Source organism: Episyrphus balteatus, chromosome 1 (assembly GCF_945859705.1).
Source record: "Episyrphus balteatus chromosome 1, idEpiBalt1.1, whole genome shotgun sequence".
Lineage (NCBI taxonomy): Eukaryota > Metazoa > Arthropoda > Insecta > Diptera > Syrphidae > Episyrphus > Episyrphus balteatus.
Window position 1 is genome coordinate 11,277,027 of NC_079134.1, and position 72,089 is coordinate 11,349,115.

Consider the following 72,089-nt stretch of genomic DNA (forward strand, 5'->3'; position numbering starts at 1 on the left):
TAGAAATCAAAATATATTTTTCTAATTCAGAAAAATTCTTTCACATCACGTTTTTGAGATATAACCATGCCAAAACATCACAAAAATAGTGTTTTGGACGTTCAAAATTCAATATCTCAAAAACTTTGCACTTGAGAGCTATTCTAATTCTAGATTCAAATTAAGAAAGTCAAAGGCCATTAGAAAAGTATAGTTTGGTTTCTATGGAACATCATTTCTGGCCAATATTGCTGTCATTTACGGAAAAATCGATCTTAAAATCGTTTTTTTTTCCAATTTTTCTCAATATTTTCTTAAACAAAAGTATAGTTTTTCCTCACAGTCTTAATAAAAGGTTTTAATCTAAGTAACTGCATTCCAAACTTTTCAAAAATCAAAAATTTTGTGGCTAACTTTTTTGATTGAAAAATATTCTATTTTTTCAAATTAAATTCGTCAAAAATCCAAAAATTAACTTTTTGCTCAAAAAACAGTTTAAATAGATAGAAAACATAACAAAGTAATTTTTAACCAAAAAAATGATAGTAAAAATCCAATCATTTTTCTCAAAGATAAAAATAAAAAATCATAATATCGTACTTTTGTATTTTTTTTCAATATTTTTGATGTTATATAAAAAAATGGTTTGAGTAAAAGTTGTGGACATTTATAGTATCTACAACTTTTGCATTTAACTTTTTTCGATAGGGGTACTTTTGAGAGAAATCGTAAAAAAACACGATTTTTGACACCCACCCCACTTTTTCACCCACCCACCCCCTTTCCCTCAATTTGTTTGTGGGCAATTTATTTTTTCCCTTTCATATACCATTTATCCTAAATTTTCCAAGCACCCATATGCTGCTAATAATTTTTTTATTTTAAAAATTTATTGGCAGTGGTCTATTAGGCATGTTCAGATTGCATTTATTCATAGGTATAGAGTATACCTACAGCATACCTAAAGCCGAGGGCAAAGTGACTTTAAAATAAAAAGAAGAAACCACAACAACCGATCGTGCCGCCGCCGACGCGGCTACCACAACGCAGCCCACAACACAACCAGCGTTGCCAACCCATTCAGTCAAAATCATGCCTCACTTGAGAAAAAATTATGCCTTTAGCCTTTTCAAATAAATTATGCCTGAATTTAGATTTCTTAGTTTATCTTTGAAAAATTACACGGTGTAACACTCAAAATATACGCGGGCGGAGACCTATCAGGTTTTGTAGAGCTAGTCGCACTGATTACGAAACGGTATTTGAAAATCCCCTAACACCCCCAAAATCTGGAGTTACGGGCAAAAAACGGTTTTTTGGACCTTCACCCTTTGAAAAAATTCTAGCTTCAACAATTTTTTACCCATTTTCGAGCTAGAGCTAGTCCTCTACAAAACCTGATAGGTCTCCGCCCGCGTATATTTTGAAACCTCATTTTTGTAACACCGTGTTATAGGTACATATACAAAAAGTGCAAGAACACAAAACTAAATGTTTATTTAATTAATTTTTATATTACGGTAAGGCTACTTATTTGTCACGAAACGGCAACTTATTTTCTTCAAGGGAATTAAGATATTGCTTTACATTGTTGGAAAAAATTAACGACCAATTTTGTTCCCCAATAAGGTATATGTAATCGCCTATTTGCAAGTGTCATAGACTTTTTTATGGCAACAAAATTGCTTTTTTACAGATTCAGAATTCTAATAAAATTTATTAGTGAGGACGAAATTCTCCGAAAAATTTAACATTACCAAGAGATATAAATGGTAAAAAGAAATTCTTTAAATAAAGTGTCGAATAACCTTTATTTAAAAGATATTATTATAATATAATAACTTTTAGTCTTTTTTTATCAAAATATTCCAAAAATTATAAGAAACTCTTAAAATAAAAACAAAAGTGGAATGAAAAAAAATATGACTTTTTGGCAAAAAAAAAAGCCTCAAGGCCTTGATAATAAAATTATGCCTAAAAGGCATAATTACGCCTCAGTTGGCATCGCTGAACACAGCCCATCCAAAAAAAAAAAAAAAAAAAACAAAGAAACATTATGTATCGTATACACAAAACAAAAAACTACCTGCACGTGCACAGTTAAAAGTTGTGTTGGCACACGAAAAGGAATGGCAAAAAGAAAATGTTTGTATCTTTCGAATGCAACTTGCAAGCTAGCGTTTGTGGCTGGATCTTGTTCTTGTTGTTTGATTTTGTTCTGTTGAATTTGGTTGCAAGGTTTGACTATAACAAATCTCTTGAAAATAAGGGATACAAAAAGTGGTAATTTTTATTTGCACTGGATGCGATATCTATGTAACTATAATATCTGTGATTAAACTTTTTTTTGAAGTGAAAACTTCTTTAGTATCGTAGTGATTTGAAACAAGATGAAACGAAAACGCGACACGACTTCAACTTGTTAAAACTTTTTTGTTGTAATAGATAGATGAATGAAATTTGTACTGTTGATAGGTAATTAAATAAATTATAATTGTACAAAATTTCAATTAATTTCATATTCAAAATTCGGAGATAACGGTAAAAACATGTTCTTTTCCAACACACGTTATATCTTTTGATCTAGTGCACATACAAATTTGATTCAACTTTAATACGCATGTTGATAACATAACCTTTTATTTGATACATCACACATAACGGTACGTGCTCTACAAGTTACACAATCTTAAATTGAAAAAACTTTAAAAATACCTCAAAACACCTGTGGAGATCTGTTGGCGATGACCAGCTACCAGTGTAGGAAGTACCGTAATCTCAGTCTGGAAATTCGACATGGTTGACTTTAAAAAATTCTAACTTCTCTTTTAGACATTTTTGAAATGAGATTTATACATCATTATACAAGGTGAAACAATGAGCTTTTACATGGTATAAAATTTTTTATAGGTTGTCAAACAAAAAAATTGATTTAATAGCATGAGAACATAAAAATAAATGTTTTTTTTTGCTTTTTGGATGAAATTTCATCACATTTAAAAATTTCTAGCTCTTTTTGTAGATGTCTCATACACCTGATCGATATGTATTTTGAGCTAAGACAATAAGCTTTCAGATGGTGTAAAAATTTGTATAGGTTGTTGGGGAAAAAAATGTATTTTATAGCGTGAGAAGATAAAATTAAGTGTTTTTTTCGCTTTTTTTGATAAAAAATATTGTTTTGAATAAAGTATTTTTATGCTTTACGCATTGTAAAAAATTAATTATGGCTTAATTCTTTAGAAAACTTTGTAAGCTTTTTGATGGTCTATTTTTTTTTTCAAGAAAAATTATTTTTAAGGTTTCACTTCTACCACGTGTGCATTGCACACATGATTTTTTTTATTCTTAATTCCCATGGGAAAGACAACATTTTTCATAAATTTCGTAAGGGTAACTTTTATACCATTGATTTGATCGGACTTATCGCGAATTTTCCTTATTTCCCAAAAACAAAAACACCCTTTTACCTAAAATACTTTTATAGACTACTTAGATTCTTGGTTTCTGTTATAAATCAAACATTTGTATACATTTTCATTGGTGAACCAATTTTGTCCCAGTTTTTGTGGTACTAATTCCGAATTTCATCATTTCTTAAAAAAAAAAAAAACAAAAAAAAAACACCCTTTCACTCAAGATAATTTTGTAGACTCTATTCATTCTTAGTTCTTAATAACAGACATTACTTTTTCACCAAGTATAAAAAATTAACAAAATGCAAGTTAGCAGTTATGACTAGGGTTGCCAACCGTACTCTAAAAAAGAGTATTGTACTCTATTTCACGTATGTGTACTCTATAATCTATAACTCTGATAGAGTACGTGAAAATACTCTTTTTTTACTTAAGGCTGAGTGTACCACCACATAAACATAAGCATTTTAACGTTTACAAATTAGTGGATAACATTCATATTTCTAAAGATAGAATTGAATGAAAAAAAGAACGAGGCTTAAAATATTCGTCCTTATAATTTCTAAATTTGAACAATTGTAATTTAGAGAGTACAAAACACTATAATTTTTGTCGTTGTTTTAGTACGACCTATTTGTTTAATTCAAATTTTGTTCTCTATTTTACTTTGTTTTGTTTAAGTCCTGAAAATATTAGATATTTTCTTGTAAAATATCAAGGTATTTAAAATTGAGTTAACCTTCTTATATATTTTTATTTCGATGAATTATATTGATAACTGCAAAAATTGAATTTGAACGTTTAGTCATACACATATTTTAAAAACAACAAAAAATTGTTATGTACTGTAAGAAGCAAAAAAAAAAAAAAATACATTTTTAAGACTTGAAATAAATGGTACTCTTCTTTTTGAAAAATGTACTCTTTTTTTTTCGTCTCTGAAACCAAATATACTCTATTCCTTCTTAAAAAAGTTGGCAACCCTAGTTATGACACCATTCTCACACACAACTCAACCCATCAACAAAAACACCCTTTCACCAAAATAATTTTTAAAAAACTTTATGAATCCTTTGTCTAAAACCTTCATCCTGAATTTTGTCAGTGTAGCATGTTTTTCACATGGGTTTCGGTTATATTTTTACCTGTTGAAGTCAAAAAACAGGCGCCCTTTTTTTATCGAAAATAACTTTTGTTACAGCAATCGTATTGACTTTATTTTTATGCCATTAGATTCAGCATAAAAAAATACCTTGAAAACATGTTACTCTAGTCAAAGCGTCGGAAAAGGGCCTAACCTTGCGCATAGAGGCACTGTCAGTTTTTATTTCATTTATCGATAGGGGTATATTTAAATTTCTCACCACCTGATCATTCTTTTTAGCGGAGTTATTCACAAAAATACAATTTTTGGGATATTTTACTTTTAAGGTAATATCTTTGCTCCACTTTGTCGTAGACCAAAAAATAAACATACATTCTCTTCCTTATAATACCTATTTTCTATTGTATGTAATTTCATTGTATTTGAGTGAGTTACTACAAAATGGCAGCCAGTTGAAGTCAAATTCTAGTAGTTAAAAAACAAATTTTCGTTTTTATTTCGAAAAAAGTTTATATTATGGTTAACATTATTCTAATTATTGTAGCCCTATTCATGTCCTGCATTTTAAAGAAAAAATCAGCCCTTTATCACCGAAGATGGCCGAGTAATTGATAAATGAATGCATGCAAAACCGGTGCGAAAACACCCAAAAATATCGTTTTTTGGGAATAACTCGGCTTCAGGATGTCCTACAAGCAAAAAATAAAGCTATTCATTGTTTGTCACAACATTTTCTATCGATTTAATGCACATTATTTTTGTTGAAACAAATAAAAAATAAGTAATATTAAGTCAAAGTCGTTTTTTTTGTTTAGTAAACTCTTGCCTTATTATATATTATTGTAAACGGTGCAAGTATTGGCTAACAAATTAAAATACTATTGTTTTCCTTCAAATTATCTACAATTTAAAAAAAAAAATTATTTCTCTACGACCCACGGGAGCCGAGAAATTAATTTTTAAAAAAAGTTCCAAATGACCAACGAAAAACATGAGACAAATCCTCTTGTAACAAGAAACAATGAAAACAACCCCTCTCACTGAGAACTATTATTCGACTTATGAACAAGGGATATTTTTTTAAATTTTCTTACGGATTAGTGTTTTTTTAAAAGTATAATAACTCGGCTCCCTTGGGCTTTGTATATAAAATCTATAGTACTATCATGAAAAAAAAACAGCGCCACCAAAAAAGTAAGCTAGCGAACGAACTAAAAAATATGTCAAATTTCAAACAGAAATGTATATCTCATCTCCTTACTCCCATTATTAATTCGATCTAAGCGCCCCACGGTTGTCCAAAATGACTTATCTCGTTGCAAAAATCATAACTTTTGAACGGATTGAGTTAGCGGTACAATTTTTTTTTTTATTTGAAGGACATTTCTAGGGCTGTTATACCAATGAATTTCAATAAAATTATTTCACAGGGTGTTTCGGAATCATCGGCCAAAAACAGATTTTCTTTAAAAAAAAAGTTTAAATTAAAATTGGTATGCCATTTTGTAGAAATCACTAATCCACATTTAAAAACAAAATTTCAAAAAAATACAACGTCACGTTTTCGAAAATTTTATTTTTCAAAAAAAAATTTCAAAATTTTTTTAAAAATCCAAAAATTATTTTTTTTGAAATTTTATTTTTGGCTTATATTTGAGTTATATAAGTGCTTCTTCACAAAAAGTTTCGTTGAAATCGAATAAGCCGTTTTGGAGAATATCGGATTTGAAAAAAAACGGTTTTATGGCAGGTACCGTAAAAAATCCATTCGGTTCCATTCATTAAGCCGAATAGGGTATGTGTACCAATCAATTGTTGATTCAAAATAAAAATATTTAGCTGCGCATGCTTGCGCACTGCCGAGATTTTGTACTTTGAAAAAAAATGAAGGCAGAAGGAACAGATTTTCTTTAAAAAAAATGTTTAAATTAAAATTGGTATGCCATTTTGTAGAAATCACTAATCCACATCTAAAAACAAAATTTCAAAAAAATACAATGTCCCGTTTTCGAAAATTTTATTTTTCAAAAAAAAATTTCAAAATTTTTTTAAAAATCCAAAAATTATTTTTTTTGAAATTTTATTTTTGGCTTATATTTGAGTTATATAAGTGCTTCTTCAAAAAAAGTTTCGTTGAAATCGAATAAGCCGTTTCGGAGAATATCGGATTTAAAAAAAACCGTTCTATGGCAGGTACCGTTAATAATGATTTTCCAAAAAAATTTTTTTCATTAGAAGATAGACCTTGTTTTCAAACTTACATTTGAATTTTTTAAACAAAATCGTTGGAGCCGTTTTTGAGCAATTACAGCTTTACTGAAATTGGTGTATGACAAGTACCGTTATTTTTGGCCCAAAAAAATTAATTCCAAAAACACCTCTGGAGGGTCTCCAAAAAATGCTACATACCAAATTTGAAGTCAATCGGTCCATCCGTTTAGGATGTAGATCCTTATACAGACAGAAAGACAGACGGACTTCCGGGACCAACTTTTTTGGCATTCTCTATAATCGTAATATCATGGAAAAGTGTAATCTGAACTTTTTTTAGATGTGAATTAGTGATTTCTACAAAATGGCATACCAATTTTAATTTAAATATTTTTTTTTTAAGAAAATCGGTTTTCGGCCGATGATTCCTAAACACCCTGTAAAACAATTTTCTTGAAATTCATTGGTGTAACAGCCCTGGAAATTTCCTTCAAATTAAAAAAAAAACTGTACCGCTACCTCAATCCGTTCAAAAGTTATGATTTTTGCAACGAGATAAGTCATTTTGGCAAAAAAAAAGTTAAATTTTGTTGACCAGTGTAATGAGCTGATTTTTTCTGTAAAATGCAGGCCATTTTGTAGTTACTCACTCAAATACAATGAAATTACATACAACGATAGAAAATATTATAAGGAAGAGAATGTTTGTTTATTTTTTGGTCTACGACAAAGTGGAGCAAGGATATTAGCTTAGAAGTAAAATATCCCAAAAAATGCATTTTTGTGAATAACTCCGCTAAAAAGAATGATCAGGTGGTGAGAAATTGGGGTTAAGCCTTTCAAGTACACCCCTATCGATCCATGAAATAAAAAATGACAGTGCCTCTGTGCGCAAGGTTAGGCCCTTTTTTCCGACGCTTTGACTGGAGTATTAGGTTCTAAGAACATTTTAAATGCGTTAGATTGCTTTAAAGTCTTGAGTGATAGTGTCGACATAAAAAAATCTCAACAAAAATGGTGAAGTGGTTGGAATTTTCTTGCTTTTTAGCTTGGATTTTAGCAGTTGTTAACGGATACCAGTTTAATTTAGCTAAAGGTAAGCAATAATGAATATTGTTTGAATTTGTCAAACACAAATTTTGTGTAAAAGTAGTTTTATCATTTTTAATTGGTTAGGGTCTCCCATTTTTTTTTTGATCGATTTTATCAAAAAGTTTTATTATTTGTGCAAAAAAAAAAAAAAATATTTTCAAGAGTTAAATTATATAAATTCTTCAAATATGTAAAGACCCATGTTTGTTCTTACCTAAAACAACATTGCCTAATAAAATTAGGAACAATTCATTAGTAAAAATATTTTTTATTTCATACGAAATTTCGGGCTTTTAATGTTAATTTAATCTATTTCTGGTTGTTGTTGTTGTCACTTTTGCCGTCATACCGTGTGGTTATAATATTTTTCCTGTTCTATTTTGTGTGTTTGTTTACTACATAGGTTATCTTTTACGAATAAAATTGTATTGTATTGGTGACTTTGAATGATATTAATTTGTATTGTGGAGACTTTGTTTCTTTCTTTTGTTTTGTCGTTTTTAACCTTTTGTTGTTTTTGTATTATTATGTTTGTGGTTATGGATTTTTTGTAAATCTTTTGTTATTTTGTAGCAGGGTGCTGTTTTATAATTCATACAATCCGACCTTACAAAAAAATATGTAAAAGAAATAAACAAATGTAGATATACACAAAAATCATCTTTTTACTAATTACAAAAAAAAAAATAATAAATGAAAAAACGAAATTCACAAGTTCCACAATTCACCGGACTTCCGAAGATATACCTACAAAATTGGAATTCCAATTAGACCACTTATTACTTATAAAACAGCACCTTGCTACAAAATAACAAAAAAAAGCTTAAAAAACTACATAGACCTCATCGACAAAACAAAAAATATCAACATACAGTGTTGCAAGAATATTTTATTGGAAAGGAGCTGATTTTGAAAAAAACTTGGAGCCAAAAAAACCGCTTTAAAAAATGGTAAAAAAAAACTTAGGGAAATCGGCCGAACAGCTCCAATTGCGATGATCTTTTTTTGAAACGTCGGTAATTAAAAATACTTTAACCTCTATAGGTTAAAAATTGCCGATGTTTGATTTTTATTTTTTTTTTGATTGAAATTATTTTTTTTTTTAAGATACCAAGAAATTCTTTACGTAATTTAAGGGAAATAATATACGGGAGCAAGAGACAATCTACCATCGTTTTAAAGAAAGATGCAATTATCTCACAAACTGATTTCAAACACAAAAAAAATATTTTGACCTTCAACAATAACAACAATATTTAAATGTTGAATTTTGAAAAAAGTAATAATATTTTTTTGTCCAAACTTCTATTAAAAAAGTTCTTCGAAAGTTAAATACTTTTTAAATTTTTTCATAATCTGTAATACATATTGATATTTTCTTTTCTGAATTCAAATACATATTAATATGGCCAAGAAAATTTTAAAAATAAATGCATATTTTATTACGAAAATATTTTAAAAAAAACATGACTTGTTAATTTTTTTTGCAAAATTCTGAATTTGAGGACCATTTTTTCAAAAACTCTGCTTTCTATTAACACAGTTTTACACAAATAATTTTAAAAAGTTCCTAGCTTTTTAAAAACATATGCTCAAATATTGTACCTAGGTGTTGCCGTTGTGTTCAAATAATTTTTTTTTTGTGACGGTCGTATCTCCTGATGTATTGTTTGACGATCGTTTACATCAGGCAAGTCAAACTTAATGGTTACAAGGGGCCAAAACAGCGAGATAAAATTTTGTGTGGGCCGCAGAACATGTTAAGCTACAATTTTTATATGTAAAACAATTTTGTAAAAAAAAAACCGCAAGAATGATGAAACTATTTTTTGAAAACTATTCAAATGAAAAAACTATCGAATAAGAATAATGTTCAAAAGAAAATACTATCAAATAAAAAAAAATGTTTTATAATGACAAAACTATCGTATAAAAATAAATTATTTGAATGAAAATAGTACCTAAACTATCAAATGAAAAAACTATTCGAATGAAAATAGTAACTAAATGAATGAATAAATGATTTAAAACCATCGAATGAATGAATATTTTGGTAATATCGATATTTTTTTTTTTTTCATTTACCATTTTTTTCTCAGACCAAAATTAGTTATTCAGAATTGTATAGGTAACTCATTCCTCTTTATGACTGAAATAACTGCTCACATCGACAGGTACCTACTGTGAAATTTGCAAACGATTTTATATGGCAGTTTTCAAGTGCACAAAAATACTTATAAAATCTGGAATTTCAACGAATTTGGAATTTACTTCAGAGTCAAACTTGAAATCGCTTTCCTCCATTTTCACATGATTCGGAATTAATTCTATGTTTATGGAACAAATCGAAAAAAAATCAAGAGAACTTGTCTTTCAAGAAATATTCTGCAAGCCTTTTTTCGTATTCAATTTTATAGTTTAGATTTAGATTCCAAAAGAGCTAGGTTGCATTTGAATGCACATTTGCATTTGTTCGCATATTTGTTATATTATTAATTTTCCTCGCAGTTTTGAGTTTAACTCAGATAAATGTTTTGCTACTTCTAGGTATCTGCAATCATTTTAGATAGGAAGACATGCTGGTTTAAACACTTTTATCATTAAAAACTAAAAAAATTCCCAAGCCCCAGAAACGTTTGTAGATTAACTCAGAATATTCGCTTCTTAGTTCAATTTAAGAAATCACATAACTTACCCTGATTTAAGTCACGAGATCTTATGGTTTTGTCCCATATTTATTTGTTGATTAGGAAAAAAAGGAGGTGTGTGTGGAGCTGTGAACATAAAATCTAAATTATAATCTAAAACTCAAAATTAATAAAAATGTGGACGCAAAGTTATTCGTTGTGGGTCGCATGCGGCCCGCGGGCCGCAAGTTTGACATGCCTGGTGTACATTATACCCCTTTTTCAACAAAAACAAAATCCATTTATATTTCTTTTTCCCTTTCGCACAACAAATTTTACTTAGTTTGTCCCAACCACACAGGTGTTCCTCAGGGCAGTCAGCTAGGACCTATTTTATTAGTAGCATAATTTTAAAAATAAGTTTTATATCATTATTTTTTATTAGAATTCTTATAAATAAAATGTATAACATTTATTAAACCTTATTGCTAATAATTCAAAATATTTCAGTACAAATTTTGAAGGTTGGAGCGAGTTGTTATACAAAATCTGGCGAATCAGGAGTTTGTAAATTACTATCAAAATGTGGAGTTTATTTGGAAGGATTACAAAGGCAAACTATCGAATACAATTCTACAGCTATATGTGAGCATAAGTTTTATAATGAAGTTGTTTGCTGTCCTGACACACCTTCAAATTATCAATTGCCAAAAGGATTCAGAGCATCAGGGTAGTTATAGTAAATTATGTAAGTATTGTAATGTACACCTTTACTAAGAAAAACATAGAAAAATAAAAAAAAGAACTAGTGTAGACAGAGATCTATATTCGAAAAGTAAACGTCGTTCGAGTATCGAAATATCAATGCTTTTAAGACGGAAATCAACCCATCTTAAAACCTGATTCCCTCAAATAAGTCTTTTCCATCTAAACTCTCATCCCGAGCAGAAGTCGCTTCATAAAATAATCTAAAAGTAAATTCAACACTTTAGGTTTAAAAGTTTAATTAAAAGTGAATTTACTAGGAAATTAAATTAGATTATAAAAAGTATAAAAGGTTTATTGAATTACGAGAAAATCTCAATTTTCATTTTTTTTTTTATTGTTACGTGTTATTAACAAACATTTAAAATTAGATCACTGCGGACGTATATAGTCATAAAAAACTCTTAAGAGTAAGATTTTGCGTCCGCGGATCCCCAGATTTATCCCCGATCACCAGCTTTATAAGCAAATACCACCTATTAAAAAAAATAAGAAAAAAGCTTCAAAGGAAAACGCCAAATTAAAGAGAGACAAATTATAAACATAAATCGAAATCATCAAGGCTTAACTCGTGATTCTTTCACGTGACTTATAAACTTAGTTGAGGTTAAGCGGTAGCCGAAAAATAACCAGCAATTCCCTTGCAATTCTAACCGAGCTTTCGATTAAAGCATTTTATTTGTTTTTTTAACCTAAAACAAAAGAAATTTAAAACATAAAAATTCGCTAAAAGGTCTTATTAAATACATTAAATTTTGTGTTTAAACTTATACTTATAAAATTAATCAATAATCAAACAAAAAAAAAATAACCTAAAATCATAAAAGTAGAAATTATATAAAAGTGAAAGTAAAATTGCAAACAAAAATAACCCAACACTCGAAGCTCAGCGAGGGAAACTTGTGGCCACAAATTTCGTCGCAACGCCGAGGATTAAGCTGTAAGTACCCATTTGTACAAAATTTATATTTCTTTGGCATTTTTTGTTGAATTTTTTTTATTTATATCTATTTTTATTAATATTATTTCTTTATGACCCTAAACTAAACTAAAATTTGAAGAAAACATAGGTACAATTAATTAAAACAAATTTAAGATTAAACACAAAAATATATATTCATCTATCTACCTTTAAATTTCATTTGTATTTCTTAATTTCAATTAAAGTTATCTATGTGCTTTCAAGCTTTCATTATCAAATCCTGTTTAAATTTAAAAAGAAATAAGAAATGAATAAAAATTATTTTTTTGAATGAACTGTAAAATAAAACAAAAATGAATTTCTTTTTAAACTAAAAGCTGTCCAAGCCATTTAAGAATATGATTTAGTAAGTTGTGAGGTTGTATAAATTAAAGGGACTATCTTAGGTTCTGGTACAGATAGTCAAAGGTGTATCTGAAAGATACATAGGGGAGGGTATACCATAGGCTTCCTACCATCCGAAACCGTGTCAGTGTGTGTTTCACTCCTTTCCAATTTTCCCATATTCCCCTTTTTTTCCATTAAACCGCATTTCAATTCCCTTTCCCCTTCTAATTAAATAGGCACGATAATCATGTGTGCTTAGGAACAATGCAACAAGATCCTACCCCTCCGTCGAGCTATAGTCAGAGCAATCGCAAGCGTGACTACAGTTGCATAAGGATTATGTCAAACGTCACCGACCACCTACCTAAGTGAGCTATCACACATTGGCGCCCAACGGATAAGGCTTCATTATTTCTTATGAAATAATATCCTCAATAAAAACAAAATTTTTTACATAATTTTACCCTAATAAGTGAATATTTTTCATTAACCAGTGATAGTCCAGTCAAGTTATACTTTTGCTGAGAAATAATTCGCAACTGCAATTTGTACTCAAAATATGAAAGTACACTAGTACAGGAACTAAACCCCCCATTTTCCTAACAAATGTCTGGACGACTTTGGCCGCCATTTTGTTTTGAACAGTTTTGCGACTATCGCTTGTAGTTCGGCTAGTTTTGGTCTTAGAGAAAAATGTTATCAGACAAAGTTGTAGCAAATTTTATTTCCCACAAAAAATGTTAAGTAAGTTTTTATTCTAAAACCTACCATTTAGGAGTTATAATGAATTTCGTAAAATGCTATGCTCACTTATTTTTTATATTCACCATAACTTTTTTTTTCAAACTTTTATTAAAAAAATTGTTGTTATAAAAGTTAAAGAGCTACTAATTATCTATGTTTGTCTCATACTAAGTTTTTTTGTCCGAGTTGCCGTTTCCTCACTAAAACAAAAATTCAATAAAAAAAAAAATTTGCAAAAACAGGGTGATTCGAGTAAGTTGAGTTGAGACAAGAAAAAAATCGTACTGGAGGGGGGGTCTATTCCCCCCCATTTAGCCAGAAGGGGAAATTTTCTAAAAATAATGGCTTAATTTGGAAACAAAATTATTAAAAATCAACGGTAACACCTACAATAAAGGCTTGGCCACACCGGAGGGTACGCGGTAGAGGTACAGGTAACGGTACGGGTATTTGTATGGAAAAAATTCCAAACTGACACATCAACGTTCGGGTGTGGAATTTTTTTAATACAAATATCGTTGCCGCTACCCGTACCGCTACCGCGTACCCTCCGGTGTGGCCAAGCCTTAACGTGTTATAAGTTTTTGTGAAGATAAAAACTTTGTCTTGTATTTCGTTTTTGAATGAAGCTGTTTTATGAAATAGTTTTTGAAAAATTAATTTTCAAAATCGAAATTTTGAAAAGAAAATAAAAAAAAAAAAATCGAACTTTTTTTCAAAATTGTGTGTGATAGATAAAGTTCTAAATTAGTTTTCGAATTTCAATTCTCTTATTTGTTTTCAATTAAATACAGAAAACTCGGTGCAAAAATGTCTTGTAGTTTTCGAGAAAGTAAAAAAAAAAACATAAACTAATTTTTCATAAGAAACCCCATTGTATTTGCTTTCACGCTGGACTTGTTGGTAAATTAACTTACGAAACACTATTTTGTTTGACGTTATTTAATAATAGCTTCGTTTTAAATATTAAATGTTTTTATTTAATTTTAGAGATTAAAAACCAGATAAGTAAAAATGCCTTTTAGATCTTGTTTTTTCTATTTTCTGAAAAACTATGAGTCCACAGTTTAAAGATCCAATTTAATGTGTTTCAACTGGTTTGATATTATTTGTCAAGGAGTCTGATATTAGTGTTCTACGAACATAATTGATAATTCATGCACTTGTCAAATAAATTATTCAAATTTGTATTTAAACATCATCTTTGAGTCAACAACAAATATGTTCATCGAACATATATTGTTTTGCAGCTGATAATGTTCTATTACAAAAAAAAAAATATTATTAAAAAACTGGTTTTCTTATTTCTCTGAGTCCTCAGCTAGAGAGTAGCATATAAGTAAAAAAAAGTCCAGTGAAATTTATTTCATTTCCCAATTTTGTTTCCTTCTCGTTTGAACACACAACTAACAAAATACATACTCACAGCAAACTGATCGTTTCTTAATGGCGAATTACAAATACAAACACCCGAACATTAACCTTGATTAGAATTTTTTTTTATGGTAATACATATTTGATTTTCAAAGAGAATATGAGTACCCAAAATAATCTACCACGTGGAACTATTCCGAAAAATATTTCCAGTAAGAGAGGCCCTAAGACACGATCTTAGCGTGACAGCTTACATGAGTCACCGCTCGATAGAATAAACAGAAGCTATGGTTCTAATTCAAATCCAGTACAACACTCTCCGATAACAACTTCTGCTCCGAATTTGTCTCTCAGTTTTAACGAGTCACATGGACTTTTTTATAATAACCCCACTATGAACAATTTCAATAATTACCATAGTTACCACAGAGAATTTTTGCCATTTTAGGTATAATAGTTATATTTTCGCGGGGGAATGGGTAAAGGGTTATATAAGTGTATTTGTGGTTAGAATGCACTTGATGGTATTTATAGAAATAGTTTTGCAATGGATTTTCAATTCAGTGCCTTCTTCGTTTTTGAATGAAGAAGAAGCTTTTTATGTTTTGATCTAGTTTTCTGAAGTAAATTGAAACGAAATAGAAATAATTGAGATTATAGTGCTTAGCTAATCAATCAAATAAAATTGAGATTTACATTGTGATTGTGTGATTGATTGATATACCTACATATTTGCATACAAATAATTAGGTAATAATATTGGTTTGTTTGGTCTATCCAAATTCACACAGCTATATTTATTCAAGGCTACATTTTATACACAGTCATAATCATAATTATCAAAATTTATTCTCGGCTAAATATTTAGTCCAATCAGCATGAGGCCTAAGTTTCAAAAAATCAGTTCAGGAGACACTTTTTGCGGCATTCTCCATGATCATAATGTCATTCAAGATTTATCTCGAGTCCATCCTCAAACAACATACACATAAGAACCTAAACCTACATATATTGTATGTAAATACATTTTCATTTAAAGTTACCGTGGAGCGGTAGCATAAAAAAAAGAACTTTCTACTTCAAAAGACAAACTTTAATTAAATTCCAAATCAATAAAATAAATACAATATTAGTACAAATTGTTAATTAAGCAAAATACATAATTCTTTAGAATTTTTGTTAACAATTCTTGGAAACGATATATCAATGCATTAACCTTTGAGGAAATGCTTACTTTGTTAAATTAATATGAATTCATTAGAAATAAAATATTTAAATACAGAATCGCTTATTTAGCGAATTATTATAAAAGTAAAATATTTGAATCAGGTCAGCAGTTACGGTGTGGGGGCAGTTTGGTTGCACATGTAACTCGCGCGAGTGCGAGATAAAAAATTTCTCAACGAAGAACAACTCAAAAGTGAGCAAGAACCTGAAAATCAATCCTTCTGCGCATCTACTCATATTTTTATACACACTACACAAAGGATACTGACATACTGTCAAGTATTTTATACTAATGCACCCACATAACACATCCTCTAACTGCTCTCCGCTGAACAACTATAATTATTATTATAATGCAAAAAATTTCTCTGATACACAAAAAACTCAAATGCCATCCACAACAGCAACATGGAAACAAGTTTCTTTTTCATTTCAAAAATAAATAGGTATACATACACTCCAGAAATCTTTCATGAAAATATTGAATTTCAAATAGTTTTCGTCCACAAACACCATATCTATATAAAGATCTTTGTATACCTACATCCACTTGCATGTCACCTCGCAAGCGTGAGTGCGATGGCGATCTCATAAAGAGACAATGAATGAAAATGAAAACCAACTTCCTGGAGAGGAAAAAACCAGAGAATTCGATGGCGAGAGAGCAAAACACATTCACTAATACACACAAATGCTTTTACATGAGATCTGACTTCGCTGAAAAAGGGAACCCAGTCTTAAACCGCATTTCAATGTGTGTAAATAAAAAACGGCGGAAAATGTTAATGATTCATTTGATGACTTATAATTATCTAAACTAGTGTTTTGATATTAAATGTAAAGTGCAACCATGAGTGATGTTTACCTAGATTTTTATTATTTGATTGCTTAATAAATCTCTCAAGTTCTACGAGCCATTTCAGTTCATTACTTAACATCCATTTTGCCCATAAATAATTTTTTTTACCACGATAAATTGTTTAAAACAAAAATTTATAATATAACATGAAATTTTTCCATGCAAAACCTCAAGTTTGCTTCATAGCTTCTACTTTTTCCGGAAGTTGAGAGAACTGGAAGTTGATAAACTCTTGAGTTGAAAATCGAGTGTTGAAAACGTCAACTTTTAGTGAACAAAGGCTAATTCGAAAGTTGAAGATAAAAATCCTCAAGTTATGTTCAACTTCTAGTAAACTAGAAGCTCTGAAAAACCCCGTTTTGTTGAATTTAAATTGCCATATTTTTCGGTCTAACTTCAACTTTGAAAACTTTTATATACTTTTTTGAAAACTGCAATACACCATGAAAGTTTTTAAAAATATTAAATCAGTGTCACACCATACAAATTTTTTCGTCGTGTTGCTCTGAAAAAAAGTAAGATTGTAAAAGTTCTACTTTATTTTTCAACACAAACATCGAAATTATCTAAAAATAATTTAAATTTGATTGCTTTAACCAACAATAAAATTAAATAATTCTTTAAAATACACCACTTTTTTAGAATGTTGACCACCCTTTTCATACACATTGAGACCACTGTGTGGCCCCCTCTAGATGTTAAAAGCAATGAACGAAAAACTGATATTTTTAAATTGTAACGACAACATAAGATAGATAAAGTATAAGTTCGAAAACTGAAATTCCGTTAGTTCATAACAATTGCCACTAGGGGGCACCAAATTTGAGAAGTTTTGATAACCTATAACAAGCAGACAAGCATAATGCTTACAACGATACTAAATTTGTCAAATGATGATAAGTAATTTAGAAGTTATGAGAGAAGAAACAAACAAACTTTTCTGGGGATTGTTTAAGATCGGCCATAATGTGATTTTGCATTTGGTTGATGGTGGACTTTTCAAGTCTAAGACCACACTAGTATATACCTATTAATTAGACTGTTGACAAAGGATTTCACATGCGGTTCTTATTTGCGATGTTAAGGCCAGGGGCTGATCTGTTTTTTTGAGCTTTGTTTATTGCACACAAAAAACTTCTACTTTTAACAAAAAATTATACATTTTCATTTTACAGCTTGTCAAAAATACAGTAATCCAAGAGTAATTTACACAATCCTTGATGGAAAAAATGTGGTACCTGGTGAATATCCTCATATGGCAGGCTTGGTCTTTGATAATCCTGCTCTTCGATGTGGAGGGTCTTTGATATCAGAGCGATATGTTTTAACTGCTGCTCATTGTGTTGTTAACTACTACAGGCCAAAGTTTGTTCGATTAGGTGTGGTTAAATGGAATCCTACCACAGAAGATGGTATTAAACCTGTTGATATGGAGATTAATGTAAGTCTTAAATATTTGTATAGTTATCGACTTTTTGAAATGCCAGAAGTCGAGGATCAAATTAATTTTTGATCACATTGTAAACAAGTTATAATTTTTCAGACCATAAAGTTTCACCCGTCGTACAATAAGTACGTGCAACACAATGATATTGCCCTAATTGAACTTAAGCAGGATGTTGCATTTTCCCCATTTGTATATCCTGCTTGTCTTCACACAGATCGCTCGGATATCGATCCGGATGTTCCATTAGTTGTTATTGGACGGGGTATTACAAATGGCATTGGTATGTGTTGTTACAATTATTTTAAATAAATCCTTTCATTAACTCTTTGTCTTATAGCATTTTCATCACTATCGGATAATCTATTAAAAACTAATGTGACCACAGTTTTAATAGACAAATGCAATACCACACATATTGATCAATATCCTCATTACGATAAGTATCACATTGGGCTAATTGATGGACAATACTGTGCATATGATCGAGTAATAAAGAAAGATGTCTGTAATGGAGATGGGGGTAGTCCACTTAAATTGGTCAGCGATAAAAAAGATTTGTCAATTGTTGGAGTTGTTTCATATGGAGTTTCTTGTGTAACTGCAATACCATCAGTTTATACTAGAGTGGCATATTACTTGGATTGGATTGAGAGTATTGTTTGGCCAGCAGCAGCGTAGGAAAGAATAATGACAAAATTTATACTTCATCCATAATAAGAAATTTAAGAAATGCAATTAAAATTCCTAGAAGTAAATAAACTGAATTTCGGAAATTAATTAAAAATGATACAAAGTGTTTTGAAGTTCATTTATTATGTTTTTTTTTTTTTTTTTGACAACGCCACTCTGCTTTTATGGTGTTAAGTTTTATTATTATTATTATTATTATTAATCTTTATTTTTTCAAAGAAAAGATACAAACTTATAATTAAATAAAAGATATACAAGCATGGCTTATAAGCCGTCTGCCGGTTATTTCAAAGTTATTTCAATTTGAGAGAGAATTATTATTTTTATAAAGCAAATTTAAAAAAAAAGAAGTACAAATTAATTAATATTTATAATTAGATAAAAATAAATGAAAATAAAAATAAAGACATGCCAGAATGATATGCTACAATTCATGAATTTTAAAATTCAAATTAAAGAAAAAATACAAAATGGTTGTTAAACAATATTTCAATATTTTTTTTTTTTTTTTTTTTTAATAAATCCGGGCTTTTAGTTTAGCTAAAACAAAAATATAATTTAATAATGACATTAAAACTTTAAATACATTTTTTGTTGAAAAGTGTTATTATAATGGAATAAATCCGGGCTTTTAGTTTAGCTAAAACAAAATTAATGGTAACTACATATTTATCACAGATTGTGAACTTAATTCTTTGAAATATCAAGATTAAAAATTGATGTTTAATGTTAAATATTTATACAAAATACAACCTTAAATATAAAAAAAAAAGAATATAAGACTTGCAACATCCTGTGTAAATCGGGCTTTTAGTTTAGCTAAAACAAAATTATATTAGATTGGTTAGGTTAACGTATGTATTTCTATATGAAAACGCTTCTGAAGAAAACCGGATAAGCAATTTCCAACAACACTCTCCATTAAGAACCGCAAGGCAATCTTCTAATGAAAGGAAACTCTTATTAAAATAAACACGTCGTATTTCCTGTAAAATAGGACACGATGCTATTAGATGAAAAACGGTTTCGGCTTCATTTAGATTACATAATGTGCAATTGGGGTAAATATCATTTCTGTGAGGTCTGTAGTTTAGTTCTAGCATTTCCGTGCGCAGCTTGAATATCAAACTCATCTCGTTAACAGTGAACTCGTTTCGAAAGTAATTTGATGAACCTAAACAAAGATTAAGTTTACTGTATATTGACCTTGATACCGACACCCTCGCTCGATCGAGAAATGACTGAAACATTTGATCATCTACCGCAGAAATACAGTCGTAAAGGGAAGTTCTCCACGAATCTAAGCCGTCCAGATCCAAAGCCAATGTTAAATTGTGTTCCGAAGCCAACTCATACCAATCTTATGGTGTTAAGTTTTAGAGGTGTAAAAAAAAAAATTATGACAAGGAAAATTAAATTCAAAAATTTAGATATTCATGATTTTGAGAAATTTTAAATTCTATTAGGGTAAACTGAGCTGAATTTAGAAAAAGGTTAAAAAGCTATGTGTATTTCCCTAACAAATAGTGAAAAAAAAAGATTAATACTAAAATCAATAGATTTTGTTAATATATAAAATTCACACCGAAAAACAAAAAATGTAAAAAATTCAGCAACTCGAGATATGGCCGTTTAAAAATTAAAACCGTGAAATTCGATGTTTGAATACCGCAAAACAGCTGTGGCCTGTGGAGATCTGTTGCCCATGACCAGTAGGATGTGTCACTTTTGTATGGAAAAATAAAAGTACCCTAATTTTCAAATGTAATAGTGGTCAAAAGTTGTATTAGGGTCTGAAATTTAATAATATGTAAAAAAAAATTATAATATCGTTCGTCTTTGGCTCGCTCAAATCGGTTGAAGTTGTTAGGAAAAAAACACGATTTTATATGAAAAAATGATTTTTTCCTTGACTTATTATTTTGTAGCTTCTTTACTAAGTGTTCAATTCCAACAAATATAAGCTTAAAAGTTTTTTCTTGTAATTATCTTTCACGTGAAAGCCTAAAAATATTAAATATATATTTTTTGTATCCAAACGGTGCAGATTTCTTCCTATATTTTGAGCGAGCCAAAGATATTAATTAAAATGAAAACTGTAAACGCATAATTTAATTTTGATAAGCAATGCAACTTTTAAAAGCTATTACACTTAAAAATTCCATACTTTTGCATTTTGACACACCCTAATGACCAGCCACTTTCTAACTTTTTTTTTTTTTGAAATATGATTGAAGCGTCATATGAAAAGTGAAATAATTAGCTTTCTTATGATATACAATTTAGTATAGGTTGTTATAGAATAAAATGCACGACTGGGTCGCACGAACTTGCTCTTAGAGTTCAAGTTGCTTAAATTTTTAAGACTTTTTATATAGAAGCTTGGGAAATGTAGGTATAAAAAAAAAAAAAAAACAAAGAAAATTTATTTTTCAAAAAAACAAAACAATATCTGAAATCAAATCGCCCCACAAAACAGGTATGCAGTTTTATTTGATATATTAAGGTGCATTTTTAGAAAAAAAATTTTCAAAATCGATAGAGCCGTTTATTTAAAAACTAATTTTTCTTAAATAGTTTTTTGAAAAAAAAGTTTAAAAATAAAATTGGTATGCCATTTTTTAGAAATAACTAATCAACATCTAAAAACAAAATTTCAAAAAAATTCAATGTCCCTTTTTCAAAAATTTGATTTTTCAAAAAAAAATTTTCAAAATTTTTTTAAAAATCCAAAAATTATTTTTTTTCAAAATTTTATTTTTGGCTTAGATTTAAATTATATAAATGCTTTTGTATAAAAAATTTCGTTGAAATACAATAAGTAGTTTGGCAGAAAATCAGATTTGAAAAAAGCGGTCCTATGGCAGGTACCGTTAATAATGATTTTCCAAAAAAATTTTCTTCATCAAAAGATAGACCTTATCTAAAAACTAACATTTGAATTTTTTTAACAAAATCGTTGGAGCCGTTTTCGAGAAATTAAACTTTTCCGAAATTTTTATATGGCAGGTACCGTTATTTTTGGTCCAAAAAAATTAATTCCAAAAACCCCTCTGGAGAGTCACCAAAAACTGCTACATAGCAAGTTTGAAGGCAATCGGTCCATCCGTTTAGGCTCTAGCTCCATATACAGACAGACAGACAGACAGACAGACTGACAGACTGACAGACTGACAGACTGACAGACTGACAGACTGACAGACTGACAGACTGACAGACTGACAGACTGACAGACTGACAGACTGACAGACTGACAGACTGACAGACTGACAGACTGACAGACTGACAGACTGACAGACTGACAGACTGACAGACTGACAGACTGACAGACTGACAGACTGACAGACTGACAGACTGACAGACTGACAGACTGACAGACTGACAGACTGACAGACTGACAGACTGACAGACTGACAGACTGACAGACTGACAGACTGACAGACTGACAGACTGACAGACTGACAGACTGACAGACTGACAGACTGACAGACTGACAGACAGACGGACAGACGGACTTCCGGGACCCACTTTTTTGGCATTGTCTATCATCGTAATGTCATGGAAAAATGTTATCTCAACTTTTTTTTTTTGTACGAATACATAACTTGATATATAGTACCTATATCGCAAGTAAAAAAATTGATTTATTGGCGTGAGAAGATTAAAAAGATTGATATTTTTGATTTTTTTTTGATGAAAACTTATTGGGTTCAAGAACTTCTAGGTATTTTTTTTTTAGCTTTTTCTTTGAAATTATGATAGAATTCGAAAAGTTATTCCCTTTTACTACAAAACATACAGATATAAATATGTAAGGTCTTAATCTTTTGCTTAGGTACATACTTTACTATAAGACTACGATTTTTTAATCGCAACGACTGAAAATCGCATGTGTGCGCCTAGCCTAATTGTTTTGTTTTTTTCTTATCTGTTTTTATATTTTCTGCATAATTCATTAAGAGCTTTAGGCTAGGAATACACATGCGATTTTGATCGCGAGATTATTCACTCGCAAAAATGGATCACAAGGATTTCAATGCCTTCCCGCGATTAAAAATTTGAAAATTGTGTCTACAGTCATATGAATACGCTAAATTGATGCTTTGTCATTTTGCTTAAATCTGAACAAATCAATTTCGGCCATGAACCAACCAGAAACCAGATTTAGAATCAAAAGATAAAACATTTCCGCACATTTTTTAAAAATAATTTAATACGCAATCTCATTTTTACTTGCGATATAGGTACTATATCTATATATCAAGTTATGCATTCGTACAAAAAAAAGAGTTGAGATAACATTTTTCCATGACATAACGATGGTAGAGAATGCCAAAAAAGTGGGTCCCGGAAGTCCGTCTGTCCGTCTGTCTGTCTGTCTGTCAGTCTGTCCGTCTGTCTGTCAGTCTGTCAGTCTGTCAGTCTGTCAGTCTGTCAGTCTGTCAGTCTGTCAGTCTGTCAGTCTGTCAGTCTGTCAGTCTGTCAGTCTGTCAGTCTGTCAGTCTGTCAGTCTGTCAGTCTGTCAGTCTGTCAGTCTGTCAGTCTGTCAGTCTGTCAGTCTGTCAGTCTGTCAGTCTGTCAGTCTGTCAGTCTGTCAGTCTGTCAGTCTGTCAGTCTGTCAGTCTGTCAGTCTGTCAGTCTGTCAGTCTGTCAGTCTGTCAGTCTGTCAGTCTGTCAGTCTGTCAGTCTGTCAGTCTGTCAGTCTGTCAGTCTGTCAGTCTGTCAGTCTGTCTGTCTGTCTGTATAAGGAGCTACAGCCTAAACGGATGGACCGATTAATGTCAAACTTGGTGTGTAGCGTTATTTGGCGACTCTCCAGAGGGGTTTTTGGAATTAATTTTTTTGCACCAAAAATAACGGTACCTGCCATATAAAAATTTCGGAAAAGTTTAATTTCTCGAAAACGGCTCCAACGATTTTGTTAAAAAAATTCAAATGTTAGTTTTTAAATAAGGTCTATCTTTTGATGAAGGATTTTTTTTTGGAAAATCATTATTAACGGTACCTGCCATAGGACCGCTTTTTTCAAATCTGATTTTCTGCCAAACTGCTTATTGTATTTTAACGAAATTTTTTATACAAAAGCATTTATATAATTTAAATATAAGCCAAAAATAAAATTTTGAAAAAAATAATTTTTGGATTTAAAAAAAAATTTTGAAAATTTTTTTTTGAAAAATCAAATTTTTGAAAACGGGACATTGAATTTTTTTGAAATTTTGTTTTTAGATGTTGATTAGTTATTTCAAAAAAATGGCATACCAATTTTATTTTTAAACTTTTTTTTCAAAAAATTATTTAAGAAAAATTAGTTTTTTAAAAAACGGCTCTAACGATTTTGAAAATTTTTTTTCTAAAAATGCACCTTAATATATCAAATAAAACTGCATACCTGTTTTGTGGGGCGATTTGATTTCAGATATTGTTTTATTTTTTTGAAAAATTAATTTTTTTTTTTTTTATACCTACATTTCCCAAGTTTCTATATAAGAAGTCTTAAAAATTTAAGCAACTTGAACTCTAAGAGCAAGTTCGTGCGACCCAGTCGTGCATTTTATTCATAAAAGCTCCCTAAATTATTTTGTATTTTGTATTTCATGGTCAGGCTGATTATTGTCTATAAATTTTCTTTATGATTCATTCTTGTTGTTAATTTTTGTTCTATTCGATGATTTTCTAATGTAAAGCGGATGTGGGGTTTTCTAGTTTTCTATACACATTGTCAAGGTCTTCAAAATATAGGCGTTTTGTTTTTTTTGGCAAATAAGCTATTCGCAGTAGAATTTCCCAAATATCAACACTGAAAAAAAAATGTATATGCACACACCAAAAGAAGGGGAAACGTAGACTTGTAAGTGTACAAAATTCTATCCGTAGCTTGGCTAAGCTTCTTTTCCTATCGGCAGCTGAGTGTTGTTTTTGGGAATGCATGTAACATACATCATATTTTTTCCTTTTCATCCAGCAGCGTATTTTAAAGTTATGAATGTATGCGTTCGAAAAAAAAAAAAACAAAATAAGAACAACCCATTTTTGGTAACCGCAAAAAAAATGCAAACGAAATTCTTTGCGTCCAGTGTTAAAAAAAGTACCATTTCAGTTTGCGAAGTCAGTTGACTGTAATCAGTCATAATTTAACAAGTTCTGACTTTAAAATATTGAAAAAAAAAAACAAAAGATTCTTGTTAACTTACAATATTTATGGATTTAATTTATTCCTCTGAAAATGGTACCTTTTTTACGTGATTTTTGAATTCGATATACAAATATACTACATGTTCGAAATTAAAATTAACTAATTTTTCAAGATAATTTGATGTCATTAAGTTCTGGTTCTAAGAAAATTTTAGTTTTTGATTTTGAAATTAATGTTTTGAGTGATAGTGTTGAAAAAAAGGAAAAAAATTCGCCCAAGATGGTGAAGTTTTTTGAATCGTTTTACGTCTTAGCTTGGATATTAGCAGTTGTTAATGGATATTATTTCAATTTCGATAAAGGTAAGCTTTTGAGTTTTCTATGAATTGCTAAAAAAAAAAAAAAATTCCGTGTAACAGTAGTTTGGGTTCAAATTCGTATCAATAAAATTTTGATTGTTCTCTTGACAATTTTTTCTTTTAATTACCGATTTTTAAAGTTATTTTAAAAATTGCCAAGTAAACAATCAAAATTTTATTGATACGAATTTGAACCCAAACTTTAGAACTTGGTACACTTTTACATCTCAATACTTTTTGTGCCAGCATAATTTCAACATAACAGAACTTGGCTCTTTTTTTAACAATAATGTTTTTGTTGTGATTTCACTACTTTTTGCAAGGTATGGCTGTAGAATTGAAAATCTTTATATTTGATGAAAATTCAATGAAAATGGGCGGTTGCCACGCCCCCTGAATTGAAAATCGCAAATTTTCGATTTTTTCCTTTGTATACACCACAAGTCCTATCACCGTGTAAGATTTCAAGTTTCTACGATATCGGGAAGTTCTATATAATTTTGATGATCTGTGAATCAGTGAGTCAGTGAGTCAGTTACGCTTTTTGCTATTTTTGAAGCCCTATATCTCAGAAACTACTCATCGTAGGAGGCTGAAATTTTGTGAGGTGTTTGGTTTTGACCAGCTCAACAAATGTAGCGAGTTTGAAATTTCTAGCATCTTTGGTGTGGAAGTTAGAGATGGGTCGAAAATGGCCTGAGTTGTTTCCTGTAAATAAGGGTGTTGTGCCAAAGTTGCTAGAGAACTTGGCTGGGCACTACCGTGCCCCTTGATTTAAGAAAAACGTTTTTTTTTTGTTTGTTTTATTTTCGATCATAATTTTCCATAGAAGTCTCTAGCCCAAAAAATTAACGGAACAAAAAAAAAAAAATCATGATTTTCTGTAGTGATTTCGTAAAAAATTATTACATCATGATTCATGACAACACCGAAAGCATTTGAAAGCTACACAATGTTGAGGTTGACCTAAATTGAAGACAAACACTTAAAATGAGGCTTTGTTCCTAAAGGTATCAGGTTTTATCAAAACCGGATTAGCTTTTTCGAGATATCACCGCAAAGTGTTTTTTTTTTTTGTGAAAAACTCATACATATCAACGCAAAGCACGAGTACGATAACTTAGGAGAGCGCCGAGAATTGATAAAGGTTTTTCGTAGAGGGGTTAAATACAATTATTTTTTATTATATAGGAGGGGGGAGAATTTGCAATCTGCCAGTGTTAAATTGAACTCAATCAAACGGCATGAAATAATATATTTAATAAATTAATGAAAATTAATACAAATAATATTATCTATGCAAAACGGATTTTAGATTTGAACTCAAAGAAAATTGAAATAAAGTTATTTATATTTTGAAAACAATAATTTCAATGGCGCACACAGGTAAATTTTCCCAAAAACATGGCCAAAATTATTTTTTGTGTTTATTCAATTTATTATTGCATGATTATATCAAAATAAGATAATTTTAATAAAATTCACCATTTTTAAGTAAATTTACACGAAAATTTATAAAAAAAAAGAAAAAAATAAAAAAAAGTCGTATTTTTTACAGTACGCCATAGGGTTTCTTTCATTTGACATTTAATAATACAATATTTATACATTTAATAGATTGAAACAAAACAGTTGAACAGTCATTATTATAAATAAATAAATAATGTAGGCATAGATAACAACTATATATATGTATGTACATAAATAAACATGAGTGTGAGTTTGTAAGTGTGTATATCATTCAATGACTTGTGAGTTGTGAAACTGTAACTAAGTCTGCTTGCTCGATCTCTGGATCTTTTAGAAACTGAAGCACTTCAGAGGGAAATGCATTTTTTGTTTTAGGATTTAGTTTTCTCAAACCACTTATAAATGGGTCGGAAGAGACCAAGAGATTATGAAACACATCTTCAATATTTTGCTGCCTCGAAAATTTTCTTGGGAAAACTTCTCGAAACGCTTTATATCTTTGTTTCGTGATTCTTGGGCTTCTTTGCCGAGCTGTCCATTGAATGAATGAATGAATAAATTTTATTGAGGCTTAAGTTTGGATACATATGGTATTGAAACTTAGTTAATTTTCCTTCAACAACTATTGAAAGTGCTTCTTCTGCTGTAATATGGAATAAATTTCTTTTCCATTTTTATCAAGGCTTCTGATATTTTTCAGCACGTGAAGGAGTTGAAAATATTATATATTTTTCATTACATTTGATGAATCAAGTTTCCCTTTTTCTCGCAGTTGCATCGCGTAGCATAGCTTAATTCTTCGACATTATAGTTAGAACGTAAATCTTCTGTTTTACATCTCTTTGACCGTTCGCTTAGGTCTGAAAAATCCATTTGAGGCCGTCCAACAAAGCCATAGGCTCGGCATGGAAACGATTTATATTTTGTTTTAAGAAGGTGTTGTTATTTCTGGAGGCACTCAGCCATCTTCTTCTATGTTCATATATGCAAAATCCGTTAAATTTTTCTCTATTTGCTCCGAAATTTCAATATTGGTCTAGTTTTCAACCTTTGTGCTACCAAAAAATTTATTTTTTCTGTAATGTCACGAGACGAATAGCTTCTTAAAAATTCAGAAAGCTTATTTCTTGAAAGAAAAATGAAACTTAATTACGATCCTGTGTCAAAAAAGAAAAATCTAATTAAAAAAAAAAAAAAATTCACCGTCCCCAACAGCTTTTGAAAGTCGCAAAAAGCCGCAATACTTTAGGATTGTTTCCCATAAAGGAAACATTTAACTATTTTTTATCACTATTTTCAGTACAGAAAAACTCAAATCAACTTAACTTTTTCATTATTAAAGAAAAAAAAATTGTGTTTTTTTTTACTGCTCAAACGCATTATCTTAAAAAGCTTGAAAATTTACTTTAGACTTAAAATATTGCATTATCTTTGTCATTATCTTTTTTTTAACATACCACTAGCAACAGAATCCATGTTAAATTATTTTAAAAATCGCCAAAAAAATTTAAATAAAAAACAAATACTACAGGCATTAGGGAATCATCTGAGAATTTTTGGAAAGGATTTGAATTTGATATTTCATATAATAGTGAGGCGGCTTAGCCAGGGGCGTACACTCCCTTGGGGCAAGCGGGGCGGTGCCCCGGGGCCCCCGACCGCCCCAGGGCCCCCACTGGAGACAATGCAGAGAAGGAAACTGTTATCATAAATTGAGTTACAAAGTAACCAGGGAGACAAATTATTTCATTCAGTCTAATGTATAATGCAATGGTAGCCACACAATATATGTATATTGATTTTTAAAAAAAGTTACCCCAGGGGCCCCAAAAAAAAATAAACTGCTTTTTTAAAAGAAAAATTATAATTTTATCTTAGGGCCCCAAAAAATATTACTTAAAAATCTTTGCCACCACAAATAATACATTAGGGGCCCCAAAAAAGCAAAAAAATATTATTTGAGGATCTTCAAAAGTGGTTCAAAACAATTAAATGGAAAATTAAATATAAATTTAGGGGCCCCAACATAAATACATCAGGGCCCAAAATAAAAACATTACGTTATTGGTGGCATTCCGTATATTACTTCAGAACGAAGCCCCAATACCTATGTATTAATTCTTGGCTCCAAAAAAATTATATTATATCTTAGGGGCCTCTAAGCAATTAAATTTGAGGCTATAAAAATAATTTTTCAGCGGCCTGATGATGGAAAATAAAATATGTATTTATTACTTCTGAACAGAGGCCCCAAGAACTACCAATTCTAAGCTAAAAAAATTTTTATTTTAGGGGTCTCTAAATATTTAATTTTGGGGGCCCCTAGTACAAATGTTTACTACTTATATGAGAGACAAAACTTTATTTACATTTTTCATTTTCAGTATAGCAAAGTGCATTACGAACATTTAAAACATTAAAATAAACCTAAAAATAAATAAGCCATACAAAAAAAAAACGTATGGAGTATAAGTATTTTTTTTTGTAACTAAGGGGCCCCCAAATATCAAAGGGGCCCCAAAATTTAGTCTTACCCTGGGGCCCCGGCGACTCAACGTACGCCACTGGGCTTAGCATTAAAAAAGAGTTCAATCGTGCACTTTGTGATAAAAGCATGAAATTAACATCGTTGGTAGTACTCAATTTAAGAGTTATTTTGAGATATTGGGCCACCTTGTATTCCATTCGGAAGGGTAGATACAAGACTTTTTCTGTGTTGCACTCGATTTGTTGCATATCGTAGTATAGGCAATGAAATATTGTATTAATATGATACATGATTTCGAGGTATTTTCTAACGCCCGATCGAATAAAATCAATACCAAAATGTCTCGACCATCATGTAAAAAGTTATTGGACTCTTTATGAATTGTCTTTTACTCAAAGAGCAAGAGTCAAAATATTATCAAGTACTCCTTGAAAAAAAGTGGTAGGTTGATAAAATTTCGTGTGGACGTTTCATATACCATAGAAAAAAATAATAAAATATGTTCATCAAAAAATTTCAGGTCAAAGGGTGTTTTTTTAGCGAGAAAGAACACTTTTGAAATGGTACCATTGCAGCACATGGAAAATTTTTGCATTTTTTTGAACCGCATATATATTTTATACATCGTATGAGAATCAAAAATAATCAAAAAATGAATTATATTTACCATGGAATGTTGAATTTTCATGCAAAACTTAAATAGCTTGCTTTTATTTTTTATTAAATTTTCATACAAATTAATATTTTGAAGGAGTGAGGTGCAAAAGTAAAAGTATGAAAAATAATTGTGCAGTTTGTGATAAAAGGATCAAATTAATAGGATTGTTAGTACAATATGTAACCCTCATTTTAAGATAATGATTTTCAAAAAAAAAAATTTTCATTAGAAGATAGACCTTGTCTTAAAACTTACATTTGAATTTTTTAAACAAAATCGTTGGAGCCGTTTTTGAGCAATTTCAACTTTACTAAAATCGGTATATGACAAGTACCGTTATTTTTGGTCCAAAAAAATTAATTCCAAAAACCCCTCTGGAGAGTCACCAAATAACGCTACACACCAAGTTTGACATTAATCGGTCCATCCGTTTAGGCTCTAGCTCCTTATACAGACAGACAGACAGACTGAGAGACTGACAGACTGACAGACTGACAAACTGACAGACTGACAGACTGACAGACTGACAGACTGACAGACAGACAGACAGACAGACAGACAGACAGACAGACAGACAGACGGACTTCCGGGACCCACTTTTTTGGCATTCTCTACCATCGTAATGTTATGGAAAAATGTTATCTCAACTTTTTTTTTTGTACGAATACATAACTTGATATATAGTACCTATATCGCAAGTAAAAATTAAGAACATGAGTGGTCCTAAATGACTTCCTTGTGGTACATCGGAAGTCACTTTTACCGGATCCGAAAGAATGTTATTGATTTTAATGTATTGAATCCGATTTGAACCATTTTAATAAATAAGAATGAAAACCCAATTTCTCAAGCTTAGTAACTAGTATAGAATGATTTACTGTGTCGAAAGCGTTCTAAAAATCAGTACATAAAACGTCACATTGAAATCCATGCTCTAGGGAACCTAAAACATAGTTCCTGAAAATTGTTAGGTTTGTTGTTGTGGTTCTCCAACTTATAAAACCGTGCTGAGCAGGAGAAATTATTTCTTTTAAAAGGAGGAAAACAAGTTTTTTTATAAAGCAGTTTTTTCAAAACCTTGGGAATAATTGATGCCTTTCAAATTTCGCGATAATTAGTTACCTCATTTGTGCGCCGCCATCAAATGAGATAAATCATGCTAAGAGAACCGAATAATATGTAAAATTGATTTCAGATGTGCTGTGGCCAAACCCATCGTTGCCACCTTAGGTGTTCCTCAGGGCAGTCATCTAGGACCTATTTTATTTATAATAATTGTAACCAAATCGCAGTAATCAATGCATACTTGCAACCCTATGAAAATCTCCTATTTAACCAAACCTATTCTTGTCAAATGACAATAAAATAAATACAACTTATGATTAAAATAAAAAATATTTCAGTCCCTGATCGTATTCTGAAAGAAGGAGAAAGTTGTCAAATAAAAACTGGCGGACCAGGAGTTTGTACATTACTAACATCGTGCGAAGTTTACTTTGAAGCATTGAAAACCGAATCCATCGAATATAGTTCCATAGTTCGTTGCTCTTTTAAGGGTCAAGATGAAGTTATTTGTTGTCCACTTAAAACAACAGAAGAATTATTACCAGGGTAAGTATATCTAATATAAGTATTTTACACTCTTATAAATATTAAAAATTACTAAAAATTCGTGATAATTTTTATATTTTTTGTTTGAAGACATCTGGCAACCCTTTTCACTTGCCTTCCAATTTGACATCTGTAAGTTGCGATCTCTCTAAGTCAACTTTATGGTGGCCTATGTTTTGTATTTTTATTTTTGTACATTATGATTATGACGTTAAATATTTGTCGCTACCTCTTGAACTAAAAATGAAAGCACATGCGAATCAGCTGTTCATATTAAATATTTAGAGCTTTATTTATTTCGAGTTTATATCTAAACTTTTATTTTTAGAACTTTCAAAGGGGCAGAAGTAGTTACTGAGGGACCTCTTGAGGAACTTACACAATTAGTGGCAGGTGTGTATTGCCTTGAGCGCTTATAATTTTGTTATATTTATCTACTTGTCCACTCCAAGAAAATACTTATTTCCCGTAATATTAAAATAGTTGAACATCCTCTTCATTTGCACTGCCATTTCTTTTGTATATTCAAAATAGCGGCTCCAAAATGGCGGCCAGAATAAGCTAAGACTAAATTAATGAAAAAAAAATGTTTGATTTTAAATTTAGAACTCAAAGATTCATATTCCATTAAAAAAAAAAAACAAAAATTTAAAAATTAAATCCAAAAAGTAAAACACACTTTTAGACCTCTTATTACTATTTCATTGATTTATTTTAAAAATTACCACAATTTTGACATCTCTTCTATTTATGTTCTATAAAAATTGAAAAATTTTTCGTTATACGGTTGCCAACTATGTTTTTAAGTAAATACATATGAGAAAATATGATATAATGGAAAATTTCAATGTTCAATAAAACTGAGAATTAAATTTTTCGGTGAATAAAAATATACTTTTATTATAGTTTTTAACATTCTTAATTCAAATCCGAAGTCGAAAAAAATCTATGACGTCATGTCTTTGAGATATAAGAAGTTCAAAATGAATTTTTATCTATGAAATGTGATGTCATAGACTTTTTATTACTTCATATGTATTTATATGAGAAGCTGTAGCAAAAAAAATTATTTTTGAATAATCAAATTTTTGAGAACGGGTCGATGAATTTTCAGCAAAAACTCTGAAGGCTGGATCGATTTGTCAAACAAAAACCGCAGAACCAGGAGTTTGTAAATTACTATCAGCATGTGGAGTTTATTTGGAAGGATTACAAAAGGAAACCATCGAATATAGTAGTTCTATTTTTATTTGCTCATTTATGGGTGAAGATGAAGTTGTTTGCTGTCCAAATAATGACTTACCCACAAATCATCACGTGCTAGGACCTATTCCAACAAAGTAAGTTCACAAAAAAAAAATTTCATCTACACCTACTCTGATTAAATTTTTTTATTTTTATTTTTAGACCTCCGAGAATGCCACGACCACCGTTTCCTGGTACAATACCAATGCCAAGCGAAAACAATACTGAAATTGGAAGTCCAAGTATGTATTGTTTTTAAAACTTGTAAATTTTATTATTGTTATTAGTACGTTTTATACTTGCTCTATGAGACACAAATTATTGGTTACGTGTAAAAATGTATTGGTTGTCTGTAAAGTCGGTTTACAGTCGATCATTTTACGTGATATAACGTCATAAGAAAATAGGTTGCATGTTAAGATAAATTAAAAAAAAAATAATAAATATTAAGCAAAAAAAACATAAAAAAAAATTGAATAACAAGCGGTTGGAAACGGTCAAAAAATATTGTTGCTCGTTATTCAGGAAAAAATGTTACGAAGATCAATATCACCTATAAGTTTTAAAAGTTTGCGATTTTGTACAAGCTTTCAAAAAATCCAAAAGAAAAAAATTGACTCAAAAATTCATATCTATAATATTAGACCCAAGTTTGTTTTTTATTATTTTTGCTTTCGTGTAACTCAAACCTCAGTAAAAAAATTCCCTTCAATAGTTTTAAAATTCAAAATTCAAGTAGGTATTAGTTTTTAGACAAGATCGATATTTATATTAAAAAACGGTTTTTCCTAAATCAAAAATAAAATTTTGAATTTTTTTTTTTAAATACCTAATAATTTTTTACCGATTTCCAAAAATTAGGAGGTATTCAATTCGTCTGTATTTTTGTTTTGTTATGTTTGTTATCTCTTAACTTTTGACGGAGTGAACCAATTTTGAGAATTCTTTTTGTATTGGAAAGCTGGTGGCTGCAGTGTCCCATTTCAATTTCGTTCAGTTCTTGTGATAAAAAACTATGAGAAAAACCATAAAACCCAGTTTCGATCCATAGAAGTCGGTTTTTTTTTTATTGATTAAAATGATTATTTTTGAGCTCAAATTCATTTTTACTTGCGATATAGGTACTATAATATATCAAGTTATGCATTCGTACAAAAAAAAAAGTTGAGATAACATTTTTCCATGACATTACGATGGTAGACAATGCCAAAAAAGTGGGTCCCGGAAGTCCGTCTGTCTGTCTGTCTGTCTGTCTGTCTGTCTGTCTGTATAAGGAGCTACAGCCTAAACGGATGGACCGATTAATGTCAAACTTGATATGTAGCGTTATTTGGCGACTCTCCAGAGGGGTTTTTGGAATTAATTTTTTTGGACCAAAAATAACGGTACTTGTCATATACCGATTTTAGTAAAATTGAAATATCTCGACAACGGCTCCAACGATTTTGTTTAAAAAATTCGAGTGTTAGTTTTAAGCTAAGGTCTATTTTCTAATGAAAAATTTTTTTTTGAAAATCATTATTAACGGTACCTGCCATAGAACCGTTTTTTTTCAAATCCGATTATCTCCGAAACTGCTTATTCGATGTCAACGAAACTTTTTGTGAAGAAGCATTTATGTAATTTGAAAAATTTCCAAAAAAAATATTTTTGGATTTTTAAAAAAATTTTGAAAATATTTTTTTGAAAAATCAAATTTTCGAAAACGGGACATTGAATTTTTTTGAAATTTTGTTTTTAGATGTTGATTAGTGATTTCTACAAAATGGAATACCACTTTTATTTTAAAACTTTTTTTCCAAAGAATTATTTATAAAAAATTAGTTTTTTAAAAAACGGCTCTAACGATTTTGAAAATTTTTTTTTCTAAAAATGCACCTTAATATATCAATCAAAACTGCATACTTGTTTTGGAGGGCAATTTAATTTCAGATTTTATTTTATTTAAAAAAAAAAACGAATTTTATTTTTTTTCCAAATTTCTATATAAAAAGTCTTAAAAATTTAAGCAACTTTACAGTGGCGTACGTTGAGTCACCGGGGCCCCGGGGCAAGACTAAATTTTGGGGCCCCTTTGATATTTGGGGGCCCTTTAGATACAAAAAAGTACGTATAAACCATACATTTTTTTTTTGTATGGCTTATTTATTTTTAGGTTTATTTTTATATTTTAATATGTTCGTAATGCACTTTGCTATACTTACTTAAAATTCCTATCAAAAAAGTAGTAAATACTTGTACTAGGGGCCCCCAAAATTCAATATTTAGAGACCACTTAAATAAAAATTTGTTTAGCTTAGAATTGATAGTTCTTGGGGCCTCTGTTCTGAAGTAATATGTACATGTACACATTTGATTTTCCATCATCAAACATAGTTTATTTCTTTTGGGGCCCCTGAAAAATTATTTTTGGGGCCTCAAAATTAAGTGCTTAGAGGCCCCTAAAATATAATTTTTTTTTTTGGAGCCAAGAATTAATAGGTATTGGGGCCTATGTTCTGAAGTAATATTCGGAATGCCACCAATAACGTAATGTTTTTATTTTGGGCCCTGATGTATTTATGTTGGGGCCCCTGAATTGATATTTAATTTTCCATTTGATTGTTTTGAACCACTGAAGTAATAGCTTTTGAGGTTCCTCAAATAATATTTGTCATGCCATCAGAAAATTTGATGAATAATTTTGGGCTCCTTAGTTATAGATTTTGGGGCCCCCAAATTAATATTTGATTGCCTCTCAACTAACGGGGTTCCTGAAAAAATATTTTTTGGGACCCTTCATATAATATTTTTGGAGCCCCGAAGTCATATTTTTTGGGGCTCCTAAAGTAATATTTAGTAATCCATCAACAAATGTAATTTATTTTAGGAAAACAATTTTTTTTTATTTAATTTTTTTTGACGCCCTGAAGTAAAAGCTTTTGGGGCCCCTGGCCTGAAATTGTTTTTTGCTTTTTTGAGGCCCCTAATGTATTATTTGTGGTTGCAAAGATTTTTCAAGTAATATTTTTTGGGGCCCTGAGATAAAATTATAATTTTTCTTTTAAAAAAGCAGTTTATTTTTTTGGGGCCCCTGGGGTAACCTTTTTATTAAATCAATATATATCGAGTGGCTACCAATGACCAATGATACTGAATGACATAATTTGTCTTCCTTGTATCCGAAGTGATTCAAATACATTTTAATTTACTTCGTAACTCAATTTCTGCTAACAGTTTCCTTCTCTGCATTTTCTCCAAAGGGGGCCCTGGGGTCGGTTGGGGGCCCCGGGGCGCCGCCCCACTTGCCCCAAGGGAGTGTACGCCCCTGCAACTTTAACTCTAAGAGCAAGTTCGTGCGACCCAGTCGTGCATTTTATTTTCTTATGCAAAAAAAAATACCTATTGTTTTTTTTTTTAATTGTATTTTTCATTATCTACATGTAGGTACCAAATTGGTACATAAAAGTTTTGAAAATTTAAGTAACTTGAACTCTTAGAGCAATTTTCTGCGACCCAATCACCGATGAATTTTCTTGCAAGTTTGTTTTTTTTTATATTTTTGAAAAAATTTAAAATTTGTTTTTTATAAAACACATCTCAAACAGTTTTCGATTATATCTTTTTTTCTTAAATCTCTTTCCTATGTAAGAAATTAAATGGCATATGTACATTGTTTTTGTAATTCAAATCCGTGTAAATAGATGTTTTTGTTAGTGAAAAAAAAAGTTTTATGTATGTGTTCTGTATGAAACTCTATTGCTAATAAAATTCAAACTAAAATATTTCAGACAAAATTTTGAAATCAGGAGCGATTTGTCAAACAAAAACTGGTGAACCAGGAGTTTGTAAATTACTATCAGCATGTGGAGTTTATTTGGAAGCACTGCAAAAGGAAACAATCAAATACAGTTCTATTATTATATGCTCATTTATGGGTCAAGATGAAGTTATTTGCTGTCCAAATAATGACGTACCCACAAATCATCACGTGCTAGGACATATTCCAACAGAGTAAGTTTAAAAATAACACAATTACACTTTGACTAAAATTTTTGATTTTTATTTTTTGACCTCCGAGAATGCCACCACCAACGTTTACTGGGACAACCCCAAGCGAAAACAACACTGAAATTGGAAGACCAAGTATGTACTTTTTTTAAAACTAGCAAATTTTATTATTGTTATCAGTAGGTTTGGTTTTATACTTGCTCTATGAGACACAAATTATTGGTTACGTGTACAATTTCATTGGTTGTCTTTAAAGTCGGTTTACAGTCGATCATTTAACGTAATATAACGTTATTAGAAAATAGGTTGCATGTTAAGATAAATAAAAATATTAAATATTTAAAAAACTTAAATTTGTTTAACAAAAAAAAAAAAATAAATAAATAAAAAACGGTTGGAAGCGGTCAAAAAATATTGTTGTTCGTTATTCAGGAAAAAATCATTTTAGTAATCCAATGTTTTGCACTCGCTCGTTACGAAGATCAATATCACCTATAAGTTTTATAAGTTTGCGATTTAGTACAAGCTTTCAAAAAATCCAAAAAATAAAAATTGACTCAAAAATGTATATCTATAATATTAGACACCCTCTCAAACCTCAGTAAAAAAATTCCCTGGAATAGTTTTCAAATTCAAAATTCAAGTAGGTATTAGTTTTTAGACAAGGTCGATATTTATATGAAAAAAAAGGTATTTCCCAAATCAAAAATAAAATTTTGAAATTTTTTTTTTTAAATCAAATTTTCGAAAACGAGACATTGAATTCTCTGAAATTTTATTTTTAGATTAGTTTTTTTTTTTTTTAAACAGCTTTAGCATTTTTGTGAACTTCTAGAAATGCATCATAATAACAGAAATCAAATAGCATACTTTTTTACCGACTTCCAAAAAGGAGGAGGTATTCAATTCGTTTTTTTTTTCATTATCTTCATGTACCTAGGTACATTTACCAGATTGGTAAATAAAAGTTTTGAAAATGTAAGTTACTTGAACTCTTAAAGCAAGTTCCTGCGACCCAGTTATACATTTTATTTTGAAAACGGGCCGATTAGACCAGTGCCGATGCCTTCAAAAACATTAAAAAGTACAAAAAAATCATAGTAGAATGAATCCATTGGAAAAGGAGGTGAATATGATGAAAATACACTGTAATTTATTTGATTTAAAATATTAATTTGTTTACCTTATTTTGATTTAATACCAAAAAAACACCCTAATTTTCAATCGAAAATTCACGTGTCAAAATATCAGCTTTTTTCAAAAAGTCGGTGGGCATTTCGTTCGTTAAAATGTCTATTTTCTGATGCTGTAAAAAAAATTTACATTAGAATACTATAGAACATGTTCTCGTAAAATTCAAAAAATGAAAAAAGCTTGAATTCGAAAAAAAATTTTTTATCATTGTTTATAATTTTGGCCTATTTATTCAAATTTACACTTTAATTACTCAAAAAACGTAAGATTTCATGTAACATTGATAAATCTTAGATCTTTTTATTACCTACAACTTTGCCATACAACTTTTTTCTATAGGATTTGTAGTTTTGCCGGAAATCGAGATATACCATTTTTTACGATTAAAAACTCAACCCACCCACTTCCCGAACTCGGCTCGCCCGTAATTTATTTTTCCTTTAATTTTCATCATATTCACCTCCTTTTTCAATGGGTTTCATTCTACTATGATTTTTTTTGGTTTCAAAAATTATCGACCCTGGTCTAGAAGAATTTTCTTGCAACTTTGTTTTTTTTTTGTTTTTATTTTTGAAAAAAATTTAAAATTTGTTTTTTATAAAATTTTATTGAAACACATCTCAAACAGTTTTCGATTATATCTTTTTTTTTCTGAAATCTCTTTCCTATGTAAGGAATTAAATGGCATATGTACATTAGGGTGTCCGTTATTTCCCAAAGTGATGTTTTCGGGGGAGACACCCCCTAGATCGAAAGCTTAGGGCCTAAATAAGGGGAATTTAGCAAAAAAAGTTTTTTGGAGGTCATTAACCCGTGCCTCTAGGGTCATACTTTCCCCATACTCATACATAAAATTTTTTTTCTCTCGAGTTAAATCATATTTTTTTTTAATGTTTGATAATTCTGGTTGGAAAACAGTTACTTTAAAAGATCACATTCAAAATTTCCCGTTAAAAATTTTTTTTATATTTTATTTCGGTTTTTGAAATTATTAGCTGTTTTCGTAGTTTTTGCTTTCACCTATCACACAATTTTAAATGCTGTTTTATTGGTTTTTAATTCTTTTCAAATATTGCATTCAAAAATTTGTGAATAAATCAAAAATTTCAATTTTTTGAATTTTTTTTTTGAAATTTTTGCCGTTTTTATAATAAATAAATATTATTAAACACTTTACCCTTTCTTGTTTGCAACTTTTTTTATGTAATTTTTTAGGTGAATCATTTTTAAACAAAATTCAATAAAAATATTGTAAACATATCTTTTGTAGTTCGAGAAAAATAAATTTAAACGTATAAAAACGGCAAAAATTTCAAAAAAAAATTTCAAAAATTGAAATTTTTGATTTATTCACAAATTTTTGAATGCAATATTTGAAAAGAATTAAAAAGCAATAAAACTGCATTTAAAATTGTGTGATAGGTAAAAGCAAAAACTACGAAAACAGCTAATAATTTCAAAATCCGAAATAAAATATAAAAAAAATTTTAACGGGAAATTTTGAATGTGATCTTTTAAAGTAACTGTTTTCCAACCAGAATTATCAAACATTTAAAAAAAATATGATTTAACTCGAGAGAAAAAAAATTTTATGTATGAGTTAAAAATTTCCCATACAAATTTGTATGGGGAAAGTATGACCCTAGAGGCACGGGTTAATGACCTCCAAAAAACTTTTTTTTGCTAAATTCCCCTTATTTAGGCCCTAAGCTTTCGATCTAGGGGGAGTCTCTCCCGAAAACATCACTTTCGGAAATAACGGACACCCTAATGTACATTGTTTTTGTAATTCAAATACGTGTAAATAGATGTTTTTGTTAGTTAAACAAAAAGTTTTACATTATTTTTTTAAGTTTTTATTTAATTTCTTATAAAATTAAATTAAAAATATAGTTTTTTCAATAAAATGTTTTCTAATCAACGTTTACCAAAAGAGCAAGTATTTGTAAAAAAGTCCTGCATTTTATATATTCACGTATGTGTTCTTTATGAAACTCTATTGCTAATAAAAATCAAACTAAAATATTTCAGACAAAATTTTTAAATCAGGAGCGATTTGTAAAACAAAAACTGGTGAACCAGGAGTTTGTAAATTACTATCAGCATGTGGAGTTCATTTGGAAGGACTGCAAAAGGAAACAATCGAATACAGTTCTATTATTATTATATGCTCATTTATGGGTCAAGATGAAGTTATTTGTTGTCCAAATAATGACTTACCCACAAATCATAGCATACAAGTAGAACATATTCCAACACAGTAAGTTCTTACAAAATTCATATACAGGGTGTCCCAGAAAATGATGATGGCATTTTAGAGGTGATTCTTGTATATATTCTAAGAAAAACAATGTTAATCACATATTAAGCCTCGGTTCAGCCTCTGATCAGGAATTTAACACGCCGATTTCGGCGGATTAGCAGTGGATCAACTTTGGTTCAAGGATAGATTTAGGTATTTCATCCTATATGGACCTAGAACCAGTGTTAAAAATCAGTTTTGCCACCGAATTCAGAATTTAAAAGTTGCTGAACCACGAATTAAATAGTTGTACAACTGGCCCTAAGCGAATGTCGCACTAACTTTAGTTCGCAGTTTTTTTCGTATAGAATAAACTCGTTTGCTAAGAATATGCCAAAAAAGGCGGGAAGAGTGAATTTTTAAACAAAAAATAAAAATAGTAGCTGTAAATGGTTTTTAAACAATAGGGAAGTTTACCCTAAGTAATTTCTATCAATAGTTTTTTTTTCTTCTTTCAAATTAAATTAATTTTTGTTTTGATTTGATTGTGAGTTGTATTTGCTTCGTCTTCACTTTCCAAGTATTTTATTAAAGAGTCCACCTTAATTTTGTTTGATTTTTTTTTTCAATTTTGTTTTATTTTTTTTTCTTGTCACAATTTTTGCCGCCAGAATAATGCTTCGAACATTATTTTTCCGCGCAAAAATAAGTGGAGACTTTTTATTTTCAGCGGCTACAAATATTTAAATTTTGCGCGTGAACTGCGTACTGCTTGGAAAAATATTCAAGACAAGATTAGTACCTATCGAGAAAAAATTCGTATGAGAAATAAAATTTTTCCCGATCTGCGTACTAGGCTTTAATCGAAGAAAAATTCCTTTATCTGATTCCGAGACACCCTGTAAGTAGGTATCTATGTTTTTTTTTTGTATTGGCTTTATGATTTACATCAGCAATTTCTTAAGCTAAATAATGTTGTTCTTTATAAAGAAATAAATTTACTTATTATTTATATGCATGAATTGCTTTACGGGAATAAATTCTTATTACTTACTTTCTTCCAAATAATATACTTTAACTTTAATTCTTAGGACTCCCAAATCCAGAACACGAGTTGGACCATTCTCGCCTAGCCAAAACAGCTCTGAGGTTAATAGACCAGCAGACGCAGGTATGTACTTTGTTTTTAACACTTGTAAATTTTTGTTGTGTATTACTTGTTTTATTGGACAAAAATGTTTTGGTTTTTATAAGCATGTGGCTATGTATGTTTCCTCATAACTTTTTAACTACTTATCATAATTTGACAAATAAGATATCATTTAAAGCATCTTGCTTGTCCGCTGGTTATAGATTATAAAAAGTTTTTTTTTCTAATACGGTGCATGGTGGTTTCACTTTTATGTTCAATAACAATTATTTTTGATCAATTTTTGTGTTAAATGTTGTTTTTTTTTTTAATTTGGGTATGTTTTAATTGTAGTTTTTTGTGTATTTGTTTTGTATATTTAACTCAAAAATTGTATTTGTTTTGTGTGTTTGATTTATTGATGTAAGTAAAATTTCTGTCTGTTACTTTTAATAAACTACATGTTAATTTCTCTTAGGTACATTATGAAAATTTCAATTTCTCCTTTTAGACTATTTAAACACTTTTTTCCGTTCCAACAAATTCTGCGTAGAATTGGCCAAATTGGTAAAAAATAACTTACTTAAGCAGCATTTCTTTGGGTCCATAAAAATGGTTGGCTGCACTGCCATGTATCAGAACTCCACAAATCCAAGGCCTTCAGATTCTGTCCATGACTCATTGAAATTGAACATAACATCAGCGATCAGCATAACATAATGTTAAAAGTTTAAAAAAAAATATTTGAATACAACAACAACACCTACAATATTTAAATATACATTTTTAAAAAGCTAGAAGCTTATTCATAATTGTAAAATTAAAATTAAGTAAATTGAAGAAAGGGTTTTTGAAACAATTGTGATTAAACTCAGATTTTGAAAAAAAAATTATTGAAAAAATGTTAACATGTCCTTTGTAAGACTTTTTGGTAATATAAAATGCATTCATTTTCAAATTTTTTTGGTCACATTTATTAAGAATTGAAATTATAAAAGGAAATGTCAATATGTATTACAGCTTATGAAAAAAATTTAAAAGTATTTCATTTTCGAGGTAATTTTTGTAATAGAAGTTTAAAAAAAAAAGTTTTCACTTCTTATTTGCCAAAGTCAATTATTATTTCAATGCAAAAATTCAGTTGTTATCAAAAAAATCCAATGAAAAGGAATACTCCAGTCAAAGCGTCGGAAAAAAGGGCCTCACCTTGCGATGAGAGGCACTGTCTGTTTTTATTTCATGGATCGATGGGGGTATATTTAAAAGACTTAAACCCAATTTCTCACCACCTGATCATTCTTTTTAGGGGAGTTATTCACAAAAATGCATTTTTTGGGATATTTTACTTCTAAGCTAATATCTTTGCTCCAGATTATCGCAGACCAAAAAATAAACATACATTCTCTTCCTTATAATATTTTCTATCGTTGTATGTAATTTCATTGTATTTGAGTGAGTAAATATAAAATGGCAGCCATTTAAAGTCAAATTCTTGTTGTTAAAAAACACATTTTTGTCATTATTTCGAAAAAAGCTTATGTCATGATTGACATTTTTCTAACCTATTTTGTAGCCCTGTTCATGTCCTGCACTCGGCTCCCGTGGGTCGTAGAAAGCTAAATTTTTTTTTTAAATGTAGATAATTTAAAGGACTACAATAATAATTTATTTTCTTAGCCAATATTCGCACCGTTTGCAAAATAATAAGGCAAGAGTTTGCTAAACAAAAAAACGACTTTGACTTAATATTACTTATTTTTTATTTGTTTCAACAAAAAGATTGTGCACTAAATTGATAGAAAATGTTGTAACGAACAATTCATTGCTTTATTTTTTGCCGTAGGACATTCTGAAGTCGAGTTATTCCCAAAAAACGATATTTTTGGGTGTTTTCGCAACGGTTTTGCATGCGTTCATTTATCAATTGCTCGGCCATCTTTGGTGATAAAGAGCTTATTTTTTCTGTAAAATGCAGGACATGAACAGGGCTACAAAATAGGTTAGAAAAATGTCAATCATGACATAAGCTTTTTTCGAAATAATGACAAAAATGTGTTTTTTAACAACAAGAATTTGACTTTAAATGGCTGCCATTTTATATTTACTCACTCAAATACAATGAAATTACATACAACGATAGAAAATATTATAAGGAAGAGAATGTATGTTTATTTTTTGGTCTGCGATAATCTGGAGCAAAGATATTAGCTTAGAAGTAAAATATCCCAAAAAATGCATTTTTGTGAATAACTCCGCTAAAAAGAATGATCAGGTGGTGAGAAATTGGGTTTAAGTCTTTTAAATATACCCCCATCGATCCATGAAATAAAAACAGACAGTGCCTCTCATCGCAAGGTCAAATGACGCTTTGACTGGAGTAGAAGTAATTTTTACTTTTTTTTTTTAAACTGTAATAAATATTACCTTTTTCTATTCGGAATTCATCTGATAATATTTATGGCCAAACATGTTTTAAGATAAATTCATATTTTACTAAGAAAAAGTTTGAAACAAAATTTTTAATAACGTTTTTTTTTTTCCAAAATTCGGAGTGGAGGACCATTCTTTCAAAAACTCTTGATTAAATTTAGTGGATTTAAATTTTACAGATAGAAATGAGGTTCTGGGTTTTTAAAAACGTGTATGCAACAATTGTAGGTGTTGCCGTTGTGCTCAAAATATTTTTTTTTGTGTTTGTCTATAAAAATATCATGTTTTAAAGGGTGTTTTTTTTTTTGTAATCGAGACATTTTGGTATTAATTTCATTCGATCGGGCGTCAAAAAATACCTCGAAATCACGATTTCATGAATCATATTAATAAAAGTGTTTTGTGTAAACATTGTATGAAATAAAGCGAGTTCAACACAGAAAAGCTATTGTATCAACCCTTCTAGATGGAATACAAGGTGGCCCAATATCTCAAAATAATTCTTATATTCAGTACTACCAACGATGTAAATTTCATGCTTTAATCACAAAGTGCACAATTTTGTTGTTGATTGCCAAATCGGGTGTTCCGCAAGACAATCACCAGGGACTTACGTTTTTTTTTTTGAAGTGAAAACTTCTTTAGTATCGTAGTGATTTGAAACAAGATGAAACGAAAACGCGACACGACTTCAACTTGTTATAACTTTTTTGTTTTAATAGATAGATGAATGAAATTTGTACTGTAGATACATAGGTAATTAAATAAATTATAATTTTACAAAATTTCAATTAATTTCATGTTCAAAATTCGGAGATAACGATAAAAAGATGTTCTTTTCCAACACACGTTATATCTTTTGATCTAGTGCACATACAAAGTTACACAATCTTAAATTGAAAAAAATTTAAAAATACCTCAAAACACCTGTGGAGATCTGTTGGTGATGACCAGCTGAGAGTGTAGAATACCGTAATCTCAGTCTGGAAATTCGGCATGGTTGACTTTAAAAAATTCTAACTTCTCTTGTAGACATCTTTGAAGTAAGATTTATACATAATTATACATAATTATAATTATATGACAGCTTGGTTGACAATTATTATGTTTCACCGTTTAATATGCTTAATGAGGGGTCTGTCACTCTTTTAAGACCCGATACAAATGGCAATTTTCAAGTCCCGTTTTATGAAAAAGCTTCTCCCTTAAACTATAGGGGATGACACTTTAGAAATATATGTAAACTTATTAATTTTTTTCAGTAGATGCTAACATAAACTTTTACTTATTGTTACGGTTTCCCTTTGTACAGTTAGCTATATTTTCATGTAAGGATATCTTTAGTTTTAGTCTTATTTTAGTTTTAGTTTTAATTTTAGTTTGTAAGTTATATTTGCCAAAATAGAGCAAAAAAGTTATTGTTCGCCGGGAGCAAGCGACCAAAAATTTAAAATATTTATATAAGTTATGAATAACTATGAATTTTGATAATGTTTCCAATATTTTACTAATTATTTATATAGTCAGACATATCTTTAAGTCGACCAAAAAGAAAACTTAAATTTTGTAATTGAATTATACTGATTTTATTTGCCTCAATAAAGTTAACTTGAACTATACAAGGTGAAACAATAAGCTTTCACATGGTATAAAATTTTTTATAGGTTGTCAAACAAAAAAATTGATTTAATAGCATGAGAACATAAAAATAAATTTTTTTAACCTTTTTTTTTATGAAATTTCATCGAGTTTAAAAAATTCTAGCTCTTTTTGTAGATGTCTCATAGGTCTGATCGATGTATATATGAGCTAAAACAATAAGCTTTCAGATGGTATTAAATTTTTTATAGGTTGTTAGGGAAAAAATGCATTTAATAGCGTGAGAAGATAAAAATACGTGTTTTTTTTAGCTTTTTTTATGGAAATTGATCGAGTTCAAAAAATTCTAGCTCTTTTTGTAGATGTCTCATAGACCTGATCGATATATATATTTTGAGGTAAGACAAAAAGCTTTCAGATGATATAAATTTTATATAGGTTGTCATATAAAAAACATGGATTTGAAGGTGATAGAATAAAAATAGGTAGATTTTTTCTATTTTTTTTCAAGAAAAATGATTTTTTAAGGTTTCACTTCTACCACGTGTGAATTGCACACATGATTTTTTTTTTTTTTTTATTAAAACAAGTCTAAAGAAACTGTACCAACTTTATTCACCAACTTAAAGGATCGTTATTGAAGGACCCGCTTAATTCTATAAGTTTTTTTTTGTATTTTGTCGGGGAGGTGCTTACAGTTTTTGTAGTTTAAATCATTTAATAAACTTACCCGGACACCACACTAACTATGCATGAATCTTTAACTCGCATGTGTTTTTAAAAACATTGGGGCTATTATAGAAAATAATTAATAGTTATATTTCCCCTTTCGTTCTGCTGCAAATTTTGATTCGAAATAAAACATTGTTTTAAAATTTTTTAGGTTCTAGCAAAAAACGCTTTAATATTTCTAATATTTTGCAAATGGCGAAGGAAGGTTTCAGTACTATTAAAACCTGGATGTATGGAAAATTTTCAAAAAAACACTCATCAAATAAAAAGTTATCGAGTAAGGAATAGGATAGAAAAGCCCTGCAACATCATCTGTATAAAATGGTGTCAAAAGAGCAATATCATAACCTACCTGCAGAAATATTAACTTTGAGAACTCTTTGATCATACTGTCCTAAGAAGATGAAGAGCTGTAATACATAATATATAAAGTATTTAACCTATATCGATTGAGTTATTTTATATCTTTTATTTTTCAACACAACACAAAATTCGACATTATATATAAAAAAAAAAAAAAAAAATTATGTAGGTAGGTATTGCATTAATCAATAAAACAATAATAAAATTAAATAATACTTAAAATACATAAGTTTTTTTTAATATTTTGTTTAAATTTTTATCATATTAAATTAATTTTCAACGTAATACAAATTGAGACCACTGTGCAGCGATTTTTGAGAATAAAAGTAATGAACTGAAACTTACTCATTAAAATTATAACGAAAACATAAGTAGGACACAAATATAAGTTCGAAAATCAAAATTTCATTAATTCATAACGATTGCCACTAGGGGGCGTCCAATTTTAGAATTTTTTATAGCCTATAACTAGCAGACAAGCGTGATGCTTAAAACGATACCAAATTTGTCAAATTATGATAAGTAATTTAAAAGTTATGAGAGTACAAACAAACTTTTCTGTGGGATTTTTGTAAGATCAGCCATAATGTGATTTTGCATTTGGTTGATGGTGGAGTTTTGAAGTCTACAGACATATCTTTGCCGAAGGGTACAAAGGGGTTAAGTCACTAAATTGCACTTTCATCGATTAGCTCAACTTCACATTTTCAGGAAAACTATCAATTATGACTTAACCCCATTCTACCCGCCGGCAAAGATATTGCTATAGACCTATTAGATTGTTGACGATGGATTTCACATGTTCACATAAAACGATGCTACGGGAATCTCATTAGTTCATAACATTTGCCGCAAGAGGGCGCCCAATTTAAGAATTTTTTATAGCCTATAACTAGCGGGCAAGCATGATGCGTACAACGATACCAAATTTGTCAGATTATGATAAGTAATTCAAGAGTTACGAGAGAACAAAAAAACATTTCTGGGGATTTTTTAAGATCCACATTTTTGGTTGATGGTGGACTTTTCAGGTCTAAACACAAACTTTTATGGACCTATAAGACTGTTAACAAAGGATTTCACATGTTCCCACGATGCGAAGTAGTAGATCCTTTTTACGATGTTAAAGCAGGAGCTGATCTTTTTTGGGGCTTTATATACAAAAAAAAAAAATTCTACTTGTAACAACGAATTATACCTACATAATACTGTATTCATTTTACAGCTTGTCAAAAATACAGTGAATTACCAAGAGTAATTTACACAATCCTTGATGGAAAAAATGTGGCAAATGGTGAATATCCTCATATGGCAGGCTTGGTCTTTGATAATCCTGTGGCTCGATGTGGAGGGTCTTTGATATCAGAGCGATATGTTTTAACTGCTGCTCATTGTGTTATTAGATCCAGGCCAAAGTTTGTTCGATTAGGTGTGGTTGAATGGAATCCTACCACAGAAGATCGTAATAAACCTGTTGATATGGAGATTAATGTAAGTCTTAAATATTTGTATAGTTATCGACTTTTTGAAATGCTAGAAGTCGAGGATCAAATTAATTTTTGATCATATTGTAAACAAGATGTAATTTTTCAGGACATAAAGATTCACCCGTCGTACAAAAAGTCCGTGGAACACAATGATATTGCCCTACTTGAACTTAAGCAGGATGTTGCATTATCCGCATTTGTATATCCTGCATGTCTTCACACACATCGCTCGGATATCGATCCGGATGTTCCATTAGTTGTTATTGGATGGGGTGTTACAAATGTCAATGGTATTTGTTGTTACAATTATTTAAAATAAATCCTTTCATTAACTTTTTGTCTTATAGAAACCTCATCAGAATCGAATAATCTATTACAAACTAATGTGAATACATTTTCAATACACGATTGCAATACCACACATATTGCTGAATATCCTTACATTGGGCTAATTGATGGACAATACTGTGCATATGATCGAGATAATAAGAAAGATTCCTGTGAGGGAGATTCGGGTGGTCCACTTCAATTGGTTCGCGATAGTAAACATTTGTCAATTGTTGGAGTTGTTTCATATGGAGTTTCTTGTGGATCTGCAATACCATCAGTTTATACTAGAGTGGCATATTACTTGGATTGGATTGAGAGTATTGTTTGGCCAAGCCCACCAAAACCGTAGAAAAAGAAAAGACAAAAAAAAAAAGAGAAAAGTAAAAATTTATGCTTCATTTAAAAATGTACTTATTAATAAGAAATCTTAGAGATGCTATTAAAGTTCCTTTATAAATAAATAAACTGTATAAGAAATTGAAATTTAAATCTAAATGCATTCCAAAACTGAAGTCATGGATTGTATTGTTAGAAACGATACTCAAAAACCGTTTCAAAATTATATTAATTTATTTTAATTCCATTTTGCAAATATTTTATTTATAGGTTTTAAAAATAGGGCTTCATTATGTTATTTTTCAAATCGAATAATCATTTATTAATTTTTTATATTTTTTTAAAACAGTTTAGTAATGAACTACTCGTTTTGTTTATTTGTAAATAAGTAAGTTTATTTGTAATCAAGTAATACCACTTGGATATCCATTTCAATGATTCTTCTTATATACAGGGTGTCCCACAGTCACCGCCCCAAACGAAAACCATGGATTCCTGAGGTCATTTTAAGTCGAAAAACTTAAGAGGTAATTTTCTCGTTTTCGTCCCGTTTTCGAGTTACCACGGTTTTTATGATTTTTGTTCTCTTTTCCCTTATCTGGCTTTATCTTTGCCAAACTACGTTTGATTTGAAAAATTTTTTTTACAACCAATCAAGAATTTATTACAGTTTTAGTTTGTCTCAAAACTTTTTTTCTGCGGACAACCGTTTCTCCACAATTTTGCATCAAACACAATTTTCTTCGTTTTTTAAGTTGTTTTTTACACTTTCATATCATTTAAGTCAAAAAAACACGTTAATGAGTATTAATTTTTTGTGCTTTTTATTTAAGCCCAGTTTATTTTCATAAAAAAAATAAGTTTTATTTCATAAAAAAGGCTACTGAAAGTAATTAAAAAAAAAATAAACAAACTGAGTGAATTAAAAAAAAAAATAATTTTTAAATAAAAAATTAATTTAAATGAATTAAAACTTTTTCTGAGCTTTATTTATTTGTTCTTTTCTTAACCACAATAGCTCAGAAAAAGTTTTCAATTCATTTAAATTAATTTTTTATTTAAAAATTATTTTTTTTTTAATTCACTCAGTTTGTTTATTTTTTTTTTTAATTACTTTCAGTAGCCTTTTTTATGAAATAAAACTTATTTTTTTTATGAAAATAAACTGGGCTTAAATAAAAAGCACAAAAAATTAATACTCATTAACGTGTTTTTTTGACTTAAATGATATGAAAGTGTAAAAAACAACTTAAAAAACGAAGAAAATTGTGTTTGATGCAAAATTGTGGAGAAACGGTTGTCCGCAGAAAAAAAGTTTTGAGACAAACTAAAACTGTAATAAATTCTTGATTGGTTGTAAAAAAAATTTTTCAAATCAAACGTAGTTTGGCAAAGATAAAGCCAGATAAGGGAAAAGAGAACAAAAATCATAAAAACCGTGGTAACTCGAAAACGGGACGAAAACGAGAAAATTACCTCTTAAGTTTTTCGACTTAAAATGACCTCAGGAATCCATGGTTTTCGTTTGGGGCGGTGACTGTGGGACACCCTGTATATGGTAGGTACATCTAACAGTATTCATTCAAATTGCGTTATCATACAGCAAAATATGATTATTTTACATATCGAAACTGAAGTCTTCAAAAAATAAGAAAATAAAAACAAAAAAAAAAAACAAAAAAATTGATAAAAGTAAAAAGGTAGGTAAACTTAAAAAGTCTTAAAGCATTGTTAAAAAATATTAGAGAAAATTATAATTTGATTTTATTAAAGCATTTCTGAAAAATACTAAAAATCTGTTCTTTTAATTAAACATTGCTTTTAAAGATTTTGACCACAAAACGAAGTAGGTTACCACCTACCTAATTCATCTAATTTCTTGTATGAAAAGGAATTTTTAGAAAACAATTTGAAAATCGTCTGTTTGTCTGTAAAGCCTGGTACGCTACTCGCGCTAAATTTTAGCTCCCATACAAATTATCGAAAAATTTTAGCTGAGCTAAAATGAGTCCCATACAAATTATCGATAACTTGTATGGGAATTTTATCTTGGCTAAAATTTAGCGCGAACAGCGTACCAGGCTTAAAGGAAACTACAGCCTAAATGGATAGACCGATTAATGTCGAACTTGGTATGTATATGTAGCGTTATTTTTTTTGGGCCCAAAATAACGGTCATACATATATCGATTTTAGTAAAGTTGAAATAGCTCCAGCGATTTTGTTTAAAAAATTTAAATGTACCTAAGTTTTTAAGACTTGATTAGTGACTTCTACAAAATGGCATACCAATTTTATTTTGAAACTTTTTTCCAAAAATTATTTATAAAAAAAAATAGTTTTTTAGAAAACGGCTCTACCTTAAGATTTGACCTACATTTCCCAAATTTCTATATAAAAAGTCTTAAAAATGTAAGCAACTTGAACTCTTAGAGCAAGTTCGTGCGACCCAGTCCTGCTTTTTTTTTTTGTTTGTTTTTAATCCGAAATTATTTATCGTGCGGTGAAGCGGTGAAGATTTTTTTTTTTTATAAAATTCCATTTCTATTTTCTACTCGGGGCGTCCTATAATATCGAAATAAAATATTTGGCAATTATAATTTTCAGTTTTTATTTATATTATTTTGGGTGGGATTAAATAACTTGACTTTTTTTATCAATATATTGAGGGAAAAAGATGAACTACTTTGATTTATTTGACTTTAAGAAACGAAACCATAAAAAATCAACCTTTTTTTCCACGTTGATTTTAAAATGTTCATCTTCAACGCAAAATCATTCCGAATAATAGTTAAATCAATGTGGTTTTCATTGATTTCACGTTGTTTTATAATGGCTTTTCCCTCAGTGTATGAATAAGCTAAATTGACACTATTTCATATTGTAAATTATAAAAAACAGATGTTTTGGTCACTTTTTCCTGAAATCTGAACAACTCAATTTTGGCGATGCGATAAGTAGGTAAAACCAAACAGATGATACAGATAAGAATGACACATTTTTTTTCAGAATCACAAGATAAACATTTCTACATTTTTTTTTAAATAAATATATCTCATAATTTATAAAATTTACCAAAACTGAAATTTGCCGGCTGTTTGCTTAATTTCAAGGTCAATATATCGAGCTGATTGTTGTCTATACCTATCTTCTTTATGGTTCATTGTTGTTGTATTCGATGACTGCCTAACTCTAACATCAACATCATCAATCATCATCTATTGTTGGGTTTTTCCACATTGCCAAAATCAGCGGTATGATCATTTTTTGTTACATGCTGCGAGAGTATATACTTTTTCTTATCTTCCGTTCCATCGTTTAAAAGTTGCGCGCGTCAACAAAAAATAAAACACAACAAAAAAAAAATGAATCACACATTTTTGGAACCGAAATTATGTATCTCATTGGGCACACACATGCTATAAAAAAATATACGAAATTTTTTACATTATGTAGGTTGTAGGTATCTGTTCTGGCACAAGCTATACACTGACAAAAAAAAAAAAAAAACAAATTGAATTTGAAATGTGTTTGTTCAAACAAAATTATCTATTTTGATTTATGTTGCTTTAAAATGCTAAATTGCAAAACCATTAAAATTCTTATTGATTGTTTCTTTTTTAAGTTTTCGAAAAATTGGATTTTAATGACACCGAAAATGTTTCAATTATGTATTTTTTTTTTGAAATACTAAGTTTAAATTGAAATTTTTCGTATTGGGGTGGCTCAAAAATTGTGAAATTAAAAAATAAATCAACCTGGATATTATTTTAACCAAATCATGGAAGAAAAAAAAATATTTGTCATTAGGGTGGTTCAATATTTTTTTTGTATATATTATATTCAATTCTTGTTTCGGTTTCGCAAGTTTAACAAAATGCTTTCTTTAATTAATTTTATTTAATTTAACCAATAAACTTCGAGATACATATTCCTCATCATTAGGGTGTCTATATAAATTGAATATAATTCAAATCAAGGCTCAGCAATATAATATAAAAAATCAAAATATATCTACATAATTACAAAACGTGTTTTATGAAATAAAGAAAAATTTCACATTAAATTGCTCAAAAAAAAAAAAGTTTATATTTTACATTTACTCTTCTAATTCAACCAAAATCAATTTACTAATCAATTTGATATAAATATAAGATTTCTATACAAAAAAAAAAAGAGTGTGTGTACACAATGTACACGTGACATGAAGTTATACTTCTCACTCAGTATGTGTAAATGAATTTCATTTGATATTTTTAATTTTTATTATTAAAAGAAATTATGCACACTTCGTTTTTTTCCATTTTTATCAAGTAAAAACAAAATTAATTCTTCCACCCTCCTTGCGTCTATGTTGTTTTCAATTTATTTTGTGAAATTTACTCAAGTCGTGCGGCTCAAAACACATGCAACTTGCCACATGCAATTTACCATATACAACTTGTCACATGCAACATGCCACATGCAACTTGCCACATGCAACTTGCTACATGCAACTTTCCAAACGCAACTTACAACATGCCACATACACTTTTACATGTTTCATACTGAATGCCACATGCCTCGTGCTACATGCCACATGCAACATGCACTGGCACCATGTTTCATGCCATATGGTACTTGCCACATTCCACACGCAACTTGCGACATGAAACATGCAACTCGCCACTTGTTGTGTTTTTTTTTTGTGCCGTACTGCATTTTTAAATACTAAAGTACTGCCAACTCTAAAGCTAAAGGTGAAACGACAACCCTGCTGCCCAGTTGTCGATCGAGTCATAATCCCTTTGACATTCTTGTCAAAAAACAAATTTTCATACCCACCGTCCCATAAGAAGTATAACTTCAAAAACTTTACAAAATTTCTGCGCCAAAAACTCATTATGTTTAGGTACAAGACGCCAGTCTCTTTGGCAACAAAACCATACAGAAACCAGCTTTATTTTGTCTGTCTTTTTTTCTCAGTGTTCTCGATGAGGTTACCAAATCGAATATATATCTTTGAAGTTCAAGTCTATTAGTATATTCGGTTCTCTGGAGAGTTTTGCCCAGAAAAAAAAAAAAAAACAATTTATAAAATGTACGACTGGGTCGCATGAACTTGCTCTTATAATAAAAAGTATATAAATATTAGCTTAACATTGGAATTTTAATGATTTGGTTAGAAATAAAAAAAAAAAAATAAAAATTTATGAACAAATTCTTTTTTAATTTTTTTTTGAAATTTGAATAAACATCCTTTTAAATGATAATGTATGGGTGGTACACTTATTAAGTGATTAATTTTTCTTTTACGAAACCAATACTTGTCCTATAGAGCAAGTAAAAATCTATAATTGTTAGATAAATTTCATTTGAGTTTCAGTTAACAAGTTCAGATCGAATAGTGCGGAATGATTTTAAAATATTGAAAAAAAAAAAAAAATAAATAAAATAAAATGATCCTAAATAATTTACAGTATTTGTGTGGATAAAATTTTTCGCCTGAAAATGGTCCTATCTTACATGATTTTTCATAAATTAACATTAGCTTTAAGCCAACAGATTTGAAATTGGTTTAAGAAAAAAGAGAAATCGAAAGTGAAACTGACTCATTTTTCTAAAAAAATTAAATCTCATTAAATTAAGATTCTAAGAACATTTAATTAAATTAATTAAATTGCTTTGAAGTTTTCAGTGATAGTGTCGTGAAAAAAAAATCTCAACAAAAATGGCGAAGTGGTTGGATTTTTTTTGCCTTTTAGCTTGGATTTTAGCAGCTGTTAATGGACAACAATACAATTTAGCTAAATGTAAGCTAATGATGAATATTGTTTGAATTTGTCAAACACAAATTTTGTGTAATAATAGTTTTATCATTTTTAATGGGTTAGGGTACCTAACAATTTAAAAAAAAAATTTTTTTTTTATTATTTGTGACAAAAAAAAAAAAAACCATTTTAGAGAGTTAAATAATATAAATTCTTCAAATATATAAACACTCATTTTTGTTCTTCCACTAAAACATTGCCTAATAAAATCAGGAACAATTCATTAGTAAAAATATTTTTTTATTTCATACGAAATTTCGGGCTTTTAATGTTAATTTAATCTATTTCTGGTTGTTGTTGTTGTCACTTTTGCCGTCATACCTTGTGGTTATAATATTTGTCCTGTTCTATTTTGTATGTTTGCTAATTTCATCTATTTTTTGTTTGTTTAGTTAAGAAATAGGTTATCTTTTACGAGTAATATTGTATTGTATTGGTGACTTCGAATGATATTAAATTGTATTGTAAGCTGTTGTTGTTTTTGTAGTGTGTATTATGCTTGTGGTTATGTATTTTTTGTTATTCTTTTGCTATTTTTTTTTGTAGCAGAGTGTTGTTTTAGAAATTATACAATTTGACCCAGTGGCGTAGCTAGCCCTGTGGGGGCCCTGTATCCAAATTATTTTGGGGGTCCGTCCCAACTTTATATAATATAAAAAATTGAAAGTTGGAATTTTTTAGCAAGTGTTAATCGACATTAAAAAAAATGTCCCATTTTCAAAAAATTGATATATTTCAAAAAAAATTTTTTTTAATCCAAAATTTTATTTTTTCATAATTTTATTTTTAATTTTTATTAAAGCTATATAGCAAATGCTTTTGTAATAAAAACCTAATTGAAATTGAGTTATTTGCTTGTAGACAAGTGAAAATAATTTTGAAAAAAAGAGGTTGTCTGTAAAGCCGGTTTACGGACTATGATTTTACGTGATAACGTCGTCAGAAAAAAGGTTGTGTGCTTTTGTTTAAAATGAGTCAATTGAAGCGTTTACTTTTTTCAAACAATCATAATTTACAAGAAAAAGCAAAAAAAAAAAATACCTTTTTTATTTTCTCATTATATTAATTTTTTTATTTTAAAAGCTTACAAAAAAAATTATGCATTTTAAAAGCCAAGTATTTCTTCTTAAGAATAAAACCATTTATAAATTTTTACAATGCGCAAAAAGTATAAAAATAAATTATTGAAAACAATCAATTTCATCAAAAAAAGCAAAGAAAACATGATTTTTTATGTTCTCACGTCATTAATTCCATTTTTTGTACCCAACAACCTATAAAAAAAACTTTATACCATCTAAAAACTTATTGTCTTATCTCAAAATATATATATCGATCACGTCTATGAGACATCTATAAAAAGAGCTAGAATTTTTTGAACTCGATCAAATTTCATTAAAAAAAGCAAAAAAAAAAACATTTATTTTTATGTTCTCAGGCTATGGAATCAATTTTTTTGTTCGACAACCTATGCAAAATATATACCATGCGAAAGCTTATTATTTCACCTTTCATATGACGTATCAATATCATTTCAATGATGCCTACAAGAGAAGTTAGAATTTTTTAAAATCAACCATGTCGAATTTCCAGACTAAGATTACGGTACTTCCCACACTGGTGGCTGTTCGGGGGGGCAACAGATCTTCACTGGTGTTTTTAGGTTTTTCGCAAGTTTCTTGAATTAACATTGTGTAGCTTGTAGTTAGTCTACCAATATGTGTGATATACCAAATGAAAGGTAATTGTATCAGGATGCTCATAAAAGTTTAATAAAATTGCTATCAGCTCTTGGTCAAAAGTTATAACCTGTTGAATTCTAAAATTTTATTTTACCTTTATCTCAAAATTGTGTTTACGAAAATAATTGAAACTTAGTACACATATAGTCGTTGTCATGGTCTATCATTACTTCATATACTTTATTCCTTTATCTATTAAAGAAAAAAAGATACAAAGAAAAAACGATGAAAATCGGTAAAAAACGGTCAAAAAACATGTTTTTTTTAAAAACTTGTTTGTTCCGTTATTCAGTCAAAACTCACTTAACGATTCCAAGTTTTTGCACATGTATGCATAAGGCCAAAACCTTCATGTCCTATAAGTTAAAGCTAAAAATCAAAAATTACCCAAAAATACCCCTAAAAAACAAGGTGTTTTTCAAAAATTCATATTTCGAAACGCAGAGTGTTGGAAAAAAATGCGTATCAGACACCTAATTTTTTTTCCTTCAGAATTGTCAAAAAATTTCCTTTACCCAAAATCATCATTTTGTCATAGCCCCAACACGTGTACAACGTTTATACAAAACGTTATAGCTTTTCTTAAATGCAGTTATTCTTAAATTAATCTCATCTATCTATAACAAAAACAAACAATTCTCTACGACTTCGCGTTTAGATTTTAGCTCAAATTTCATCTTTCCGTTCTAAACCATGTTTACCCTATTAAATGACGGAATTTTTAAAAAGCTTTTTAAGCTTGAGGTTATTTTCTTTCAAATAAGCTATAGAAGATTTTTGTATCTCTAATAGTTTATTTTTAATTTTTATGTTATGTTGAAATTTTTTGCCGCACTGCGAAAGTGCGAGAGTGTAACGTTAGAAAATGGCATCACTTTTTTGTCATTAACGGAAAAATCGATCTTAAAAATCGTATTTTGTTTTTTTTTCAATTTTTTCTCAATATTTTCTGAAATAAAAGTGTTAGTGTTCTACATAGCCTAAGAAAATTTTTTAATCTAAATAGCGGAATTCCAAACATTTCAAAAATCAACAATTTTTTCGGTAACATTTTTTTTTGATTGAAAAATAATATTTTGATAAAACACCATTTAAAAAAGGTTCAAAACATAAAGTAATTTTTAACCACATTTTGTTAAAATCAAACCATTTTTGTAAAATACCTATAAAAATCAAAAAGCAGTAAATCGACAGGAGGTCTACTTTTGACAGAAATAGTAAAAAACACGATTTTTGACACCCATCCCCTTTCCCCTAACTTTTTTGTAGGCAATTATTTTTTCTTGCCACTTTTGTGTTTCTGCCAAAAAAAAGTGAACAATAAAATAGATACCTTATAGAACTTATAACAAAACTTCATAAAAATCTTGGAGTCAAAAATAGCCGCTTTCAAAAATGGTAAAAAAAAACTTTAATCAATTTTTTTATGGTTTAGATAACCCGGCCGAATTGCGATGATCTTTTTTTTCAAACGTCGGTAATTAAAAATACTTTAACCTCTATAGGTTAAAAATTGCCGATGTTGCCCTATTGTTTTTTTTTTAATTAAAATTAATTAAAATAATAAAACCAATTTTTTTTCAAAAATTTTTTGAATTTAATGATACCAAGAAATTCTCTACGTAATTTAAGGGAAAAAATATATGGGAGCAAGAGACAATCTACCATCGTTTTAGAGATAGATGCAATTTCCTCACAAACTGACTTCAAACACAAAAAAAATATTTTGAACACAACGGCAACACCTGCAATATTTTAAAATACTTAAAAAAAAAAAAAAACAGAAGCTCATTTTTATCTGTAAAATTTAAATCCACTAAATTTAATGAAGGGTTTTTGAAAATAATTGTCTTCAGCTCAGAATTTTGAAAAAAATGTTATTAAAAAACTTTAAAATTATTTTTTTTTTCAAACTTTTTCGTAATAATATTTAAATCTATTTTTAAAAAATTTTATAATCATAGATATTATTAGTTAAATTCCGAAGAGGAAAAGGTAATATATATTACAGTTAAGAAACAAAAATTCAAAATTACTTCAATTTCATTGGATTTTCTTGATAAAAACTGAAACTTTGACAAATTTATGCTTCAACAAAAACAACAATATTTAAATGTTGAACTTTGAAAAAAGTAAGATAATTTTTTTTTTTCAAAATTTCTGTTAAAAAAAGTTCTTTGAAAGTGAAATAATTTTTAATTTATCATAAACTATAATACATATTGATATATTTTTTTTTTTGAATTCAAATAAATATTAATATGACCAAGAAAATTTAAAAAATAAATGCATATTATATTACAAAACTATTTTTAAAAAATGACTTGTTAAAATTTTTTGCAAAATTCTGAGTTTGAGGACCATTTTTTCAATAACGCTGCATTCAATTAACACAATTTTAATTTTACAAATAGAAATAAGTTCCTAGCTTTTTAAAAACATATGCTTAAATATTGTAGGTGTTGTCGTTGTGTTCAAATAATTTATTTTGTGACGGTCGTATCTCCTGATGTATTGTTTGACGGTCGCTTAGATTATGCAATTAATATTTTTAGGGGTTCCTTTTTTTCAAAAAAAAAAAAAAAAAAAAAAAAATCCCCTGCCTAAAATTCTCAAATTTAAAAACTTTCCTTTTGCATAAGCTACCAGCTCTATTAATCTACAGAGTTTCAAGATTCTACAGTAATCAGAAGTGCTCTAAACCATTTGATGACAATTCAGCGAAAATGAATTGAAAATCTCAAATTTTCGATATTTTTCTTTGTATACACCTCAAGACCCATCACTGTACCAAATTACAAGTTTCTACGATAACGGGAAGTTCTCCATAATTTTGATGATATGTCAGTGAGGCAGTTTCGGTTTTTGCGATTTTTGAAGCCCTATAGCTTAGGAACTGCTCAGCCTTGGTAGTAAAATAGTAGATAATATTTCTGTTAAGTATTTGTGGTTTTTTATTTTGTTTTGTTTTTTTATTCTATTTTAATTTTGATAATTGTACCTAAGTAAAAATAAATAAAACCTATGATTTAAATAAAAAATATTTCAGTCCCTAATCGTATTCTGAAAGAAGGAGAAAGTTGTCAAATAAAAACAGGCGGCCCAGGAGTTTGTACATTACTAACATCGTGCGAAGTTTACCTTGAAGCATTGAAAACCGAATCCATCGAATATAGTTCCATAGTTCGTTGCTCTTTTAAGGGTCAAGATGAAGTTATTTGTTGTCCACTTAAAACAACAGAAGAATTATTTCCAGGGTAAGTATATCTAATATAAGTATTTTACGCTCTTATAAATATTAAAGTTGGAGACTATAGCGTCGAAAATACAACAAATACAACTTACTTAAAATTCGTCATAATTTTTATATTTTTTGTTTGAAAACATCTGGCAACACTTTCCATTTGCTTTCCAATTTGACATCTGTAAGTTGCGATCTCTCTTAGCCAACATTATGGTGGCCAATGTTTTGTAGTTTTATTCTTGTTCATAATCGTATATGACATTGGATTTTTGTCGCTAGTTCTTAAACTAACAAAGAAAGCCCATGAGAATCAGCCACTCATATAATTTTACAGAGCTTTATTTATTTCGAATTTATACCTCAACTTTTATTTTTAGAACTTTCAAAGGAGTAGAAGAAGTTAGTGAGGGACCTACTGAGGAACTTATTGAGACATCATTAATGGCAGGTGGGTATTGCCTTGAGCTTGTTATATTTACTTGTGAATATTAATGAAGAAACATATCCCCAACGTGTCCCGTACGACTCCAGAACGATACCGAACTTGTCTTGAGTGTGTCCCAAACGTGTCTCGAATGTGTCCCGAACGTATTACGAAACTGTCCCAAATATGTCCCCAATGTGTCCTGAATGTGTCCCGAACGTGTCTCGAATGTGTCCTGAACGTGTCCCGTACGAACGTGTCCCGAATGTGTCCCGAAAGTGTCCCGAATGTGTCCCAAATGTATCCCCAATATGTCAAAAACGTGTCCCGAATGTGTCCCAAACGTGTCCCAAATGTGTCCCGAACGTGTCCCGAATGTGTCCCAAACTTGTCCCGAATGTACACAGTGTACACAAATATATACAGTGTCCCGAATGTGTCCCAAATGTATCCCCAATATGTCCCAAACGTGTCCCGAATGTGTCCCAAACGTGTCCCAAATGTGTCCCGAACGTGCCCGAATGTGTCCCAAACTTGTCCCGAATGTGTCCCGAAAGTGTCAAGAATGTGTCCCGAATGTGTCCCGAATGTGTCCCGAATGTGTCCCAAACGTGTCCCAAATGTGTCCCGAACGTGTCCCGAATGTGTCCCGAACGTGTCCCGAATGTGTAACGAGCATGTCCCAAATGTGTCCCGATTGTGTTCCTAACGTGTCCCAAACGTGCCCCGAATGTGTCCTGAATGTGTTCCGAACAATATGTCCCAAACATGTCCCGAATGTGTCCCGAAAGTGTCCCGAATGTGTCCCGAAAGTGTCAAGAATGTGTCCCGAATGTGTCCCGAACGTGTCCCGAATGTTTCCCGAATGTGTCCCGAATGTGTCCCGAGCATGTCCCAAATGTGTCCCTAATTTGTTTCTAACGTGTCCCAAACGCGTTCCGATTGTGTCCCGAATGTGTCCCAAGCGTGTCCCAAATATGTCCCAAATATGTCCCGAATGTGTCCCGACCGTGTTCCAAACGTGTCCCGAATGTGTCCCGAATGTGTCCTGAACGTGTCTCGAACGAACGTGTCCCAAATGTGTCCCGATTGTGTTCCGAACGTGCCCCAAACGTGTCCCGAATGTGTCCTGAACGTGTCTCGAACGAACGTGTCCCAAATGTGTCCCGATTGTGTTCCGAACGTGCCCCAAACGTGTCCCGAATGTGTTCCGAACGTGTCCTTAACGTGTCCCAAATGTGAATGTGTCCCCAATATGTCCCAAACATGTCCCGAATGTGTCCCGAAAGTGTCCCGAATGTGTCCCAAATGTGTTCCGAACATGTCCTTAACGTGTCCCAAATGTGTCCCCAATATGTACCAAACGTGTCCCAAATGTGTCCCGAATGTGTTCCGAATATGTCCCGAATGTGCCCCGATCGTCTCCTGAATGTGTGCCAAATGTGTCCCGAATGCTTCTGAACGTTCGGAACACGTGTGAAAAATGCCATTGTACTTTTTTTTAAAGTCAAAACCGTTAAGAAAGATGTTTTTTTTTAAATTTTTTAAAATAAGTTTTATATAATTTATTTTTTATTAGATATTAAAATGTATACAATTTATTAAACTAAATTGCTAATAAGTAATAATTATATTCAAAATATTTCAGGACAAAGTTTAAAGGTAGGAGCTAGTTGTAATGCAAAAACTGGCGAACCAGGAGTTTGTAAATTACTATCAGCATGTGAAGTTTATTTGGAAGGACTGCAAAAAGAAATAATCGAATACAGTTCTATTAATATTTGCTCATTTATGGGTCAAGATGAAGTCATTTGCTGTCCAAATAATAACTTACCCGCAAATCATAAAACGCTAGGACATATTCCAACAGAGTAAGTTCTCAAAAAAGAAAAATCACATTATACTTCCTTTTACTTAAATGTTTGACTTTAATTTTAAGACCTCCGAGAATGCCACGACCACCTTTTACTGGCACAATACCAAGACAAAACAACACTAAAGTGGAGAGACCATTTCGTATGTACTATTTTAATACATGAACATTTTACTATGTATACCTATTAGATGTTTACTTACTTTGTTATCAGTATGTTTTATACTTTGTCTATAGCAGGGTAAGAGTATTGGTTTCGTGTCAAAAAAATTAATAGATTTTAATCAAAACCGATAGGATGATAAATAATTCCAAAAATGTAGTTTTTAAAATGGCATTCCTTCAATCTTGTCTATCTGAACGTCAGTTCATCTGTGCGTTCACGTGTACACATTTTCATTGCTTAAAGAAGGGGACATACTTTCTTCAAATTTAGTACATAAATGACGTCCAATGACACTTACAGTTTCATTTATATCTTACCACACTGATCCCCTTTTTTTACCCTCATGTGTACCCTTTTACCTCTTTACAATATCATACATATAGCCGCCTTGGTCAAAAGTATAGAGCTCCTCAATAAAATGTTTTTTTTTTTTTTTTGTTAAATCTGCTTATTGGAAAGCGCGGTCTTGTTACCGATGTCACTATTTTTGATGATTATGCATACCCCAATTTTTTTTTGAATCCAAAAAAATTATTTTTGTAAAAAACCTTTCTATATATTTTTTTTTATTACGAGAAAATCAGTCATCAAGAAAACACCGCAGAATTAAAAAACAAATTAATTTTTTTTGTTAATCCAATTTTTTTTTTGTAAAAAACCACTTCTATACAAATTTGTGTCATTAAAATTGATCAAGTTAACGAGAACATCAGTCTTCAGGAAAACGGTTGTGGAGAAGAATGAAATCCCAGATAATTTTTTTTTTAATTCAAAAATATTTGTTTTTTGTAAAAAAAATTTTATTTATTAAAATTCGTTTGCGTAAAATTCAGACATCAAGGAAACGGTTCCATTGCAATAACATTTGTTAAAAAAATATTAAAAATCAATGGTTACACCTACAAAAACGTGCTATACATTTTTGTAAAGCCAAAACCTCGTCTTTTTAAGTAAGCCATTTATGGCATAGTTTTTGAAAAAATTAATTCTAAAAATCAAAAAGGAAACATTTTTTTTTTTACTTCTGATTTTTATAACTAATGAAGGATGAAATCCACTGCCATTCGCATTAAAGTCTTTATCTAACTATGCAAACATTTATTAATTTTTGAGTAGGTACCTATAACCTATTGTAAAAAAAAAAAAACGGATGAATTAAGAATATATTTACCTTTAACCTCAAATAACTTCTGACTGAGTTGATTAAATGAAAAATTACTACAGACTTTTTTTTGTAGAGCTTTAAAGTCTCTATAAACGCTTCCAAAGATTTTCATTATTTTTTAAAACTAAATTAAAAATACCTGTTTTTTTTTCAATAAAAAAATATTTCAGAAAAAATTCTAAAGGTTGGATCGATTTGCCAAACAAAAATCGGTGAACCAGGAGTTTGTAAATTACTCATAGCGTGTGGCGTTTATTATGAAGGATTAAAAAAGCAAACTATCGAATACAGTTCTATAGCAATATGCACATTTATAGTTCAAGATGAAGTTATTTGCTGTCCAAATAATAGCTTACCTACAAATCATAACACGCTAGGACATATTCCAAAAGAGTAAGTTCACAAAAAAAAAAAAAACATTTATATATACTTTGACTTATATTTTTGATTTTGTTTTTAGAACTCCGATAAGGCCAATACCACCGTTTGCTGGGACAATACCAAGCCAAAACAACAATGGATTTGGAAAACCAAGTATGTACTGTTGTTAGCACTTGTAAATTGTATCATTGCTAGCAGTTTTTGGATCCTGTACAAAGGGATTTTTGGAATTATTTTTTTTTATTAAAAATAACGGTATACCTGTCATATACCTACCGATTTTGGAAAATTTTAATTTTCTCAAAAACGGCTTCTATAAAGGACTCCGCACATTTTGTATGGGAAGTGGCCCTCGGTGAAATTGTTTGAAATTTTAGTATGTTGTTCTCTTGAAGCTCCCGATCAAAAGCGATCCTAAAAACCTATGAATTCCACTAAAAAATAGCCCAAAACACAATATAGAGAGTTACTATCCCTTATAAAAGGTTTGAGATAGTCATTGGAAAAAACCCGTTATCTTAAAAACTGTCCATTTTTCAACTTTCTGCCCATATCGGCTTTTGATCGGGAGCTTCAAGACAACAACATACTAAAATTTTAGACAATCTCACCGAGGGCCACTTCCCATATAAAATGTGCGGGGTCCTTTTCTAACTTTCTCCCAAAAGAATTGCTTTATTCCCACGATTTTTTTTAAACAATAGCATTTACATACATTTTTTATATAAATCAAAAACAAAATTTTTTTTTGAAAAATCAAATTTTTGAAAATAGAACATTAAATTTTCTGAAAATTTGGTTATAAAGTTAAATTAAAAATATATGTAGTTTTTTCAATAAAAAACTTTAATATTCTAGTAAACGTTTACAAAAAGAACAAGTACGTGCAACATAGTCCTGCATTTTATATTTACACATAATGTTTTCTTTATGAAACTGTATTACTAATAATTCAAATTGAAATATTTCAGAAAGAATTCTGAAGTCAGGATCGATTTGTCAAACAAAAACCGGTGAACCAGGAGTTTGTAAATTACTATCAGCATGTGGAGTTTATTCGGAAGGATTAAAAAGGCAAACTATCGCATACAGTTCTATAGCAATATGCATATATAATAATTGGCAAAATGAAGTTGTTTGCTGTCCTTATTATGAAACACCTTCATATCCTCAATCAACAACAGAATTCATAGCTTCAGGGTAAGTATAGTATAAACAGTTAACAGGTTGCTGGATTCTATATCTTAATTAAATTAATTTGAGATATACCTTTGTGGGTCAATTTATTAATATCGTATCTATATATTCAGGTTTTTTGTTTTAATTTACTTAAAATATTATAAATTCATAACTTTGGCAACCCTATTACTTAATTTCTTCTGCTTCTTTCGGTTAGAGTTCTTTTATATTCACTTAAAGCTTATAATAGTATGAAGTTTTAGTCACTTAGCTCATTTAAAAATTTTGAAGACATCTGGCAACCCTTGTCTTCCACTTTGACATTAACATCTGTTAGTTGGGATTTCTCTTAGCTATCAATATGACTATCAACACCTTACGACGACGTTAAATTTTTGTCGGTAGCTCTTGAACTAACAAAGAATGTACAAGCGACCCAGTTGTTCATTTTATTCCACAGAGTTTTAATAATTTAGATTTTAACATTTGTTTTCAGACCTATCAATGTGCCAGAAACAGTTACTGAGGGACCTATTGAGCAACCAGCACTGCTAGGTATGTGTATTCTCTTGAACGCTATTAATATTTTATTTAAGAAGTTGAAGAAACAAAAAAATTATTTTTAATTTTTTTTTAAATATGTAGGTATTTCAAAATTAATTTTTGAATAGTAAATTTTTTGAAAACGACTCGACGAATTTTTTTTTTATATACATAATAACAAAATTTAAGCTAAAGCCCATTTTAATAAAAAATTATTTGTTTATAAGTTTTTATAAAATTAAATTAAATGTATATAACTTTTTCAATACTAAAATATTTTAGAAAAAGTTCTGACGGCAGGATCGATTTGTAAAACAAAAACTGGCGAACCTGGAATTTGTAAATTACTATCAGCATGTGGAGTTTATTTGGAAGGACTGCAAAAAGAAATAATTGAATACAGTTCTATTAATATTTGCTCATTTATTGGTAAAGATGAAGTTGTTTGCTGTCCAAATAATTACAATCCCAGAAATCATCCCAAAACATCAGGATATATTCCAACACAGTAAGTTTTTAAAAAAATACAAATACTTACAGGGTGTCCCGGAATAAGATAATGGCCTTTTTAGGGGTTTGATTCTTGGGTTTATTCTAAGAAAAAAAAAAAAAAAAATTGTCATACAGAATAAATGTTAATAAAAACAGTATGTCAATCACACATTTTTCAAAACAAATTGCCCTCAAAATAAAAAATTATCATGGGTTAGAAAAATTGAAAAGCCTTAAAGAATTCTTATCTGAGCAATTACATAAGATATAATAATTTTTTAAATGCAGTTAAAAAAAAAATATTTTTCACTAAAAATCAAGATCTTAACGAAGTTTTTATCAATCGTAAAAATTTTGAAGACATCTGGCAACCCTTGTCTTCCACTTTGACATTAACATCTGTTAGTTGGGATTTCTCTTAGCTATCAATATGACTATCAATACCTTACGATGCACATAGGAGTATTGTCATAAAATACCTGGCCATAATTATTTTTCGTGGTTTTTGTTATTATTTTTGTTTAAAATGAGTATTCCTACAAGAAAATACAATACCAAACCTAGTTTTTGTTATTTTTATTTCTTTATCAAAAACTCAAAAATTTAATTAATTAATGGCCTGTACTCCGCCTGTCGTCATTATTTTTCTCAAATTTTTTTCCTCATCCCTAATACGCAATTCTCAGTTTCTTTTCTCTCTTTTCCAACCTTAATTAAGATCACCCAAAATAAAATACACTAATATTAATATACATCAGTAAATTTAATTTAAAAATAAAAAAACGTTGCATACAGTAAGGAGTAGTTTCTATCATAAAATGAAGAACTAATTGACGCTCAATTCCCTAAAGAGCACGTAAGAGCACCCAATTTTTGTTGCATTGTGTTAAAGAATATATAAACTAAGTAATAAGTTTCAATTCATCGCAGAATAACGGGGTATACTAAAACAAAATCATTAAAGATCAAATAATAACTTAACAAAAATATCAAGTTTTTAGATACTAGTTCTAAGCCCGAATTGAAATAAAAAACACCATCTAACATTTCCAAAACTATATTAAAATCGTTAATAAATAACTGAAGAAGAATTCACCATTAAATTTTTTTTAGATTTCTATCACAACACTTCGATATCTCATATAGAATACCAAAATACTTCGCATTCAAATAAAAATGAGGTAGATGTAACAGTTAATTTTGAACTCATTTTTTAACAAGACACGATCGAAAAACAAAAAAATGAGTGCAGCATATTGACACATGTTTATTTTGCAACCACTTTGCCAAACTTTTTGGTGTCAATTTTCATTTTCAGAAAATCGACTAATGACCAGGTTTTTACTGCAAATACTCCTATGTGCGACTTTGAATTTTCGTCGGTAGCTCTTGAACTAACAAAGAATCTACAAGCGACCCAGTTGTTCATTTTAATCCAAAGAGTTTTAATAATTTAAATTTTAACATTTGTTTTCAGACCTTTCAATGCGCCAGAAACAGTTACTGAGGGACCTATTGAGCAACCAGCAGTGCTAGGTATGTGTATTCTCTTGAACGCTATTAATATTTTATTTAACAAGTTGAAGAAACAAAGTAATAATTTTTAATTTTTTTTTTAAATATGTATTTCAAAATTAATTTCTGAATAGTAAATTTTTTGAAAACGACTCGACGAATTTTTTTTTTATATACATAATAACAAAATTTAAGCTGAAGCCCATTTTGTTTAAAAATTATTTGTTTATAAGTTTTTATAAAATTAAATTAAATGTATATATTTTTTCAATACTAAAATATTTTAGAAAAAGTTCTGACGGCAGGATCGATTTGTAAAACAAAAACTGGCGAACCTGGAATTTGTAAATTACTATCAGCATGTGGAGTTTATTTGGAAGGACTGCAAAAAGAAATAATTGAATACAGTTCTATTAATATTTGCTCATTTATTGGTAAAGATGAAGTTGTTTGCTGTCCAAATAATTACAATCCCAGAAATCATCCCAAAACATCAGGATATATTCCAACACAGTAAGTTTTTAAAAAAATACAAATACTTACAGGGTGTCCCGGAATAAGATAATGGCCTTTTTAGGGGTTTGATTCTTGGGTTTATTCTAAGAAAAAAAAAAAAAAAAAATTGTCATACAGAATAAATGTTAATAAAAACAGTATGTCAATCACACATTTTTCAAAACAAATTGCCCTCAAAATAAAAAATTATCATGGGTTAGAAAAATTGAAAAGCCTTAAAGAATTCTTATCTGAGCAATTACATAAGATATAATAATTTTTTAAATGCAGTTAAAAAAAAATATTTTTCACTAAAAATCAAGATCTTAACGAAGTTTTTATCAATCGTAAAAATTTTGAAGACATCTGGCAACCCTTGTCTTCCACTTTGACATTAACATCTGTTAGTTGGGATATCTCATAGCTATATCAATATGACTATCAATACCTTACGATGCACATAGGAGTATTGTCATAAAATACCTGGCCATAATTATTTTTCGTGGTTTTTGTTATTATTTTTGTTTAAAATGAGTATTCCTACAAGAAAATACAATACCAAACCTAGTTTTTGTTATTTTTATTTCTTTATCAAAAACTCAAAAATTTAATTAATTAATGGCCTGTACTCCGCCTGTCCTCATTATTTTTCTCAAATTTTTTTCCTCATCCCTAATACGCAATTCTCAGTTTCTTTTCTCTCTTTTCCAACCTTAATTAAGATCACCCAAAATAAAATACACTAATATTAATATACATCAGTAAATTTAATTTAAAAATAAAAAAACGTTGCATACAGTAAGGAGTAGTTTCTATCATAAAGTGAAGAACTAATTGACGCTCAATTCCCTAAAGAGCACGTAAGAGCACCCAATTTTTGTTGCATTGTGTTAAAGAATATATAAACTAAGTAATAAGTTTCAATTCATCGCAGAATAACGGGGTATACTAAAACAAAATCATTAAAGATCAAATAATAACTTAACAAAAATATCAAGTTTTTAGATACTAGTTCTAAGCCCGAATTGAAATAAAAAACACCATCTAACATTTCCAAAACTATATTAAAATCGTTAATAAATAACTGAAGAAGAATTCACCATTCAATTTTTTTTAGATTTCTATCACAACACTTCGATATCTCATATAGAATACCAAAATACTTCGCATTCAAATAAAAATGAGGTAGATGTAACAGTTAATTTTGAACTCATTTTTTTAACAAGACACGATCGAAAAACAAAAAAATTAGTGCAGCATATTGACACATGTTTATTTTGCACCCACTTTGCCAAACTTTTTGGTGTCAATTTTCAGTTTCAGAAAATCGACTAATGACCAGGTTTTTACTGCAAATACTCCTATGTGCGACTTTGAATTTTCGTCGGTAGCTCTTGAATTAACAAAGAATCTACAAGTGACCCAGTTGTTCATTTTAATCCAAAGAGTTTTAATAATTTAAATTTTAACATTTGTTTTCAGACCTTTCATTGCGCCAGAAACAGTTACTGAGGGACCTATTGAGCAACCAGCAGTGCTAGGTATGTGTATTCTCTTGAACGCTATTAATATTTTATTTTAGAAGTTGAAGAAACAAAATAATAATTTTAAATTTTTTTTTTAAATATGTATTTCAAAATTAATTTTTGAAAACGACTCGACGAATTTTTTTTCTGTCTAAGTAATTTATTTACTAAAATTCACAGTCTGGAGAAAAATAGTATAAAATGAGTTTTAAAAATTTTTTTCCCCTATTTTTAACTTTGAAATCGATTATTTCAAAAACTATTGGTAATATTATATTGATTTAAAAATTAGAATCAAATGCACAATTTTGCCTTTTGGAAATGGTATCATTTATTACTGTAAGTGTTGCCGTTGTTTTTTAATATTTTTTTTTATTTTGATAATTTTTTTTAGAAAAATGCCCCTCCCACCTAAACGGGGGGAGATAGACCCCCCTCCTAAAGAAAAAAATGTTTGTATTGAGCTCCTCTACAAAAACCCTTCATCAAATCCTGGCGCCCAACTTATTCTACTACGTGCCGAAACAACATTTTTGTTCTATACCTAAAAGTTCGAATTTCTGTATCTGGGTTGAAATCGAAAAATTTTTTTTCTAAGCCAATTTTATAGTAATTTTCATAAAAAATACCTCGATCAATTGGGAAATAAATATAGTTTTAGAATATATTTTTTAAATAGCATGTTGTTTTGAAAACATATACTTTAAATTGATGCCGAAGTTGGGCAAATGACAAAAAAAATTGAATTTTTGAACTTTGACATCTTATAAATTCTAAGTGGTTTAACTGAGTTACATGTTTTATACATTGTTAAAAAATTATATTTATCTTCTATCAGAAACTGTAAAAAAATCGAAAATGGGTAAAAAATTGTCGAAGCTAGAATTTTTTCAATGGGTGAAGGTCCAAAAAACCGTTTTTTGCCCGTAACTCCAGATTTTGGGGGTGTTAGGGGATTTTCAAATACCGTTTCGTATTCAGTGCGACTAGCTCTACAAAACCTGATAGGTCTCCGCCCGCGTATATTTTGAGTGTTACATATGTGATATGTATGTATTTCAAAATTAATTTCTGAATAGTAAATTTTTTGAAAACGACTCGACGAATTTTTTTTTTATATACATAATAACAAAATTTAAGCTGAAGCCCATTTTGTTTAAAAATTATTTGTTTATAAGTTTTTATAAAATTAAATTAAATGTATATAACTTTTTCAATACTAAAATATTTTAGAAAAAGTTCTGACGGCAGGATCGATTTGTAAAACAAAAACTGGCGAACCTGGAATTTGTCAGTTACTATCAGCATGTGGAGTTTATTTGGAAGGACTGCAAAAAGAAATAATCGAATACAGTTCTATTAATATTTGCTCATTTATTGGTAAAGATGAAGTTGTTTGCTGTCCAAATAATCATCACAGGCCAGGACATATTCCAACAGCGTAAGTTTACAAAAAAAATATCACATTTACGGCCATATTATTCACTAGTTTAAAAAATACATCTGGATGTAAAATTGTCAAATGTCAAAAATAAATCCAAATCCAAAATAGTTATCCCGATTTAAACTATGAAAATAGTTAAAAAATAGTTAAAAATGACTATTTTTTTTCTCTGTGTGATAGCGAATATTATGGATTTGGATTTATTTTTGACACTCCAATTTCCTAACATCCAGATGTATTTTTTAAACTAGTGAATAATATGGCCGTTATACATTGACTTAAATATTTTATTTTTTATTTTAAGACCTTCAAGAATGCCACGACCACCGTTAACTGAAATTGGAAGACCAGGTATGTATTGTTTTAAGCACATGGAAATTTTATAATTGTTATTATAGTCTAAGAGCCCACAGCAGATTTTGGGAGTTTATGGATAACCGAAAATGGGTCATATGTATGTGTAGGTAATAGCGTCCTGATGAAGAATTCGAAAGTCTGGCAGGTTTATTTCACGGCATTCTATGGTTTATGGGGAGTTGGAAATGCATTTTTTCCAATTTTTGTGTCGAGTACCTATATAACCACTTTAATTCATCTAGAGCCGATAGAGGGCGATACTTTGATTCCAAAATGTTCGGTCCAAGACGTTTTATTCGCGGCATTACCCTTGCCAGACGTCCTTGAAGATTCGCGAATTAGCAATTTTCATACAAAAGTCAGAATATTATTTTTTGCAAGACTTATAACCGTCTGGTGGTAACTCTTAAAAAATCACCACTTACTCTTGATAGAAAATAAATTAGTGTCAGACGTTTTTACCACGGCACTACCACCACCAGACGTCCTTGAAGAGTCCCGAAACAGCGATTTTCAATCCAAACGGCGCTATTTCGGGTCTCTTCAAGGACGTCTAGTGGGGTTAATGCCGTGGTTAAAACGTCTGACACTAATTTATTTTCTATCAAGAGTAAGTGGTGATATTCTAAGAGTTACCACCAGACGGTTATACGTCTTGCAAAAAAATAATATTCTGACTTTTGTATGAAAATCGCTAATTCGCGAATCTTCAAGGACGTCTGGTAAGAGTAATGCCGCGAATAAAACGTCTGGGACCGAACATTTTGGAATCCTCTATCGGCTCTAGATGAATTAAAGTGGTTATATAGGTACTCGACACAAAAATCGGAAAAAATGCATTGTTCAACTCCCCATAAACCATAGAATGCCGTGAAATAAACCTGCCAGACTTTTGAATTCTTCATCAGGAAGCTATTACCTATTTCCTAAACATACATATGACCCATTTTCGGTTATCCATAAACTCCCAAAATCTGCTGTGTCTAGTAGTTTTTGGTTCATTAGTAACGGAACCTCCTATATAGAACCAATTTTTTTTTAAATCAAATTTTTTTCCCAAACGATTTGCTTTATTCCTACGATTTTTTAA

The 72,089-nt window shown here is 29.8% G+C and overlaps 4 protein-coding genes across 4 annotated transcripts in view; all 4 read left to right on the forward strand.

Moving 5' to 3' along the window:
* Positions 1-17,870: 17,870 nt before the first annotated feature.
* LOC129907070 (serine protease persephone-like) lies at positions 17,871-18,883 on the forward strand (the record flags this gene model as incomplete). Its single annotated transcript, XM_055983112.1, has 3 exons — positions 17,871-18,149; positions 18,252-18,435; positions 18,493-18,883. Coding segments are annotated over 3 exons (804 nt in total), but the record flags the coding sequence as incomplete, so codon positions are not given.
* Positions 18,884-24,958: 6,075 nt separating this feature from the next.
* Positions 24,959-37,055, forward strand: LOC129907072 (uncharacterized). The gene is made up of 8 exons (XM_055983114.1): positions 24,959-25,342; positions 31,359-31,566; positions 31,895-31,959; positions 32,681-32,906; positions 32,974-33,053; positions 36,582-36,804; positions 36,872-36,936; positions 36,985-37,055. The coding sequence occupies exons 1-8, from the start codon at positions 25,162-25,164 to the stop codon at positions 37,053-37,055; spliced, it is 1,119 nt and encodes a 372-aa protein (XP_055839089.1). The 5' UTR covers positions 24,959-25,161.
* Positions 37,056-40,035: 2,980 nt separating this feature from the next.
* LOC129906940 (serine protease Hayan-like) lies at positions 40,036-48,801 on the forward strand. The gene is made up of 5 exons (XM_055982936.1): positions 40,036-40,255; positions 41,329-41,408; positions 47,716-47,981; positions 48,084-48,267; positions 48,325-48,801. Exons 1-5 carry the CDS (start codon positions 40,173-40,175, stop codon positions 48,654-48,656), a joined length of 945 nt encoding a protein of 314 aa, XP_055838911.1. The 5' UTR covers positions 40,036-40,172; the 3' UTR covers positions 48,657-48,801.
* A 5,205-nt stretch (positions 48,802-54,006) lies between these two features.
* LOC129907073 (uncharacterized) overlaps positions 54,007-72,089 on the forward strand; it is a 22,453-nt gene continuing 4,370 nt past the window's right edge. The window contains exons 1-15 of the mRNA XM_055983115.1: positions 54,007-54,435; positions 59,245-59,452; positions 59,817-59,891; positions 61,486-61,734; positions 61,803-61,879; positions 63,238-63,460; positions 63,528-63,601; positions 64,420-64,648; positions 65,124-65,182; positions 65,453-65,678; positions 67,140-67,198; positions 67,465-67,690; positions 69,155-69,213; positions 70,432-70,639; positions 70,947-70,993. Of these exons, the coding sequence (XP_055839090.1) occupies positions 54,354-54,435; positions 59,245-59,452; positions 59,817-59,891; positions 61,486-61,734; positions 61,803-61,879; positions 63,238-63,460; positions 63,528-63,601; positions 64,420-64,648; positions 65,124-65,182; positions 65,453-65,678; positions 67,140-67,198; positions 67,465-67,690; positions 69,155-69,213; positions 70,432-70,639; positions 70,947-70,993 (2,101 nt within the window). The 5' untranslated portion in view covers positions 54,007-54,353. The remainder of the gene's footprint in view (positions 54,436-59,244; positions 59,453-59,816; positions 59,892-61,485; positions 61,735-61,802; positions 61,880-63,237; positions 63,461-63,527; positions 63,602-64,419; positions 64,649-65,123; positions 65,183-65,452; positions 65,679-67,139; positions 67,199-67,464; positions 67,691-69,154; positions 69,214-70,431; positions 70,640-70,946; positions 70,994-72,089) is intronic.

Bases quoted from the DNA above. Each gene is read 5' to 3' on its own strand.
- LOC129906940 (XM_055982936.1), top strand. From the start codon at position 40,173: ATGGGTCAAGATGAAGTTATTTGTTGTCCAAATAATGACTTACCCACA. The intron at 40,256-41,328 runs GTAAGTTCTTAC...TTTAATTCTTAG, and splicing joins GTAGAACATATTCCAACACA to GACTCCCAAATCCAGAACAC. The intron at 48,268-48,324 runs GTATTTGTTGTT...TTTGTCTTATAG, and splicing joins GGGTGTTACAAATGTCAATG to AAACCTCATCAGAATCGAAT.
- LOC129907072 (XM_055983114.1), top strand. From the start codon at position 25,162: ATGTCATTAAGTTCTGGTTCTAAGAAAATTTTAGTTTTTGATTTTGAA. The intron at 32,907-32,973 runs GTAAGTTCACAA...TTTTATTTTTAG, and splicing joins CTAGGACCTATTCCAACAAA to ACCTCCGAGAATGCCACGAC. The intron at 36,937-36,984 runs GTATGTACTTTT...TGTTATCAGTAG, and splicing joins CACTGAAATTGGAAGACCAA to GTTTGGTTTTATACTTGCTC.